At 42.5% G+C, this 60,948-nt stretch overlaps 1 protein-coding gene across 3 annotated transcripts; it reads left to right on the forward strand.

Moving 5' to 3' along the window:
- The first annotated feature begins 21,119 nt into the window (after positions 1–21,119).
- RNF14 (ring finger protein 14) lies at positions 21,120–49,881 on the forward strand. 3 transcript variants are annotated; one of them, XM_061552208.1, is made up of 8 exons: positions 21,120–21,296; positions 27,066–27,247; positions 31,101–31,243; positions 33,419–34,021; positions 35,005–35,233; positions 41,335–41,507; positions 46,268–46,398; positions 47,312–49,881. In XM_061552208.1, exons 2-8 carry the CDS (start codon positions 27,082–27,084, stop codon positions 47,430–47,432), a joined length of 1,566 nt encoding a protein of 521 aa, XP_061408192.1. In that variant the 5' UTR covers positions 21,120–21,296; positions 27,066–27,081; the 3' UTR covers positions 47,433–49,881. The 3 variants fall into 3 exon arrangements, with proteins under 3 accessions (XP_061408192.1, XP_061408193.1, XP_061408194.1); XM_061552209.1 differs by lacking the exon at positions 27,066–27,247; XM_061552210.1 differs by lacking the exons at positions 27,066–27,247; positions 31,101–31,243.
- The last annotated feature ends 11,067 nt before the right edge of the window (positions 49,882–60,948 follow it).

Raw genomic sequence — 60,948 nt, forward strand, 5'->3', positions numbered from 1 at the left:
CCGGCTTTCTCCCTATTAGGCCGGAAGGTAAACTAGGAAAAAGTGGCTAGAAAATGATTTTCTTTCCCACACCTGGGAACTACTTTTTAAATGATTTTTTTTATAGACAAAACCATTTTCGACTTTATGTTAAAAGTTCTCCGCAAAATACCCTGCAGTTTTTTTTCAAAATCCATAAATGTATATAATTATGAATTGGAAAAAACGAAAATCTTATGCTGCTGGTTTTGTTTGTAACTTTATTTATATACATTTTAGCAACACCAAATATCTCTCAAACTGACACTTATACATGTACCTAAACACTTGAGACAGGTTTTGGTGCATTATATACTCAAGTGTGAATGTAGACCATGAAATATGGCAAATTTTTAGAAAATATGCTTCAACTTCACGGATTGGCACTAAGCAAAATTAAACATAAACATCTTAAATTTAGCAAAACTGTGATGTTTTGTACATCAACATTTTCAATAGGTACCGTGTAATCACAGAAAGATACAAATATAAGCACACTTTGGCCCAAGTTGGCTGAAATGACTCGAAATGCTACACTGTCCCCTTGTTTTGGAATGCTGCCAAAAAAAAATACAATTCTACCACAGATTCTTTACAGCTCAAAATCATCGTAAATTATAACACAGCACATATTTACTCATCGGTATAATCCCTATCACTATCAGAGCCATCATCCCATGTAGGTCTTTCTTCTGTTTCCTGTGAAACATTTGCACAATTTTGGCACCGACATAGATCAGTACAAGACAGTCTTGCAGACATACAGGAACATCTTCCAGTCTCACATTTGCTATGCTTGCAACTGCAGTGGACTGCCTGCAACACACTTTCAGGGGCAGGATTTCTAGTCATCCAGGTCACTGTTAACTCACCATCCTCGAGGTGCCATCCATTGCCAACGGGTGAAGGGGCACACATTATGCCTTTTCAGAGAATGTCTCATTATGGCTGCTTGGTAGTTTGCCCTTTTGCAGTGTTGGTACAGGGCGTCACTTGTAAGGGGCATGGATAGTTCTGGAAAAGCTGACGATGCCAGCACTGCCTAAAGGATATGACACAGTTCCCAAGGAGTAAGACAGAATTTTCCACAGGTAAATTTTTATACTTTGACTTATGACGAGTAATCTGGAGAATAGTTTCTTGTCGGCACGTAGAATCACTTCCTTGCCTGCTGCAGATTTCTTCTTTGTCTTTGCTTGGTCACTAAAGGTCTTCAGTTTTTGTGTTTTGATGGGAGCAAATATATAACAGTCTTTGGTCCATAAATTCTTTGACAGCATTTTCTCCCTTTTTCCGGAGCTGCGAGCAAATCCCACATGATTTCTTCAGCTGCTACTGTCCCAGAGCTAAGACACACAATGCCATCTTGGATTCAGCATGAAATTTAGGATGGAAATTATTCTGGTCACAGCCCTTTCATCAGCATTAATTCGTGTGCTGTCAAGGTCTTTTCGTTTCCTTATATCGGGAGATTTACCTGCCATTGCCTCACATTGTCTTGCTATGGCAGCCCTTTCATGTTGCGACAATATCCAGCGATATACTGCAGCCCGATTCTGTGTTAACCCTGTCCAACCACCCTTTGTCTTGGAATCTCTGTTGCATGTTTGCTCAATGGCCTGGTCACAAGCAATTGAGGCAAATCCATGGACACTTTGACGTTGGACAGTCCGCTGGCCTTTAACACTGAGCTCACTGTGGCAAGAAGGATGTGTGAGGGGCAAATTGATCATTTCCAGCCAGTAAGAAGATAAATACCTAGCATAATTTACACGATCGTACGCAAAAAACCATGCCATCATCAAGCGCACTGTTGACAGGTGAAGCTGCCAATCCGATTCTCGTGTTGCTCTCACAAACAGAAGGAGTATCTGTACCATGTCGATGTATGAACTCCAGAAGGCAAACGTTGGGTTTTCTGCACTTCTTCTTTTAACAAAGTCTTCATATTTCGAACACATTTTGTCAAATATCTCATTTGCACACAAAACAACCATTATTCTGTCCGGGAATGCACATTTGATCTCATTGATGACATCCAGACACTCATATCTCTCCTCTTGTGGCAGAGAATCTAAGAAGGTGAGAAGTCTCATGCGTTGCAGACTCTCATACAGAAGTTTGTGAGCCCTCATGCTGCGGTTGTAATGATGACCACTGATCACTCCATTGATGGATCCTGGGGCAACAACTTTGGACTCAATGACTATGTCTTGCAGTCCTGCATCTCCAAACCTTTTTCCTAGAATGCTCAGGTAGGACATGCATGTGTGAAATTCACCTAGTCTAATCGCTTTACGCTGAGTAAAGTCATCATCTTTCCAGCGGATTTGCTGAGCTTTGGCATATATAGCTTTTTCAAAAACTAACACTATATGGTCCAGTTCTAGCTGATTATAAATTTGGACACTTCGCTTCAGAATTGTGTTTACTGTTGACATCTCTGTCGGTGAAGCCTCAATGACTGGAAGATAATACAGTGCTGACTTTTGCAGAGTGCCATCACCTTGAAGTAATGTATGTAAACCTGTCCAGCTTGGTATTGTGCATCTTTTAGCATCTATGGACTTTACAAAAACATATGCCAGTTCAGTTTGTACAGCAGACACCGTGTTCAATTTGTATGTGTCCGCCTGTAATGGAACACTTTCCTGATTAAACAAGTTATGTGGTCCTTGTCTATTAGACTGATGGTACTGTTCGACAGGGATGCTAGGGGGTACTTTCAATTAGGTTTTTCCCTTCTGTAGTGGTTGTCTGTTTGTTGTTGACACAGGTTCAACTACAGAACTTTGCAGCATAATCCCATTTGTGTGGTGGGTAGTTCCACGACCTGACAGTGTCTCCTCCCCAAAGTCAATATTGTCCCACACAAGTACTGTAGAAACCTTCTTTGAGAATCTCTTTGGTATTTTGTCTCTGCCCTCTACTAGTTGAAGTTGGGCAAGGCTAGTGTCTAGACTGACAACTGTGTCCCATGCTGCACAATGTCCTAGTCTATTTAGAAGTGACACAATTTGTGATGAATCTGTTATATGGCGAACCGTTAGACCAAGACACAATGATTTAGGGGTCTGCCTCCGACCCTTAGATGCAAGATACACAATGTCTTGACAGATACATATCACTTTTAGGTTCAAATAATCTGGAATATCAACATAATGGGCCAGTGTTGGTTCCTCAGTTGCACCAATAATCCAGGAAATCAGATTGTACAGTTCAATTGGAACGACAGATTTTGCCTCGCTCACATTTAGGTCATCAGTCACTTTCGCTAGTTACCTCAGTTGACTCTGTTGTTTCTGTACTTGATGGATGAGGTAGCCTGTCTATCAGCTTATCTGCAGACAATGTCTCAACGAAAACCATCTCACTTATGTTGCGCTTCTTGAGGGAGTGAAACACCAGCTGGGGGAAATCACGGGCCAACCTCCTACTTTTGAAATGTGAAAATGTGAGGGAATTATTCATTAATATTTATTAATATAAAATATTGCTAACTCACTGTTCTTCTGAGGTCACAGTAACTGATGCACTAGACTTTGTCAAGAACCTGGTGTACTGTCTATAACAGGACTTGTGGTATCACACCTCCAGAGACACACAGTCTTTGTCTCGAATATGCACAAGAATGCTAGTGTCTTCCTTCATCTCAGCAGCTTTCAGCAAATTGCCTGTAAATAAATAAATAAAAACTAATTAAATGAATAAAAAACTGTGTTAAGAATTAAACAATATTGAGTGTTCTGGCTGTAGCTGTATGCAAAACAATGCAAATCTGTCTCTGACTGTAAAATAAACATTACATAAATTATGTAATTGTAATTGAAAGTTAGCCATGGTACCCAGCATAAGGGAATAAAAGTTCAAACGTGTGTATGTGTGTGTTTTGTTTTTACCTACGTGCTGACGTTTCTGTCTGTGAAAGATGGTCCTTCTGGCGTTTGCCTCCCACAGTAATGTACTTGTCCGTTTTCTTACAAATTATGCACAAGGCAGAAAGCACAGGACCAGCACAAGTTACTGGCAGGCCGGTCCTGGACCTAAGTTTTTTTGCGGGACAATCAACTGCAGCGATACTAACGTTACTACCCGATGGCACAGACTGGCCTTGATCTTGAGCTTCAGGACGCTGTGTGTCCCGTTTCTCGGCCGCATCCAAGCGCTTTTTGTCAATGAAACGCCTGTAGCAAGTGGAGTGAAACCCAGCGTCTTCGGGAACATTGTCAAACTCGATTTCCAGACAATGTTTGTATGTTTCTGCTATTCTCCGATTCTCACCTTGCAAAAAAAGCCACCGTTTGACGCAGTTTCTGAATGTATCCCACCGTGTCCGTGTAAAATCCTTTGTTTCTTCTTTCTTTATGGATGTGAGATGCATGTAGCATTGTTTAAAATACTTTTTACGGACTTTTGTAGGAGGTCTGGCCGTAATTTCCTCCTCTTCACTACTCGATATTGACAACAAGGGCGCAGACATCTTGGACTAATGTTTACCTCTCGTCCCAAAAAGCAGCCACCTCATTGGTCTAGCGGGAAGCACGTGACGCAAAGCCTCATCACTGATGATCAAAATATTATTACGCGAGGAAAGAAATATTGCCGACTTTAAACAATAATAAAAAATAAACTGCAGGATTAGACATGGAGAACTTTTATTTTCACGGCCAACAGCAATAGATCTTTTTATTAGAATGAAAATTATTTAGTGCCCCATATATGGGAACGGGATTAAACGTAAAACGTCTTCACCTTACGGCCTATATATCCTTCCCATCACATGACCCTGACACCTTCCCGTACTGCCCCCGTCTCCGCCCCCCGTTCACCTCGTCTCCCATTGGAGCCGAGGTGAGTAGTGGCTCCTCCCACACGCTCCGCCGACCAGGCTCCACCCCCCAATGCTCCGGGCCGTGTGATTGGCGCGGAGGCCAGCAACCACCCCGTTTATGCTCGCATTACACCTGTATAAAAGACACCTGTTCACAGAAAAAATCAATCAGATTCCAAACTCTCCACCATGGCCAAGACCAAAGAGCTCTCAAAGGATGTCAGGGACAAGATTGTAGACCTACATGAGGCTCGAATGGGCTACAAGATCATCGCCAAGCAGCTGGTGAGAAAGTGACAACAATTGGTGCGATTATTCTCAAATGGAAGACACACAAAAGAACTGTCAATCTCCCTCGGCCTGGGGCTCCATGCAATATCTCACCTCGTGGAGTTGCAGTGATCATGAGAACGGTGAGGAATCAGCCCAGAACTACACGGGAGGATCTTGTCAATGATCTCAAGGCAGCTGGGACCATAGTCACCAAGAAAACAGTTGGTAACACACTACGCCGTGAAGGACTGAAATCCTGCAGCGCCTGCAAGGTCCCCCTGCTCAAAAAAGCACATATACATGCCCGTCCGAAGTTTGCCAATGAACATCTGAATGATTCAGATGACAACTGGGTGAAAATGTTGTGGTCAGATGAGACCAAAATTGAGCTTTTTGGCATCAACTCAACTCGCCGTGTTTGGAGGAGGAGGAATGCTGCCTATGACCCCAAGAACACCATCCCCACCGTCAAACATGGAGGTGGAAACATTATGCTTTGGGGGTGTTTTTCTGCTAAGGGGACAGGACAACTTCACCGCATCAAAGAGACGATGGACGGGGCCATGTACCGTCAAATCTTGGGTGAGAACCTCCTTCCCTCAACCAGGGCATTGAAAATGGGTCGTGGATGGGTATTCCAGCATGACAATGACCCAAAACACACGGCCAAGGCAACAAAGGAGTGGCTCAAGAAGATGCACATTAAGGTCCTGGAGTGGCCTAGCCAGTCTCCAGACCTTAATCCCATAGAAAATCTGTGGAGGGAGCTGAAGGTTCGAGTTGCCAAACGTCAGCCTCGAAACCTTAATGACTTGGAGAAGATCTGCAAGGAGGAGTGGGACAAAATCCCTCCTGAGATGTGTGCAAACCTGGTGGCCAACTACAAAAAACGTCTGACCACTGTGATTGCCAATAAGGGTTTTGCCACCAAGTACTAAGTCATGTTTTGCAGAGGGGTCAAATACTTATTTCCCTCATTAAATTGCAAATCAATTTATAACATTTTTGACATGCGTTTTTCTGGATTTTGTTGTTGTTATTCTGTCTCTCACTGTTCAAATAAACCTACCATTAAAATTATAGACTGATCATTTCTTTGTCAGTGGGCAAACGTACAAAATCAGCAGGGGATCAAATACTTTTTTTCCCTCACTGTACGTAGCGAACCGTACTAATCGGAGGTGCAGGGGATCTCAATGTCTGTTAATGAGCTTCATGCTCATTCTCCAAGTGAATGCCCTATAATAGGATTACAGTTTGAAGAGGTGGGCAACCTTAATCAAGTGCAGTCAATTTAATGATAATTATTATTAAATAATCATGGATTTTAATCCATATTAATCCAGCCCAGTACTTGTCTCGCAATCCAAACGTTGTTGGGTCACTTCCTGATTGGTGGTTGCCTTAGTACAACTCTGTGGAAAGTCAACTGTGACGGTCCCATGGCTAGGTTGGCCAATGCCGTGAAAAAATGGAACTTTTCAGTGCTTCCTCATGGCCACGAATTGAGATGCACATTGTTTCAAGATGAGACACACTAACCCTTTTTTTCTTCAAAAAAGTCTCAAGTAAATCATGCCGTAGGTGTCCTACGTGAGACGTTTGGTTTTACATAATATAATATCAATTGTCATTGCGTTGATTATGCATATGGAATTGCCTAGGCTTTTAAAAATAAGTATAGTCCCATCCTTGGAATCAATGGCCATAGCTCGTAATATAATTCAAATCGTACTGCTATTAATAATAAATTATGCCTTGACTTTCCTGACTGGCTGCTGGCTGGGCCCCTCTCCACCCGAACAATGCTGTTGGTGTTAGTGGCTGCTGCAGGCCTTCGTCACGGAGGCTAGCTGGGTAACTGACTGCACGGATTTTTTTTTATTGAAGACAAATTATCATTCAATTGCATTGAAATTGCGTGAGACGTTCGGAAGACATAATAGATGAGGGCACCGAAGAGGTGGGAGTAAAGAATACATAAGACTGACACAGTTCGTTTAAAATTACTCCAACTTTCCAACTTGTGCTCCTATTGATGTAATTATTTTGCCAGATTATTCGTTAAATCCGAGGGAATATAAAAAAAACACACGCAATACGTATTATCTTGGAATTGTATTACGTGAAGAAGCGGTTTACTTTTCGTGCTCCGATTACTGGATTGTGAGAAGAGCAATTGGTTCTCTGCTAGTGCTGTAATCATGTGTGAATAAACACATTATTTTCATAAGGCATTAGATTGGAGATTATTTTTACAAATCTTGCCGTATTTTCGTTCTATTAAATCATTGAAATTAACTTAAATGTTTGCAGTTTTCACTTTCAAATAATAAAACTACAAGCCAAGCACTGAGGAAGGAAATCCTGTTTATTGCACAAGTGAAGAGTGATGTTAAATTGAAAATTCAGCAATATATTCGGTAACATTTCATGAACGTGCCATCAATTACGAAATTATATTAAGCCTTACAAACATATGTTGACATATGACATACAACAATGCACATATGCCACTGCCTAGGTGGTGCGGTTGTGCTGTTGAGTAGCCCTCCGATGTGTTTTAACTAAACTTAACGACTGTATTTTTATGTTACCAGATAAGGCCCGACTGAGCTATGTAGCTCTTTTTCAGAAGCGACATGGCCACAAATGATAGCTCAACGGAGTAGCTCATCACGCGGAAATTTATAGCAGCCAAATACTCTCAACTCATATCTCTGAATTGTGGAGGGAAACCTCGGAGGACCCGGAGAAAAATCCACGCGACCACGGGGAGAGAGAGACATGCAAACTCCAAATTTACAGGCGTCAGGGTCGGAATCGAACCCACGACATCCTGCATACCAGGTGAGGGAGTTAACATCTCGCCACCACGGCGCCACATGCTGGGTGCTTTTTTAGGCACTGAACAAATACGCACACGTCATAACAACGTGCACTTTTTATGGGATACAGCTCTTAATAAGTAAATAAAAACTCATACACTTCTGACTTTTGAGTGCTTGATATACACAGAGAATGCTGGGATTATAGTCATTTGACGGGATAAGTTGGGAATGGAACGTGCTCGGAAAATTGTGCAGATGTAATCGGAAAGAGGAGATTGCTATGGGTGGGACGTGTGTGAATGATGGAGGCTGGCAGGTTACTGAAGGAGGCGTTAGATGGGGCACCCAGAGGTCATCGACCAAAGGGAAGACAAAAAGAAAGATGATTGGATACTGCAGGAGCAGCTTTTGGAAGTCCAGTGTCATATTTGCAGCAGCTGAGGGATCCAACAGAAGGCCAGAAAAGATGAGGTGGTGTCACTAGCATTGACCATAAAGACATCTTAACCATCCTTTTCAATACAGATACAGGGTGGATTTATATAGCGGCGTCAAACTGCGACCACGTGGCAAAATACTGTGCTAAAACAGTGGGCATTCCTTTATTTATATTTGTAACCTTTGCAAAGCTAAAGTGACAAATGTAGTCATATATACACACATCATTAATGTGTACGTAAAATGCATTCCGTTTCTCCATTTAATAACAGTAATGGATTTTGAGAGAAAATGTTTATCTATGTCCCGGCATACTCTATCACACAGTGCCTCTGGAAACATTTCATTGATAACATATTTTCAAAGAAGACCACAATACTCAGAAGGATGGATGGGGGGAGCAATTATTTTGGATTGCTCATCGGCCTTTTAATTTTCCCCTTCAGTGGAGCATGCAATCTATGAAAACATATTTGCATGTCGACATCCAAGCCAGTGGCAAAGACTTAAAAGGCTACTGGGCCAGGCCAAGCAAACATAAATGACAGCACTTCCAAATCACATTTGAATTATTTTTCCCTCTGCACAGTTGACGAGGCACAATGCCGTACACATTTACACGTATATGTCACCACTTCAATTCTCACGCTAAAACTAGTCCATTACCTTTGGGAAATAATTTATTTGATGAAAAAATAACTAAAGCATTGGTATCGTGTACGTGCTGCAAGTTTGAATTCATTGTTTATTCTAATTTATTATGACATCGTTTGTCGTATATATCTTCGCTATTTGTTTTGCACTGATTATAGTTTGTTGTGTGTGTTTAGTAAATATATTTTATTCATTTTTACTCGAGAGATACCCTCTGTTAAGATAAAAAAAAAATTCTGGCAAGAGCCAGTTGACTTTCCACAAGTAGGGTACCCAAGCATGACGGCATAAGAGTCGAAACCGATAAGTCAACAACCACGTGACTTCACCGAAAGACCCAAAGAGTATGAATTCCAGCAGTCACGAAAGCTTTGAGTCAAGATTTAACCACCTGCTGTTCTGCCATTTATTGGTCACTTGGTGGCCTTGCAGGTTGCAGCTCTCATCCATAAACTCAGAGGTCATAGTACTCAGCTAGCAATCAACGAGAACCTGGGTTTGAATTTTGGCAGCTGCCTGTAATTAAATTGGTTCCCAAATGTCAAGAGTTTTTTTTTTACATAACAGTATGTATGCAAGTTAGATCTCACAATGCTGCACAATTCACAACACGTAGGCGCATATATAATCATATTTTCAGCAAACCGGAGGGCCTGGAGAAAAGCCACACTTGCGAGGGGACAACACTCTATCCCGTAGAGATGGAACAGATGGAGATTAGTCCACACTTGGCTGTACCGCATACTTTTGGCGAGCCAGCGTATGGCACTTCAACACCCACGGGAAGGGAGGTTTGCAACATTCGTGTGATCCACAAACCCTCGCCTTCGCAGTGCTGGATTACAGGCATGCACCATGACTGCAGCATGAAATACAATTGGGAAAAAGAGACCAACAAATATATAAATTGCTGTGGCTGTGCGTCCTCTGTTGTCTACGATTGATTTTGCTCAGGCTCTCTTGCCTGCACAGCACACAGAGATGTGTTATTGTTGCACACTCGAAATGAAGGAAACATTATAATGCATAACATAACAACTGTTAATGCAAGAGACCCATATATATATTCTTTATACAGATTTTATGAAGGTTGGCTGTGTTAACGCATGCATTTGGGATTAATTAGTTATTAGTCATTTATAGAAGTGTTGATTTTAAAAAAATGCTGGCCTATTTAAAATGAAGTTAATGGTTTAAATGTAATTTTGTCTTTTCCGTGATTCATTGTTATTTTCTCATCTGGCTTTATACGACTTTATTCTAATTGTACTGGGCCAATTTACTGCTGATACTATGTACATTGAAGAAACACTTTGCTTCATGAAGAAAATAAAATCGTAAACGATCATGCCAGCATCAATATGAACAGTGTGGACAATCAACTTTAACTTTTATGTACATAGACTCCTACAACTCAATCCTTGTTCGATCTTCATCAATCAACCTCATTCCAAACTTCTGAATGTCCTTTTAAGTTCAATTTGTGCACTTCACAAATGTAACAATGAATGAAACAGAAATAATAAGAACACCATCTCACACACGTCCTGTTCGGTGGTTGTTATCCTCGCATCGATTCCCATGCATCCCCCTGTTACCTCCACCGGCTTCCCACCATTGCTAGCAAGGTCAGCTACAATATCTCCTACCTCCACTCCCTCCACTGGCTTCCCACCATAACTAGCAGGGTCAGCTACAATATCTCCTGCCTCCACTCCCTCCACTGGCTTCCCACCATTACTAGCAGGGTCAGCTACAATATATCCTGCCTCCCCCTGTTACCTCCACCGGCTTTCCACCATTGCTAGCAAGGTCAGCTACAATATCTCCTGACTTCATTCCCTCCTTTGGCTTCTCATCATCACCAGCAGGGTCAGCTATAAAATATCCTCCCTCCACTGGCTTCCCATCATCGCCAGCAAGGTCAGCTACAATATATCCTGCCTCCACTACCTCCACCGGCTTCCCACCATTGCTAGCAGGGTCAGCTACAATATCTCCTGCCTCCACTCCCTCCACCGGCTTCCCACCATTGCTAGCAGGGTCAGCTACAATATCTCCTGACTTCATTCCCTCCTTTGGCTTCTCATCATCACCAGCAGGGTCAGCTATAAAATATCCTCCCTCCACTGGCTTCCCATCATCGCCAGCAAGGTCAGCTACAATATATCCTGCCTCCACTACCTCCACCGGCTTCCCACCATTGCTAGCAGGGTCAGCTACAATATCTCCTGCCTCCACTCCCTCCACCGGCTTCCCACCATTGCTAGCAGGGTCAGCTACAATATCTCCTGACTTCATTCCCTCCTTTGGCTTCTCATCATCACCAGCAGGGTCAGCTATAAAATATCCTCCCTCCACTGGCTTCCCATCATCGCCAGCAAGGTCAGCTACAATATATCATGCCTCCACTACCTCCACCGGCTTCCCACCATTGCTAGCAGGGTCAGCTACAATATCTCCTGCCTCCACTCCCTCCACCGGCTTCCCACCATTGCTAGCAGGGTCAGCTACAATATCTCCTGACTTCATTCCCTCCTTTGGCTTCTCATCATCACCAGCAGGGTCAGCTATAAAATATCCTCCCTCCACTGGCTTTCCACCATCGCTAGCAGAGTCAAGTACGAATGATCTTGCCTTTTCCACCATACCTCTACTTCCGGTTGTCCACCACACCACTCTTTGCTCCTGTCAGCCTGCACTCCAGCTTATTGGCAGAACATTCCGCAGTGCAACTCACAATGCCCTTTCCTGTAGCGAGGACCAGGACCGTTATCCGTGAAATATTGTGTCTTATAAAATTGCATTATTATTATTAATCAGTAAGGGCATGTGAATATTAATACAGATATCATATTACTACGTTTAAATACAATCTACATAGGAGCTGACCAGGTAGCTCAGAGATCAGCCCAATGTGTTGGAACCACTGATATCTGGGATTGAAATCCAGGTTACCTATCAGAGTTTAAACCTGATACTCAAAAGTACGGCAAGTTTATAGGCTCAGCCTGGTCGCAAATGACTGCACAAACACCCAAATGATTTTAGGTTTGTGCTTGCACTTAATTTGGTTGATTTACAGTTCTGATCATTAAAATATCTGCTCGACTGGCATGTACAAAACATTTATCTGGTGCAGGGCACGTTGTATAGTGCACCCCGTAGTGCGTGAATACAAATGGTCACTTGAATTTTAGGATATTTTTTTTTTTACAAGTGCATGCACTTCTTTTCCACAGTTATGAAGAGATGGACTGATGCGGTACATAAGAATTTGGAGATGATTTGACTTACCAATAACTGGTACCAGCGGTGTCAAGATCGGCCTCTGTGGAGGAGGCTCATGAAGGACGCCAAGGGGCAGTTGGAGGCAACTACCCTCCAACAACAGCGGATAGAAAGGACTCGCTGTATGCCACTCACAGGCTAACAATAAAAATGACTTGTTTGTGAAATAGCGCCCTTTACTCGGAGCTGTCTCAGAGCGCTTTACATCACACCTTATGTAACAAATGCATCCATTTGAACGTCAAACAGAACACTTATAAAAAACAGGAGTATTACAAAAGTAGAGTATATTCATATACCCTAGCTGTCAATAGTAAAACACGATGGGAATTGGTGTCTCATATCTCTGGCATCAATAAAATAGTAACAAGTTATGGAAAGTCAACAGTGGTTGACATATGAAGAGACTGTCTCCAGCCATAGGAATGTTGAATTCCCATCACGTATTCAGGGCTGTCAGCATAGACGTTTTCCCATCCAAGGCTCACTGGTTGCACGGAGACACTATGGGACAGATGCTCATCTTGACTAAAACAATTGAATGGCATCACGTTGGTATGTTACGTCATTGTTCGCAATAGAGACATTAGCACGTTTTCACCAAAATCTGATTTTAAAGACATTAATCTAATCTTGACCATGTTCACTGGGCCATTTAATTTTAACGATTAAAATGTTACTGTTTTTAAGCATAGATTAAAATGTTACTGTTTTTAAGCATAGCATTATTAGACAACTAGCAACCCGTCCATCTCAGAATACGAAATTCCAGTTATGATGTAAACCGAGCACTGAAGTTCACTTAAAATGGTATTGCTAGTGACAAAACGAAGCAAGTTGTGAATGTTAACTATATATACAATGCCTTTTTTTTACTCATGGAGATATAAGGACAAGTGATCAATTCCATTGTCCTGTAACATTCCAACTATAATTCTGGTTCCAATGAGACAGTACGCAATCAAATCTGTAAGTGACAATATCTGATAATTTAATGAGACAATATCTGGTCATTCCTGTACAAGTGAAAACTTGCATGCACTCACACCTAATATATTTCCAGTATGCAAGAATAGTACAGTAACACGCCGGTTTATGTCAGGGATGCGTTCCTGAAAGGTGTGACGACGAATATCGAAACAACGTCAATTAAAGCGATTTTACATGGTAGGTGGTGGTGGGTGGAGGCGAAGGCTGAGAGGTGACGGATAACGAGAAAGAACGGATCATGCTGCCAGCCACGTGAGTGTGGGGTTGAGACGACGCAATTCTGGTTGTGGTGTTAATAAAGTGACGACATATTTACGACACCACGTAAAAGACGTAAATCGGGGTATTACTGAGCATAGAAATGACAGCGATTACATCCAATCAATTTCCATCGCTCAATTTATAACACTCACCATTTATGCAAAATTGTATACTGTATCAGGCGCGTGTATATATTATCGGTAAACTGCACTGTATATACGAGAGTGCATATTCAATATGAAATACTCTCATGTTGAAGTGTCAAATATATACAATCTCAGGCAGCGGTAATAGCAGGAACAAAAATACGTAATTACATGCGCTGAAATTCAATAATGGCTCGATCAACATATAATTATGTTGAAGAAGAATTTAAGACACCTAAACTATATTACTATTTAATAATATAATATTGGACATTATTGCATTTTCATAAAATGCATTGGCTTCACTTTAAAACAAATCTTTGTATGCGCAGCCATGGTTGTAATGATAATGTGTAATTAATAATGAAAAACCAGGTGGACACCATGTGTTTTTCATGATGATCCCTAACGAGTATTCCCCAACCTGAAAATCCGAGGTCGGTAGATCTCTGCTGCCACACAGTGGAATTTTTTAGAAAATGTTGTAAAGTGTTGTAGAATAGCGTCTGATCATAATATAATAATGTTTTTGCGGTGATTTAAATTTGGTAGCGGAGGTCATTGAATTATTTAATAAGCCAACACCGGCGTTAGAGCTCTTAACCAGCCCATTGAGATTCTAACTTTAGTGCAGCCATTTAAAGTAACCGCACATTCTTATTCTATGGTTCTTTCGGTAAAGTCACGTAGATAGAAGAAAAAAATTATAATAAACTTTACGGCTTAATCCCAGAACACCGAAACAGCAAAAACTAGCCGTGTAAATGTTTACTTTCCATTTCATATATCCTTTAACAATTCGCAGCGTATATAGCTGATAGGCACGAAATAGCATATTATAAAGTATATGGGCACTCCCACCTCTTCCATAGGCCGAATGCTTTCTTTAAGGCAAGTGTTCTTCACTAATTCTCAGAGTGGGGCCACTTTCGCCGATAAGACCTCATCAGTGTGAGGGCCGCAAAAATGTTGAACCCATTGTTGGGTTTGACAGCACCACGATGATGATGGGGGCGTTTAGACATTTGCGTATTGTCGGAGGCCGCAAATCATGGGCTGCACCAAAGGCCACCAGGGGCCCCCAGTGGCCCGCGGGCCTTGCATTAAAGAACGCTGCTCTAGGGGGTCTCTCTATCTCCCTCTAGTGGAGGATCTTTGACAGCAGAGGGGACGAATAATTGCAGAAAACTAAAAATATGCTTAAACAGTGTGGAACGTCACTTGCATGTTGTTACCTAATTTGATGTTGCAGTTTCGATTTTCAAAAATAACAAAAATACGTAATTTTCCACCGTCATGGTACTGTGATGTATGCATACTGTATAGCAATTTAAGATATTTTTGCAAGTTGTCCTGGGATGTTACCATGTGTGTGTATAGTGGCACAGCATTTCGTTTGTATTTGCCTCCATTGTAAAGTAATGAATGGCAATCATGTTACCTAAGCTGACAAAGTAACACCACTGACGACATTCACTTACCCCTCTACAGCACCACGGTAAACGAGAGGCAGGAGACCCAAACAGAAGGGCACAGTGAGGGAGATGAGGTCACGTCACAATGGCTTTAGGATTGGTTTAATGTAATGCCTTCTCTCATTGGTTGTACGGTTCCCTGACAGAACTAACTTTCCATTTCTGCAGAGTTTGAGAAATCTCAATTAGAAAATATTTAAAGTTAGACCTGACTTATCAGTGAACAATTAGATGCGCCCAGAGATACCTGGTAATAGAGTTCCTGTCATAAGTCCACCTCGTTTTTTTGTATTTCCTATTGAGTATTAAATGCAGCGAACAATCCTAGGAAATGAAAAAGACAACAATGTATGTGTATCATCTCGTTAATAATCATGATGTTTCATAATGCTGAGGTTAAAAAAAGGGTTCTTTAAATCCAGGCCATGGGTTGTGATTTAAAGCTGCCTAACATGAGCAAAGGTGCATACATTCGCACCAAATAACCTTTGGCAAGGGACTCCACCCATTTATTGTAAATTCCCACTGAGATCAAAAGTATCAGCACCTCACAGGCCATATTTTTGGCCTCGGGCTCATGGTAATTTACCACCCTTGGTGAAAAGTTTCTTCCTGCAGTATTGCATTCTTTGTAGCATATTGCTTTTCAAAACTGTATATTGTGCTACTGTAGATCTACAATTTGATCATTCCTCAACATAAAACATGAAGTTCCCACCTGCAGCGTAGAGCACTCTCCGGTCGATATTGATGCATTTATTCATGGCATGACATTTATTTTTACATTTCGTCTTGCAGTTGCTTCATTGGCAACGTCATATTTGCTATAAGCATTATGAGGCCGATAAATTTGTCCAGATGGTGGCGGCTTGTGGAAGCCCATTATCCAGCAGTGGATTAATCGTGGCTGATGAGGAATGCGGTATAATAAAAGAAAGTCTTTCGATTTAAAGCTTTCGTGACTGCAGGGATTCATCTTCTTGGTTCTTTCGGTAAAGTCACGTAGAAGGGAAAAAATAAAATAATAAAAATAAAACTTAATAAAATTATTCTCACGACGTTTCGGCCACAACACAAGCAGCCATCCTCAGGTGAAGAACAGGTCTGTCGGAAAGACAGCGTCTGAATGAGCACCACCTCGCTTGGCAGCGCACACCTAAGCTGGGTTGGAGGGGGATGGGCGTCTTTACAAATTATTTTGCATATCAAGAGTAAATTTTACATATTTATGGGAAATGCAGATATGGGATTAGTCACTACTTGTGGAATGCGTAGGAGGTGGGGGGGGGTTCAAAGTCATATTATGCCCGTGCATTATGCAGGATTAGGAGCATCAAAGGGAGGGAGTAGGGTGAGCAGTAATAAAGGGAAGGAATTTTAATAGTAAGGAGCTGCAGCAGCTAAACCACCACGTAAAAAACTAAAATATAAACTACATCAGTATCATCAATATACTATAAGCTGAGCTACTAACAGTAAGTCATAGATTACAATTCTATGTCGCAAAAAATAGAATATGCCTCCAGCTAAACTTTTTTCTCTTACATCACACGGGTCTTCCCCGTACTATATACTGCCATAGACAAACCCAACATGAAATTATATACTGCATTACTATACACCACCTTATACCTTAGACTATACATCGTAATATTACACTATGTATTATTCTACCTAACCTACTGTATACCACACTGCTGTATATTCACTATACAATTACGATACTATATTATATTATAATGTTTAATACAATGTATAAGGTAATATATAGTTTCGTAATTGTATAGTGAATATACAGCAGTGTGATATACAGTAGGGTGGGTAGAATAATACATAGTGTAATATTACAATGTATAGTCTAAGGTATAGGGTGGTGTATAGTAATGCAGTATATAATTTCATGTTGGGTTTGTCTATGGCAGTATATAGTACGGGGTAGACCAGTGTGATGTAAGAGAAAAAAGTTTAGCTGGAAGCATATTCTATTTTTTGCGACATAGATTTGTAATCTATGACTTACTGTTAGTAGCTCAGCTTATTGGAGAGTATATTTAGTATATTGATAATACTGATGTAGTTTATATTTTAGTCTTTAACGTGGTGGTTTAGCTGCTGCAGCTCCTTACTATTAAAATTCCTTCCCTTTATTACTGCTAACCCTACTCCCTCCCTTTGATGCTGCTAATCCTGCATAATGCACGGGCATAATATGACTTTGAACCCCCCCCCCCACCTCCTACGCATTCCACAAGTAGTGACTAATCCCATATCTGTAGTTCCCATAAATATGCTAAACTCCTCTTGATATGCAATTTCCTTCGTCAAGGCGCCCTTCCCCCTCTAACCCAGTTTAGGTGTGAGCTGCCAAGCCTGGTGGTGCTCATTCTGTCTTTCCGACAGACCTGTTCTTCACCTGAGGACGGCTGCTTGCGTTGTGGCCGAAACGTCGTGAGAATTATTTTATTATGTTTTATTTTTATTATTTTATTATTTCCCCTCTACGTGACTTTACCGAAAGAACCAAGAAGAAAAGAAAGCCTTATCAGAAAATACGTATCATTAAACACTCACCAAATTTTGGGTAACTATATAACCATTACATTTCCCGGTATTAAGGAATTCCTGTTTAGGAACACAACTCTACTAAAATCTAGTTTTCAATGGGACTCTTTACAGGTTAGTGTAACTCCGTATTACGGAGATAATGTGTGATACTTTTTTACCTTCGTTGGAAAACGTACAAATCAAAGGTTTGACCTTAATCCTTTGAAATTTTAATAGGCCCAATTACTCCTGCGATAACAAAACGAATCTTATCAAAACTTAATATCGTGCTCTAAAAATTATCAGCAAAAACCTAATAGGTGTGTCTCATCATCCTTTGGGGGTGAGTGTATGAACAGATTTGTATAACTTCATCTGTCCTCGTCACGCGTTTTGAGTGGTGCGTCTTACATTGCGGAGGGGATCTTCCATTGTTAATATTTATCATACAAATGACACAACTCTGTCCTAACACGTAGAGCTCGAAGAATCGTTACGAATTACACGAACCATATGAATCCCTAAGAATTGTCAGGGGTCAGCAACCTTTCAAAAAGGGAGAGCGACCTTTTTGACCAAAATATTTCGAGAGCCACATCACGCGCACAGCTACTTGTATACAACAGGTGACAAACACATTCTTACTTAAATAAACAAAATTGGTGATGGAATAAACTGCATCTATTCAGTTCCCCTCCCCTTAGTTATTAATTAACAATACAGTTTGACTGTTGTAGATGTGTCAATCACCAAGGCATTCAAGAGTGGCCCCAATTCCCTGCCATATTTAATACAAAATATTCACGTTAAATTATATAAGAAGAGGGTTTACCCTTTATGGCAATAAAACAGGTGTTAAGATTTACACTATGAGATCTCTTTTACCAGTGGCAAAATATAGTGGTAGGTTTTTACCCTTTTAAACTGGTACAAAACTGACACCTTTATACAACACATCATGTTTGCAATAACCACAACACAAGTAGTCAAACATGCAAACAAAAAGAAGCAACTCTGATACTGATAATACTATGCACTGTCCTTGAAGTTGAAGTTGATTGGTCCACACCCGAGACGGCTTTCTTTCGAGCCTCGTCCTCATTATCAAAGTTGCTTCTTTTTGTTTGCATTTTTGACTACTTGTGTTGTGGTTATTGCAAACATGATGCCTTGTATAAAGGTGTCAGTTTTGTACCAGTTTAAAAGGGTAAAAACCTACCACTATATTTTGCCACTTGTAAAAGAGATCTCATAGTGTAAATGCTTACCCCGAGCTCTCAATACTCTGATATTGCACTGTGTTTGAGTTGTACGCCTTCTGGTGTCATCTGGTCCAACACCAATGGGGACTAGGCTCTAAAGAAAGCCGTCTCGGGTGTGGACCAATCAACTTCAACTTCAAGAACAATGCATATTATTATCATTATCAGAGTTGCTTCTTTTTGTTTGCATTTTTGACTACTTGTGTTGTGGTTATTGTAAACATGATGCCTTATATAAAGGTGTCAGTTTTGTACCAGTTTAAAAGGGTAAAAACCTACCACTATATTTTGCCACTGGTAAAAGAGATCTCATAGTGTAAATGCTTACCCGAGCTCTCAATACTCTGATATTGCACTGTGTTTGAGTTGTACGCCTTCTGGTGTTATCTGGTCCAACACCAATTGGGACTAGGCTCTAAAAAAAGCCGTCTCGGGTGTGGACCAATCAACTTCAAGGACAGTGCATATTATTATAGTTATCAGAGTTGCGTCTTTTTGTTAGCATTTTTGACTACTTGTGTTGTGGTTATTGCAAACATGATGCCTTGTATAAAGGTGTCAGTTTTGTACCAGTTTAAAAGGGTAAAAACCTACCACTAGGTGTTCAGATGTTAAAATAGCAAACAGAAACCTTTTGAAAGGAATCATGTCTGCATTAACCACACGTACTTGTGGTGAACATGCAAAAAAATATGCTCTGCTAATTTATGCATTGTCTTTAAGTTAAACTATGCTCAAGATTTGTTGTTGTCTTTAAACGGTTGCCCGCAAGGGGTCAGCCGAAGAACCACGAAGGGGACGCCAAAGAGCAGCAAGGAGGCAGCCAAAAAGCCGCAAGGGGCAGCCAAAGAGCCCCAAGGGGGCAGCCAAAGAGTCACAAGGAGGCAGCCAAAGAGTCGCAAGGGGGCATCCAAAGGGTCGCAAGGGGGCAGCCAAAGAGACTCCGGAGCCGCAGGTTGCCGACCCGTGATCATCACGAACTCGTAGTCAAAGAAAACCCCTAAGAGGTCATGAGAACCATACAAATTATAGATTACCCAAATAAGCGTACCCAATGTTTGGTCATACTGCGTTGGCAGTGGTGCACAAAGAAAACCAAAAAAAACATGTTCGTCAATAACACTGAGAACAATGACGACCCAAAGAAATTACACTTAGTACCCTATTAATCGTAGAGAACCCTAATAATCATAAATCCCTGCTAATCGTGTTCAACCATACGGGTCATTGGAACCCCGACAAAGCAAACCCATAGGAATCACCTAGAACCCTGAGAATAATATAAAACCCTAAGGATTCTATACAACCCTGAGAATCATATAAAACCCTAAAAAAAATCCTATGGAAATCGACTAACGTAGAACCCCGAGGCTGAAACATGCGCCTATATCATTCAGATTATTTTTCTGCTAAAAATGTTCACGTAATAAGCCACTTCGTTGAGCTATCATTTGTGGCCAGGTCGCTTCTGAAAAATAAGCTCATAGCTCAGTGGGCCTCACCTGGTCAGATAAGGAAAAGCATAGTTTAGTTTTATTTCTATATATTTCTTAAAAGCTATTTGTTTACCTTCACTATACTTTGCACTCCTATCGTGTCTTTTTCCCCCGTAGTGTTTGTTGTCGTAACGTCCTGGCCCCGCCCGTGGGCCCCCTCACTGGACACCTGTGAGCAAAAGAGCTTTACGGCTCATCGGATTCCTTCCGCGGTAATAAATACATAATTCTAGATTTGAAGCTTTCGTGACTGCAAGGATTCATACTCTTAGGTTTTTTCGGTAAAGTCACGTAGGTAAAAATAAATAATAAAAATAATAGAAATAATAATAGAAATAAAATTATAAATCACGACATTTCGGATGCAACACAAGTCTCCGTCATCAGGTGGGACCGTCACAGCCAGATTTACTGTATCACTTAATACAGTAATTTATAATTTTATTTATATTACAATTTATATTAATTTATTATTTATTTTTACCTACGTGACTTTACCGAAAAAAACTAAGAGAATAAATAAATATTCGAAGCGCGCTGACGTCACGCCTGGTCAACCAATCGGAGGCGAGCGTGCCCCCCCCCCCCCGCCACCCCACCCCACTCTGTCTCATCTGTTGTAGAATTTCAAGAGCAGAGGCCTACCGCTGAGGGCTACGATAAGGACGATGCCGAATTCTCCGCAACCCTCTCGCGATTAAAGATCAGCAGACGTCTTCGCATACGTGCGTGCAATCCCTTAGCGATTGACGGCAAGAGTAAGCGCCAGGAGACGCGTGGGTTTGGGTAAGTGCTCTGCGAACGTGTGTGGGTGCCGATTTGTGGTTGTAACCCAACCTCGCGATGTTAAACTTTGATGACAGTGCATCCGCCGATAAAGTTTGCCTTCCTTTTCCGCTAAAATAATTCTCCATACGTTCTATCGAGACCGCTTAAGTGCTATTTGCATTGTTTGTTGTTCAAAGTAAAATTTGGTAATGTAAACTTGTGGTGTTTTAATTTGCGGGCTGCCACACGGTCACCTTTACAACGCAAGGCCTTGAAACAGTTCACTCTGGAAACTCGCTTTAGAGCTCTAATTAAGTTCAAAGTGTAACGATACGAGTTGCGGGGGATTTATAAAACTTGATTCCCAACCTCCCTCGCCCCATTCCCCGGCTCCCCAGTTGCTAAGCACAGTGGCTAGGAGATGTTAACTCCCTCGCCTGATATGCAGGAGGTCGTGGGTTCGATCACCAACCCTGACGCATGCTGCTGTATATTTGGAGTTTGTGTGTCTCTCTCTCATCATCATCACGGTGGCTAGGAGATGTTAACTACCTCGCCTGATATGCAGGAACCATGGGTTCGATCCCGACCCTGACGCCTGATATTTTTAGTTTGCGCGTTATCCACGTGGTCGCCTTGGTTTTTCTCCAGTTCCTTTGGTTTTTTTCCCCTCCACATTTAGAAACCTGTGTTTTAAAGTATTTGGCTGCTATAAATTTCCGCAGTAAGCCGCTTAGTTGAGCTGTCATTCGTGGCCAGGTCGCTGGAAAACAACGAATAGTTCAGTGGCCTTTGCCTGGTAAAATAAAAATAGTCAAGTTTAGTTTATTTATCTCTTGACTTAAAGTTGTCGTGACCGCAGGAATTCATATTATTTGGGTCTTTTGATAAAGTCACGTAGATAGATTCAAATTTATGAAAATAAAATAAACAAAAAACGACATTATGATCACGACAAGCGATCGTCATCAGGATCGCTTGTGTTGTGATTCGAAACGTCGTAGTTTTTTGTTTATTTTTATTAATTTGAACCCATCTACGTGACTTTACCGAAAGACCCAAAGAATATAGTTTATTTATGTTTAGTGATTTACTTACCTTTTGCACCCATATCGTGTTTTATATTGTTGCAACTTTCTGACCCGCCCCTGCTGGACATCTGTGATAAAGCGTTTCATAGCCCATCGGATTTCTCCAGGATAAAGATTCTGATGTAGGTTGGCATTGAGTAAGGGACTCCCCAGGTCTGCCCCTTGTTTAGTTAACACTGAACGCACGCGAACGATAGATTGTGGGTTATTTCCCACTTTTTAAAGTCATCAGCTTTCAACAAGTGTCATCACAAGCTAACATCACCACCTGTAGATGACAATCTCCGTCAACTAGGGGGGGAAAAACATGAAGGCTGAGAACATTAAGCAAAGTTAAATTGTGCAAGTTTGCTTTTGTATTGTTGCTAACACCAAACGTTTGGCTCTGTTTGCCCTGTTGGCCATGCCATTGCAACACTGGCGGAAAAAAATATCTGAATGTGAGTTCACAGCATGCACTTTTGTTTCAAAATAGCTTTTGAATTTTTTAGAAGAGTAGGTCAAAAACGTGTGGAAGAGTAGGCCAAATACCTTCTACAGGGTCTCCCCTATTCATAATAATGTTTTTTTTGGATTAGATCGCGTAAATATAAATGTGTCATTAACCCACCACCACCCGACACAGCCAATTAGTAAGATTTGTCACGTAAACAAAATGTGCCAATTAGTTACTACTTCAGCACACCGATTATGTATTGGAGAGTAAACCAACAACATTCACAATTCAAGAGTACGACGTTTCGCTGGTGTTTACAACCAGTTTCATCGGGCGATTTGCCAGCCTGTATGTTCAACTGAGGGCCTCCCCTATCGCTTCCTGGGGCGCTCTTGACCTCCCTCTCGTGGATGTTCTGACAGCAGTGACGTGGGGCAAGCAACGACACGAGCTGCATCTTTAACATGTCTCTGCAATGCCTCTGTTTTTTATTCATTGGCTGAGCAGGTTCATTTGTTCGCCAAGATCCCTGCTAGGTTCTGATGGGGCACTTTGGTTTTGGGATTACGACAAGAGAGGAGGACTGGGCTCAGGGCCTCGTGCTGTGCATGACTTCAGCGGATCAGTAAAATAATGGTATTCTGTTGCAAAACAAAAGGAAATATAACACTGCCAATATTTACAAGGGCTGGTGTCACAATTGTAACATCACAACGAAGTTATATGCAGAAAATCAGCATCGATTAACTTTGCCTTGACATAATCCGAAGATTGGTTGCAATGTGTGATATGGGAGAAAGCTACAACGCCCCTTATAAGAAGTATCACCAACCAACCAGCATTACATCACAAGTTGGTGATCCCATAACATTTGGAAAAATTGTGGAGATAAGATGTAATGCCGTATTGTGCCACAAGATGTCGTGAGAGACTTATACACGATACAATGATGTAATATATTGCCCTAACTACTGTATTACAGTAGTTGTCAGCAAAGTCTTAAATGTAACATGTCATGCAAAATAACATACAACACATGTATGTGTGTACATGTATGCGCACACTATAGCATGTATACACTATAACCAACAGCACATGTCTTTATACACTAACTTACAACGCATGTAAATGTGTGCATATGTGCAATCGGGATAAACACTTTTTGGAAGTAAGCTTTTGAGTTCAAACCATGGATAAGGGTCGACTCGGCCAATTAGCCTGCCAAGATCGATACAATTAATGCCACTTTGTGGCGTTTCCACAGCTGGGATGGGGCTGCCTTGTTTGGGCATGGGCCATTAAATCAATTAGACACATAATGGCAGTACTTAAAGTACAGTACATCCCGTTGTTTGTTAAAAAAACGGAGCCATACTCACAATTGCCATAAACTTAAAAGGAAAATTAGCTTTTGGTATATCCCAACCTGTCAAAGCCTCCAATGCCTTTTTTTGCTACCCATTGTTCAGACCTTTTCTACTGTAGTGTTTCAAATTAGTTTGTCGTTTGCCCTCAAAGCTTTTAAATTACTTCACTTCACTTACAAAACCTATATTCTGAAATGTTAACTTTATAACTATTCAATTCCGTATCAGCTATGACCTGCCAAATGTCAAAACAATGCATATTATGTAAATGTGTTCCCAAGGCCTCGGGCACATCGTTCATGTTTAATATTTTCCCTTTGCAATTCATCTGTCAGTAATGGGATATTTATATTTTATGTGCACATACCCCTGTAAAACAGGTGGTGACAAGTGTGCAGTGTTTATTGAGCATTTCAGATTTGAGTGCCAGTCAGGGGATGCAATGTATCCGAGAGGCTGTCAACCGCGTAGATGAAGTGATGATATCAGCTCGTGTGTGGGTGCTGGGTGGACTATTGCGTCATAAGATCACGACAGATGGTGACGACTTAGATATATTTTCACCCAGTTTTGAATTGATCATCACTGATGATGATGAATACAAAGATATGAATGCTGTGCAGTGTGTGTTATTAATGTACAAACAGGGAGTTACGTGGGTTTTGTCTGGTAGGATGGGGATGGTTTAGTTTTATTTGTATGTGTGTGGGTGATTTGTTTACGTTTCTTGTTCTTTGCACTCCTGTTGTGTTGTTGTATTGTTGTTGTAACGTTCTTACCCCGTGCCCCTACTGGACATCTGTAAAAAATAAAATATTTATCGCTCATCGGGTTTCTCAAGTTTAAATAAATATTCTGATTCTAGTTGCCCACTTGTGACTGAACACCAGCCTGACACGTTGCATGAAAGTGCAGTAGTTTGTAAAGATGGATAACTGATAGGTTACTCTGGAAAACTAACTTTCTCCTGTGTCAACATTCATAGCCTTGAAAGCATGTTTATTTATAATATGTATAAACTGTTATTTGACATAAAAGTGGTTCAGGACGTAAGTCTTCATTGTTATTATACAGTATTAGGGATATACCATTGCATTGATTACTGTTCATTGTTATGCATACATTAAATCTTGTGTGTAAGAATCAAATGGGTTTTTTTTTCATTCCTATTTTGTAATGAATGGGTTCGTGTCACCTGCAGCAACATTATTTAAAATCATCAGCCTGACACGTGGTGGAGTTGAAATGTTCTACCGTTTGTATGCTCGCGCGGTGTAATGGTTCGCATACTGGACTTGCAATCCTCAGTTCACTGGTTCGATCTCCTGGTGGGCCATTAAAACACCTTCCAATATCTGTCCACCTCTGTCAATAACCCAGTAGTATAAATGTATACACCACAGTCAATCGAGAGGTCATGTATGTATGTGTATGTACAATGGCGGAGCCAGGATTTTCAGGGGGGGGTCAACCCCTCCTCCAGCAATGAAAAATTATAGGAGTTGTTAGTAAGTAAGGACTTGTCCCTTGCTTTTTATTCGACGCGTGTGCGGCGATGGCACAGCCATCGATCGAGGGTCAAATTCGAACCGTGTGTGATCGGCATCGCGCTCGCTGAAGGTATGCCTTCAGGGAAGTCGTGTACTCTGGTTCTTTCGGTAAAGTCACGTAAAAAGAGAAAATAATAAATTAAATAATAGCATACGACGTTTCGATTGCAACACAAGCAATCATCTGCGCACAATTCTGAGTCACTTATAACTGCTTTGCCATTACTTATTGCCAATTATGGACTCGGACTATTTTCCTATCATCTCATAGAGTCCCTGGCACGTAATAATATGCTACACAGTGGCAGTGGGGGTCGCAAAATGCCGATTTATCTATATATATAAAAGGGAAATTTGTGAATATGTGTGTCTGTTCGAAATGTTTAGCATACTTCCCGACATGCAACAAACTTGAAATTTTGCATGTGGGTAGTTTCCAGACTGTACACCATGCAAAAATTATAATAATAGATTTTTGTATATTTTTTTGGAGAGGGGGGGTGGGCAATAATTGATATATTTTGCACGGGAAGTGAGCTGTGACGTCACATCTGTGATGTCACCCGCATGCGGAAGCGTTACGCAGTGTGCCTGCTGATGTCACGCATCTCCCAACCCTCCGCGAGTAAAGTGCCATACGAATGTGTTGCAGGTCTAAGGCGTTCTTCGCGCAGCATTTGTTTATTATTTGAGTCGTTTACTGCCGTACGCACCCTGAAAGTTGCGTGTGTCTGCAGAAAGCGCGTGTATGTTTACCTATGGACGCGCGCGTGTGTGTTGGGGGAGCGGTAGTGTAGTGGTTAGCACGCTGCGCTATGAACCTGGCGACCCGAGTTCGATTCCCACTCACGGCCACCACCGGTGACGATTATTTGAACCGGTCCTGGGCCTCCCCTCGGTCGACTCAGCCTCAAACGAGTAACTGGTGTGGTGTGTGAACATCGCCACTTGGGGGAGACAAAGGCGGCCGGGCGTCGTGAATCCAAGTCCCGGGCGAAGCCGGGTAGTAAAGCTAGTTACTAATAAGCCAATTTCAAGGATGAAATTAATCAAAATGCATAAAAATCACTAAGAATGCAGAGATTTAGCACTGGAGCATTGCATCGGGAGGCAGGCTGACTGGGCGACGTACCGTATGTTTGTTTTCCCACAACCGGCGCCTCAGTCGATGTCATGCCGTATGTGCGGGTCCGACCACTGTAAATAACAACACGGGTGGCATTTGGTGACCTGCCGTAAGTGCGAATTGACGTATTGACGTAAGCCAAACCGACTAGGATTATGTAAGTCGAACATTGTTAAGTCCAGGACCGCCTGTATATATTTTTGCTTGGTTTTGTCAGGAAATTGCAGGCATAAATGGCGTCGGAAGATTTCGAATCCCAGGAGAATGAGCTGCTGGCGCTGAGTAGTATATACGGGGAGGATGTATTTCTTCGGGCTGAGACTGCTTTGGGAGGAGAGCTGCGGATCTTCTTGGATCTACCTGCAGGCTTCACTGTGCGAGGCGTACACATCAAGACAGGTGATCTTGATTCATTACACGTCTTTGCTTATCAACATCTAGCAGTTCATCAGCATTTGTTCAAGGCAGCCTGACCGCCGATGAGACACTGAATGTGCCGTGGTGGTGAGATGTTAACTACCTCACCTGGTATACAGAAGGTCGTGGGTTCTATCCTGACCCTGACGTCTGTATACTTGGAGTTTGTATCTTCTCCCCATGGTCGTGTGGATTTTTCTCCGGGTCCTCCGGTTTTCCCCTGCACATTTAAAAACATGCGTTTCGAATATTTGGCTGATATAAATTTCCATGTGAAATAAGCCATCTAGTTGAGCTATCATTTGTGGCGAGGTTGCTTCCAAAAAAGAGCTACATAGCTCAGTGGGGCCTTACCTGGTAAAAATGTATAGTTTAGTTTACAATGCTAAACCCAGGTCAGAGTTTGCATTGTTGAAATAATGCTGCTGAAATGATACATTTCCAGAAGGCTGTGTGGCTGATAAGATGTGTGACAAGTACTTGCATTGACTGATATGTGACAGAGACATATTGCCTGTTTATTTATTTTGTTGACAAATGAAATTTTGACTTTGAATTATACGGTCAGGTGCCAACCCTCAGAGTGCTTGACCCATAATCTGAACATTGGAAGTCGAAATCTGAGTTGTAGGTCGACTCGTACCATCACTCCTCCAGAGCCTGTAAAATAAGTTCTGATTTGTGGTTGCTATGGGAATGTAAGAATTTCCACTGCTGGGTCACAGCCGTAAGTGAAAATGTCCATTGCGTCACTTACGTCCTCATTTGAGCAGGACGACAATTTGACTTGCCTTGATACAGCTCCCATTAAGGATAGGCAACTCATAATTGATTATATCATACAATTTACATATGTTAACATACAAATGCGACTACAATTGTACAAAAAGTGAGGGGGGGGGGCATATGCACCTTTTTGGACCTAGGATTATCTTTTGTTCACACGTAGGTCCTACTTTCAGCACTGAGCATGTGAACATTTTTGCAGAAAATAATTGCTATGAACTTTAGGACACTGAATGACTTGATAGAGCACAACATATTATGACAGGTAAATTGTTCTGTTCTTTCAGAGGTGGATGGATGGCTAGGTGTGATGATAATAACTATGTCACAGCATTGAGCCAGAAATCCTGAGATACAGGTTTTTAACCCAATGGGGTCACCCAAGCTTGCAAATAAGTATAACCCGTAAAAACAAAGTTTTTCACTATAAATCCTTTATATGCGTGGCAGCGAACTTAATATAAAGGATTTAAAAATATATTCGCCTGTGGAGGACGCGGGGATCGATCCCGCGACCTTTGGCATGGGAAGCGATGGCGCTACCAACTGCGCTACTCCGCCACGGCCTGTGGAGGGGTTACGCTCTGGGCTCTTATACTGTGACGTTCAGCCAAAGCGATGAATGAGTTTTATTTGAATATATGTAAAATAAATTTTTTTTGCCTAAAAAGTGTAACATTTTGGGAATTTTCACAAACATTAATTGTCTGGCACAACGAGTCTGTGTGGAAAATGTCAGCTCGATTGGATCACGGGAAGTGGGTTAAAAAACGACCGAAAGATTTGCACGGTCGTAAGCAAGCAAGCAAGCACGCAAGCAAGCAAGCATGCGAACTTAATATAAAGGATTTAAAAAGACCATATTTGGTGGGCAAATGGACTTCATAGCCCGCTTGCCAATGACTCCACAGTTTGTTTATTCCTCTTAGAAGTTTGGAGGGTACAGTGGATGACAGTTCCTCTTTTGGACAATCACTTTTGATTCACCTCAAAGTAGTCCTTATTCCGATTTAAAGCTTTCGTGACTGCAGGGATTCATATTCTTGTTTTTTTCGGTAAAGTCACGTAGAAGGGAAATAATAAAAAATAAAACAATACAAATTATCACGACGTTTCGATTGCAACACAAGCAATCATCATCAGGTGTGAAAACTACAGCAAGGAAATTCCACTTCAGCTAAAAAAAATCTTGCTGTAGTTTTCACACCTGATGATGATTGTTTGTGTTGCAATCGAAACGTCGTGAGAATTTTTATTGTTAAATTTTTATTATTTTATTATTTCCCTTCTACGTGACTTTACCGAAAGTACCAAGAATATAGTCCTTATTCATTTAACCCTGAAGGAATGATACATTGAGTCATCCTGTGAAAACCTTCAGCCTGTGAGTTGTGCACTTTACACCGGGAGGAAACAATGCATGGTAGTGATAGAGATAGTATTACATTGTGTAATATTTTGGAGAAACAAATCAAATACTACACGCATACCCATTTCATCTCATCCACACTTTGTTCAACCAACAGTCTGCATGTCAACACAGTTCTATTTCTGCTCATTCCCTTGAATTTCTCAACATTGTGTATTGTAATTCCCTCCCAATCATCTCTTTCGCAAGTTCTGATAACCTTGCGCAACCCAATAAATGTTTTAACTCTTCTCTATGACAGCTTGAACAGTGTTGGTTTTCTCAGTGCTTGAAAATGTGTGGCCTGCACTCGGGGACCATGATAACAATTTTACGAGGGATTTTGTTTTGTTTTTTTAAATAGTATGAATGCTCACCATAATAAATGTTAAAAAGTGATTTGGAGACCAGTAACTGTTAATGATTTCATCGTCGTTATAACACGTGGTTTCATTCCTGAGGTAATTTTGGCATCTTGCACAATTTTGCTGATTGGCATTTGTGTTTTTTTGATTCGTCACTCAAAATGATGTTTATCACGTGCTTTAGTGACCATTTGTATTTGCTGAGCAAAAAAAGCACGTTAATTTATACTGTAATATATTTGTAAATTTAGTATATGGGTTATGCATATGTAATATAATATCAGTACATTTATTTTGGCTGGTTGTGAGTCCAAGTATCAGCGAAAGTTGATGGAGGGCATCATTCTGCCTGGCTAAATACAATAATTACCACTTTGTAGGAAGCCTAAAGTCGTACTTGGAAGTCTGGGCACTGTATTTGGAATATATAATTTCCACTGCAAACTCAAAGCCATTTATCGAGATTGCATAATAGTCCCTTGTCCCAGATTCATACTTTTTATTGACTATTAGTCTCCTAATTGGTTATTTCATTTAAAATGTGTCCACATTTTTGGTTCTTAAAAGTTTTGTATCTTTCAAGTGTAACAACCCATATCTCCATGAAGTGTTTATAGGGTTGTGCACACAGTCAGGTATATTTTGCCTGCTCTGCATTGGACTCTACAAATGGAACATGTATTATTTTATGTTTTATTTCATGTTTTATGATTATTACTGCAGTTATTGTATTCATTGTTAAGATTGGAAAAAAAAAGTATATACCTTTTTACTGCATCGACTGAGATGAAAGGAAGACATTGACAATTTGGACACAAGAGTGTTAAATCACATATTGGTTTGAATAACATCTGAAATATACCGGAGAGGTTTTCCTAATACACTTGATAACCACCATTTTACGACAACAGTTATCCATTTTTCTTTGGAAGGATTATTTTGCTTTCAGAGTATAATATTTAAACATCCTCATAATTGTTTGGACATATGTATGTTGAGCTTCTTTCGCACCGTACTGTAGCCAACCATGCTAATCGGAGGTGCGGAGGAAGGACAACAAACTAAATACAAAAAGCAGTTAAAAAGAAATTAGTTTTAAATCTAGCTTATAGGTTATTGTACAAATAGCTATGACAGCGAATGTAATAGAAGTTACCACTATACGATGTTAAGGCTAGTGTTTATTGTGAACAAAGTTGATGGGCACATGCCCTAATGGAATGCAATGTACACGTGTGGCTGTCCATGATGAAACCACAATGACGGCGTTGTGCAGGCAGCGGAGGTACTGGGCCGGGTGAATGCGTTGTGGTGCAGCATCTTCCTCCACTGGTGATGAATTTTGAGCTGCCTTCCGACTACCCTTCAACATCTCCCCCACAGTTCACAATATCCTGCAAATGGCTGTCGCGTGAGCAGGTCAGATGTTCGAGGATTTACACGTATATCGTTTAGCCTTCCCATTTGAAATTTAGTTATTCAGTTGGTGAGACCGTGAGGAATGCTGATGATTTGGGGAAGCCATTATCCAGCAGTGGATAGAGCATGGCTGCTGTTGATGATGATTGCTGTCATGGGAGGGAGTAGTTGTGTAATGCTCAATACGCTGTGCTGTCGACCTCAGTTTGATTCCTGGCCAAAGCTAACATAGGTGCAAATGTGTCTGAACTGGTCCTGTGCATCTCATCTGCAATCCACAAAGACTAGAGGGGTGAAGTATGGTTAAACAACCTACATGAATAATATGGCATGGAGATGCCTTCATCCATACACTGGATTGACAAAGGGATGAAATTTCGATTTAAAGCTTTCGTGACTGCAGGGATTCATCTTCTTGGTTCTTTCGGTAAAGTCACGTAGAAGGGAAGTAATAAAATAATAAAAATAAAACATAATAAAATAATTCTCACGACGTTTCGACCACAACGCAAGCAGCCGTCCTCAGGTGAAAACCAGGTCTGTTGAGGCGACAGCGTCTGAATGAAACAGCACACGTGCTTGGAGCATATATATAAGCTGGGTTGGAAGGGGGGGAAAGGGCACCTTGACAAAAGAATTTGCATATCAAGAGTAATTTAGCATATTTATGGGAAATGCAGGTATGTGATTAGTACTACTTATGCCATTGCATTATGTGTAATGGTCAATCCCCTCCCTTTGATGCTGCTAAAATTGCATAATGCACGGGCATAAGTAGTACTAATCACATACCTGCATTTCCCATAAATATGCTAAATTTCTCTTGATATGCAAATTATTTTGTCAAGGTGCCCTTTCCCCCCCTTCCAACCCAGCTTATATATATGCTCCAAGCACGTGTGCTGTTTCATTCAGACGCTGTCACCTCGACAGACCTGGTTTTCACCTGAGGACGGCTGCTTGCGTTGGGGCCGAAACGTCGTGATAATTATTTTATTATGTTTTATTTTTATTATTTTATTACTTCCCTTCTACGTGACTTTACCGAAAGAACCAAGAAAAGGGATGAAAGTTATTTTAATTAGTCTAATTATTATTGGTGTCATCTAATTTTCATGACAACATTTCAATGCGTGACTATTGCAGAGAGCAGAGGATCAACTTGTGTCAGATTGAACAATGACAATAAATAAATACTTCTGAAGTCAATTTATTAAGCATTTTATTCTACACACATCTTGTTATATGCCATGCAAAGATCATTGTAAATAACTGGATAATGCCAAGTTAGGTGATGATATCCTATACGTGAGTACCTAGTTCAATCTCAGCAGTGTGAGCCCTGCGCTCTGGCATGGTATTAGCCCCCCTGGGCAACCCGGCCACATCCAAGATTTTCAAGTTTGAATGTCTTATGTCAGCAGTAACTATGGCAATGCAAATGTCATCACAGCTTTTGTTTGTTTGGTTCGTTTGTAAAATATAATAAAACATTTGGTAGTCAAGATTTCCTTATTATAACAAACACTGATATTGCAAATAAATTCAATTGTGGGAAATGTTGATTCATGTTGTTGTGGATGTGGTGAGCACACATAAATATTTTGTTGTGTATCTAGAGGGGACAGTGAAAATATATCGGTCAAAATGCTCAATGCCTTGGTTTTTTGGTGGTGCTCATCTCCATTGCGATCCCTGGGCCTCTGATTAAACTCTCAAAACCACTATTCACTTCTCACAGAGTTATTGTCATTTAATCAACCTCACACAGATGGTGGACTGAGTCCCTGACAAACATTTTAACTTTTTACTTGTAAAAACAAACAAAAAAGTCAAATGGTCCTTATTTAGTCGTATTTCTAGACCCTACTTCAATGTAATGTGCTTATTAGAATAACTCGCATGAAAATTTGTGATAGATCATGGGTTTGCAGTACTTTTTCATATTTTTGGTAATAAGAATACAATGGCATTCATTCTTTCATGTGTTTGTGATCATCCTTAATTTCAACCAGTTGATGTTCCATTACAGTATATTTATTTTAGAAGAGTAGTAAATATAACTGTAATTATATGTTTCACTTCGTAATATATATTTAACATTTCCATTTCATTTGCTGCTCTTTCTATGAATTAAGTAGTTATCGCCACATGTTTGCTTGTTTCCTTGTACAGTTATCATGGCTTTGCCACACAATGGATGAGCTATGGCAGGAAAGCAGAGGCATGGAAATCTTGTATACTTGGTCGCAGTTCTTGAAGGAAGACACATTGGATTTTCTCAGAATTGCTCCACCCCTGGAAGTCAAGTCCATCGCCGGTGGAACGACACGCAAGCGTGATCATGGCAAGACGGTCAGGGCAGAAGCGGAGCCCGAGGACATCGTCAAAACCGCAGCAGTCGACGGTGGGCGAGCGGGTCTATCGCAGTCTCCAGCAGCGCACGGTGAGGCGAAGCAGCACAAACGGGTTCCCGGCGACGTGAGACCACTGGACCCACGGTCCATCCAGACCTGCGAGTCCTGGTCCTCACTGTACGGTGAGCTGCTGGACTACGACCAGGCGCAGAGGCAGAAAGTGTTCTCCGCCCGCGTGTTCAACTGTCACATCTGCCTGTGCGAAAAGCTGGGCTCGTCATGCGTGAACCTGAGCGGCTGCGAGCACGTGTACTGCCGCGACTGCCTGAGTGCCTACTTCCAGCTGCAGATACAGGAGGGCAATGTGCACAGCCTCACCTGCCCAGAGCCCAAGTGCCAGACAGCTGCTACCCCATCTCAGGCAAGTAATGGGATGGAAGTTCATTTAAATGTGGTATTTGCCCCTTTAAAATTGCTTGCTCAAGCCTCGATTAGAGGGAGCTCTAGAGAACCCCACTAGAGGGTATTTGGCCTCTTCCACAGTGGTCAGACGTCTTTGAAAATGTGGGAGTGCCCTCACTTTACCCTGCCGCACCAAATGTCGATTTATTGACGTGTTTTTGCTATAACGCGATTCTTCCATTTGGGAACGCTTTTTGCACAGCGCGGAATGCGTCTATTATAATTTGGAACACGCACCCTTAAAACGAGGTTTCTGACTAATTTTTTGAGCTGGGCGACAGAGCGGTATGATACAGTTCGCGGAATGATACGGTCACGCGGAGGCGTACCCTCAGTTATTCCACTATTGCGTGCGCATAGTACATTGTATCTCGCCAAATTTTATTGTCACATTTTCATGGGGGCATTCTTTTTGCTTCCCGCGTTTTTTTGCACTTAATGCCACATTTCAAGAACGCATCTACCATGTTAAACGAGGACTGCAACTTTAATGTACCCATTTATACTGCTTGGTGGACAGAGGTTGAAGGGATTTGAGAAATATTTCCATTGTTTCAACGACCATACTGGGATATTGCATTTATTGTTAAAAAACACACAGGCTTCCATTTAAGTTTGTGGATATTTATTGTGCTCCATAAATCAAGAGACACTGCAGAATGTTACGGTTTCAAATCCTGGTCTCCATCTCCACTAATATCCTCCTGAGCCAGTGGTGGAATTTATGTTTTCATATGGCAACGGATAACTATGTATATGGGATTCACTGTTGAATTCCTCATTGTGGTCCCAATTTTATTGACCCGAGAAGTACAATGGACTTCGTCAACCCTCGACTGAAACTTTAAATGGCAACCTTTTTGAAAGTGTGAGTTGAGCACTCGGATGTTGCAAAGCCGTTCTGGCAAAATTCCTAAGTGGTGTGTTGTGTTCATTGCACAGGTGAGAGAGCTGGTGGGAGAGGAGCTGTTCTCTCGCTACGACCGCCTGCTGCTCCAGTCCAGCCTCGACCTCATGGCTGACGTGGTGTACTGCCCGCGCATGAGCTGCCAGACTCCTGTGCTGCTGGAGCCTAACAAAACCATGGGCCATTGCCCCCAGTGTAAATTTGCCTTCTGCAATGTGTGCAGGCACGCCTACCACGGCATCTCGGCCTGCATCATTAAATCAGGTGTGTACACATTGTTTCTTTTGTATGTCATCCGTCATTTGAGTGGGTGTACCCAGGTCATTCGGTCTGTTATGAAAGTCAGCAAATGCTATATGGTATTTAAGGGTATCTTGCACTTGAGAACAAAAAATTGTTGAACAAAAATATTTTTTAGATTGTAGATTATTGTAGACTCAACTCAAGGTCAAAGTGTCTGCTCAAGAGTGTTGGGGTGGCTCTTGTAGGCCTTCAACTAGTGTTGATATTGGCCTGTAATTTTTGTGGTCGTCTTGTAGAGCCACCTTTTAGAAGAGGACAAACGGAAGGAGTTCTCCATTCCTGGTGTACTGAAGTTTCCTTGAGCGATAAGTTATATAAGATGGACAGGAGGTGTATCGATTGTCTTGAGTGAGGCGAGTTGGCTTAGCATGTCAGCACTGTGATCGTATGGTAATTAAAAGCTTGGGGTAGATTACCATTACTACATAAACGTGGTGAGGCTTTAGATGGGACAGATACATTTTCTAGATTGCATGCAGAACATTTTGGCTGAAGGCTTGTAGATGGCCATTTGGATGTCAACTGTTTTTTCGAGTGCCTTATGGAATGGTGCTATGATGATTTCCAAGTATGACGACTTGAGAGAATTTTACATAGCATAAGTCAACAGTACATCCAATAGAGGTTCGTTCCTCATTTTATCTACTTTTGAGCTCGTTGCTGAGTCGATTAGCTGAGTGAGGTTGAACCAATTAACAAAGGTTTGAACCTCATCTGGTGGGTTGAGCCAATTCCATTTTAAATCTCTAATAATTACTCATTCTTTCCTGGTGAGTGACTCTAATCTTTCTAAACTCTGCAATGGCGGTAGCTGGATTAGCCAGCTCTGGTGGTCTATAGCCACACATTAAAAGAAGGATTTGGTTGCCAGCTAAAGTGGCATTTATGATGACTACTTGTACATAACCTTTTATTCGTAACAGAATGGGTTTGAGAGGATGGTGTTTTATTGTGGGTGTAAATAGCTATGCCACCACCTCTTGGACTGCTATCTAGATGAAATAGAGTATAGTTACTCATTTATATCGTGTTTATTGCAAATGAAGAGTGATATCTGGACAAAGGTGATGAAATTTTCGTTTACGTGGACAATCCAGAAGCCTGTTCTGTTTGCAAATTCACCAGAATTAAGATTATACAGAATAATTCAGAATTGAGATGGGATTTAACCTCGATTCCACCCAGTATTAGCAACATAACCAGACATTTACAGAGCAGATTATTTGAGAGGGGTAAAGGAATAGCTTTTTAATGATGGGTGGCAGTTAGGAGAGGCTCTAAGGAAAGACAATAATGAGAGGAAAGTGGAAGAGGGAAAAATAAGGGACTTGACACTCCATGCAGAGGGACACTTTTGGGTAGGGTGGGGGAAAGGGGTGGGATGATGTAGTGGATGTGCAGAATGGGAGGGAGGGTGTGTAAGAAGGGTGGCATTTAACAGAAGGTGTCGAGAGGGGAGTTAATGAGAGACATTGCACATAGATAACTCCAACACACTAACAGTCTAGTTAGGTTTGATTGTCTCAAATAGGCAGTACAGAAAGGGAGCAGCAGGAACTCAGGGAGGAGCAGCTCAGGCAGACCCAGAGAGCAGCAGCTCATTAGCACAACCACTCTGACAGTCCATCATTGTTCCAGATCTGATCAAATGTGAGGTTGCTTATTCTCCTCTGCTACCCCCATTGTGCTGGAACTCATTCACCTTGTGCCATTCAAGCTGCCAACCTTCTGCTCCTATTCAAGTCCAGGCTCAATGCTTTGCTCTTATCTATCGGCCATGATTCTCTTCTACAAAAAATACCTATATCTCATATATACGCAGATTTCTTTTTCAGCTCCTTCCACCCCCACGTGATGTAAATGTCCCACTATTTTGTGCAGTGGCTTGAGATGTAGTTGCATTTCATTGCTATTATATAGGGTTTTTTACTTGCAGGTTGTCTGATTGTGAGTTGAATGTACTCACAACAGTGCCCCCTAACGTGAATTAATGTCAGCCCTTAAATTTAATTTCAGACGCATGTTCACGGTTAACAGGCTCGACGCTGAACTGAAAAGCAATTAGCCATGTATACAATTGCACACCTGTACTCAAAATGGCTGTATTTACAAGGTGTTTTGAAGTGACATGCATTATGTTGTCGGCCACATGAGTAGGTTTTATTGGTTATCGCAGGAGGCATGTGAGTCACAAGGTTGAATATTTACCATGCGGGGCAGTGACATGGCAGAGCGTTCACGCATTTTCTGTTTGTTCCAAAGGTTTGTGGTTCAAGTGCCTGGGCGCTAAGGTGTAGTGACCATAAATGATGCGCTGTTTGCATCACAGCGGATGTTAATGATCCTGTGACGTTCGGAAAAATATCGGCCACGTATACTGGGGGTCCAAATAAAAAGAATTATTTATCCATTAGTTGAAAACAAATATCAACATTGCCCCCCGACTGGCAGACTTATGCCCACTTGCAGGCTGGTGTTGTGTTCGCCTTGTGTACGTTGTAACAAATAAGTAGGCAGCATAGTATCTATATTAGGGTGAATTTAAGTTGTGCTTATTCGTTTACCTGAATGAAACCAGTAGGCACATAGATGGGATTTTCCTTGCTGTCACTGCTAAATAAAGTATTTCTTGTGCATAAAACGTGACAAATATGTACAAAATACTAGTTTCTTTCAAAGAGTCCAACACACATTCCTATCTCATAAAGATATTTGAAAGTATTTGCCGAGTTTTATATTGCCGTACTACGCAATGGGCTATATTGCTGTTTTGAAACATTGTTCTCGACAGCACTTAAATGTCATGTGTTAATATTTTAACACGCTTGAAGGTTACACACTGTATATATTGCTGCTTACACATGTGCTTGCTGCTTAGTGCCAGCACCCGTGTTTCCAAGAATCAATGGAGGGAAAAAGATTATATAATACGATTCCTGTAGACATCTACAAGATCTCATGAAAGATTTTCAGTCCTTTGTCATGCACTGCTAGATGAATGCCTCCCCATGCGTTGTTGGTTGTGGATTGTTGCTTGATCATCCTTAACCAGGTGGGTTGATAAAGGTGGAGACCCAAGATCTGTTCAGATATCACTTGCCGCTTATGTTAGATGGTCGGCAGGTTCATAGCGCAAGGTGCTAACCAACCCAACATAATAATACTATTCAACGATGGCATTTGTTCCATTGACGACTCTGAGCCAGCGGTAGAAATTCCACGTTCCCACGATGGGAGGCCAGTTTCTCCAAAGGATGACCACTGTTGACTTGGCGGCACAAAGTGATACTTAATCCGATACAGATGATGGACTGATCAATTCCCAACAGGGACGAATTCACAACCATCCAAACTGTGGTGTTTTCTCTATACATGTGTAGTGACTGTGATTGTCACTGTGGTGCCGGGCTTAGAAGTCACGGCGGATGATGTGTTGTCATTATGGGCAGCCCGGTCATGGGGTGTAGTACCAGCCCTAGCGGGGCTTGGGTGAGCACTGGTCAGCACGGAGGCACCGCGAGCAGTGTGCAGTGCGGGCTCCCGGTGAGGGAGCGAGAGGGAGCGTCAGCCAGCCAGGGTTACTTTGGGGCATGAAATGTTGGTTGACCTGCTGACACTTGACCAGATGATATTGGAGGGGGGCCACCGGTGGACGGGGGCCGCTGGGCGGTCACTTGGTCTAAAAGAGCTCTCGGAAACCTTCGAGAAAGAGCTCGAGAGATCTTGAAGGTGGGCGGGGCGAAGGGCGGAGCCAGCCCCAGCCCAGGGGCATATAACGGGGGCCCCGTGAGGAGCTCGAGGTTCTTCATGTGCTGTTGTGAAGAAGATCCACGTCAGGGAGAAGAAGCCTCGAGCCACACCGTCCGGGACCCAGCTTGTGGTCCGGGCCGTGATAGCGAACTGTGCCTAGTTCTGCCGTAGCGTGATTAGATGGGCATTCGAGACCCGAGTGTAGATTGTGTAATGTTGTGTTCGGTTGCAGAATAAATAGTGTTGCTCCCAAGATAACGTCTGCGACTCGGTTGGACTCACTACACATGTTGTCACACAACCAATTATATTATTACTATAACAAAATTGCAACGTTATATTGTGGGAAACAGAGGGCAAATCAGTAAAATATTTTGTTGTACTGAACTTCTATTCTTCCATGTCTATGCTCATCTCCACCAACTCATACTGACCAGCACGGTGAACTGTGATCAAACTAACCCGCACGCTATGGGCAGGCCCTCATCCAGCAGCAGATTGACTTAAGTGCTGCAGATGTATACACACACTTTATTATTGTATTACTAATTTATAACTATGGCTGTGTGATCTACATCACCTCCGAAAAGCAACGTACATAGTTAAACCCACCGTCCTGCCACAAATATATTTTGTCATATGACATCACATTTTTAAGATTTTTGTGAAGTCACTTGCTCAGATTACTATGTCTATGAAATATTGAGCACCTATTACACATGCTTTTAAATGTCTATTTGAAGCTCAAGGAATCAATTTCACTTGGAATGCAATTGCGTGATATTACCAAATTACATCAGCCCTGAGAGTGGATATTGGCATGTGTGTTTTGTATGATTATCGTAAAGATGTCACTGTCATTTGACTGCCATAGAAAAAAATGGCATCCTAACAATATGGTGTAGTTGGTCTTTACGAATCTACAATATTGTCATATGTTGGAACAGCACAGGATACATGTAGCCTAGATATGTATTTCAATATTAGTGCTATTTTGAGGGTGCATCTTCCTTGAAATGTTTGAGAGGGAAGGACTGGGTTTTAAGTAATTGCCAGGTATTAAAATTGTACACTTTGGACCTGTGAATATTTATGGAATAGATACTTTGGTTATTGAATTATAGAAACTAAATCTGTAATGTGTTTTTTCCATGAGCTTACTCGTACCTATTTTAAAACTGCAATTTGTGTCCATGCATGCATATTTTCCTTCCACTGCCATGCGTCATACAATTACAGTTGTTCTAATACACACGTGTAACCTGCAATTTTCCCTTCTGTAAAATAAACATAATGCACGTAGCTTGTGAGACACCTACATTTAGAATAATCACCATACCAACAATTTCGATTTAAAGCTTTCGTGACTGCAGGGATTCATCTTCTTGGTTCTTTCTACGTGACTTTACAGAAAGAACCAAGAAGACACCATACCAACAATCCGGTGCAATTGCTCTCTGTGAATTTGTCTTTTTTTTTCAAAGCATGCCATCTGATTATATAAAAAAATATGGAATTGTAACGTTTTTCACTTCAATAACTTCTGCAGGGTTTTATTTGTTTTCAAACATGCTGTCTATGTGAGCACAATTTTTTATGTGAAAATCCTTCTCTTGTCGAGTAATGGCTACACCGAAGCCCATCTTTTAATATTAACATAACCACACAAATGTTCATGCCATCTCGTCTTCCACTTGTAACATTTACCCTTTCAATAGACCCAGCCCCTCTGATGGGAATGTGGAATCTCCCTCCCCTCCTACCCCCCAACCCTCCCCCCAATTGGCCAAGGGCCACCAGCAGAGATCAGTGGCAAATCTTTGCATATTTAAGCAGGAGAAGAATTATTTGAATCGTTAACAAAAAAATATTCGGGTATGAAGAAAAGCTATCTAAAAGTAGGCATAATAAATGCCACCTTATCTGGAAACCATATTCCTCATCCAATGTTTGCCGATAGACCCACCAGAGCTGGCTAATTCAGCTCGTGCCATTGTAGAGTTTAGAAAGAATATTGAGTCGCTCAGGTATATGTTATTTAAGCAACATGCTTAACTATTCAGCACTCTTGACATTATTTTTAATTCTTAAAGCTAAAAGAGTCGTAGTAACTTGCATTCTTCTCACTGCTTATCCTGTTAATACAAGTTTATAGACTGACAAACAGGAAATTTAATTGATCCAGCTTTGGTAGACTTACGACCTTCATAGCCCTTGAATTCAGCAAGTAATTTCATTAATAATCCTCTTTTAAGCGTGCAGTTTACATAGTACGGCTGATAGGATTGTCTTCTTTTATGTTTTTTTATCAGAGAACCTCGGGAATATCGTCAAAGAGTACAACAATGCGGACGCCGCATCCAGGGTTTTCTTAGAGCAGCGCTACGGCAAGCACACGATCAAGCGAGCCATCGAGGAGGTGCACTCCAAGGACTGGCTTGCCCAGAATGCCAAGGCCTGCCCACGCTGTTGCACACACATCCAAGTGAGACTCGCTGCCTCCCTTGGCTTCCACTTTCTCTTTCTACTGCTTGGCACCGATTGCTGTACGAGGGACACGGTTATTTGATTTAAAATGGTTCATGATGGTTGTTTTGGTGACGATGAGCCATGCTGCGGTCCTGGGTGTTGGCTTTTGTTTTTTAGGAGGGATTCATGATGGTCGCTCAGATCTTGCGTTCAATACCAAGGCATGGGTGTATTTTGTGCTATGTTTCTAGCATCACTGGGAAGTGGTGTGCTAGATCTGTTTGATCCACATGAACCACGACAGCTCTCGGCTAACCAAAACACTAAGTGGGCTCGCTTTTCATCCCGAGCCATGAGCTTTCACTGGCCATCATAGGGTCAGCGCAGAAACAACTTCCATGGTCCTTACTTAATTCTTAGTTTCTTAATTATATTCACTTTATTTCATTAATTGGATTAATTTGCTACCATAAATTCCCACGTTTTAAAAGCCACTTTAATGAGCTATCTTGTGTGGCCAGGTCGCCTCTGAAAAAGAGCTGACAGGTCAGTGGGCTTTACCTGGTAAAATAAAAAAACTAGTTTAAATTCCTGAATAAATCAGCAGCGTTCAAAATTTTAGTCGTGGCAATGTCCAATGGAGATCAACACGACCTTATTTTAGGAGAGGGATACTTAATCTTTTATTCCTTCATCTGCATGAGTTTGTGTACTATGGTTATATCTTTCTTACATATGCTCAGTAAAGAACTGGCCAAATATCCCACAAGGTTTTTTTTTTTTATGCTGGAGACAGATGTTTGAGACAATCAAGCATTTAATATACAGTATACAAACTCATTCTATGTTCCTGTGTAGCATTATGGGTAAAAGCATATATAAGCAAATCTTTGTTCCATGTCTCCACATATAAATACAAATGTTGTTTTAGTCCATCGGCTAACTTTCTTTTCAGATCATTATCCAGCAGCATTTGTTTAAGCAAGCAAACTGCTGGGTCAAGACAGCATTTAATATGGACTAAGTAACTATAATTGTTCTTGGCATATTAAAACCGATTAAGCTCAGAAGCTAGCACACCTAAAATATTTATTCGCATGCACCAAGTTCCATACCAGTCCAATGCGGTTGGTCGATTGAATGAGTCAACACATTCAACATTCATAATGGAGGTTTCGGCTTTAATTAAAACGAGCATCAGGCGCAGCCAATGCTGAAGATGCTATTTGTAATTACTGCCGAAACGTCGTACTCGAATTGTAAATGTTGTGGGTTTACTCTCCAACACACCGGTGTGTTGTGCGAGTAACAAATAGGCATGTTTTGTTTACGTGACAAACCTTACTAATTGGCTGTGTCAGGTGCTGGCAGGTTTAACGACAGATATTTACGCGATCTAACCCAAAAAACCTCTTATGGATAATATTGGTCACGAAACCCTACGTGTTAAACTGTATTCAACATTGCTCCTCTTATATGGGCTGTTAACTTTTACTTTGAGTAACCGCACATTGTAAGTTTTGTATAAAAAAATCACGCGTGCAGGGAAGTTGAACATCGTACTTTGGAAATGCATATTCTTTGGTTCTTTCGGTAAAGTCACGTAGATAGAAAAATATAAATGAAAAGAAAGTGAATTAAAATAATCAAAAAATATGAATAAAAAACACTAATGTAGACTAGCCTGGTTCTTAATCGGAGTGAGTGTACTGGAAGTCTATAATGTAGACTGTAGCAATGGTTATTAAGCTGGGTGAGTGTACTGGCAGTCTATAATGTCGACTGTAGCCTGGTTCTTAATTTCGGTGAGTGTACTGGCAGTCTATAATGTAGACTGTCGCCTGGTTTTTAAGCTTGGTGAGCGTATTGGCAGTCTATAATGTAGACTTGTAGCAATAGTTATTAAACTGAGTGAGCATACTGGCAGTCTATAATTAGTCCGAAGCAAAGGTAAGGTAAAAGGTAAAAACAACAAGCCTACCTTTACCCTACCTTTTACCCTTACTCCATACAAATTACCTGACTACAGGGTAATTACCGGGGTACTACACATGAAAAAGGTTTATAACAGGTAAATGCGAGGTAGAGCGCTTTATTCGTATAGAATACTCTCGAATCGGGCTTTGAGGCTGTCGACGACACCATCCTCCATAACTGCCTCGTCCCAGTCGTCTTGGTCGATGACAATCTCATCAACAACCTGATCAAGTTCGTCATTGCTGTCGTTCTCGGACGAACAACGGGCAATAAGATCCTTCGCCGTTCCGGCCCGGTTAGACGGGACCTTCAGGCAGCCGGCCACGATCCACGAGCGCAAGCACATGGACTGAATGAAGAGCGTCGACGACAGCGACTGGCGAACGCATATGAACTTCTTTCCGGCTCCGCTATTCGCGTGTTCGCAGGGAGTGGACGTCGCGGGCGCTCCCAAGTAGTCGCAGGCCATCTTGTAGTGGGCAGGGAGCAGCTCTTTGCGGGGAGACCACTGCATTACATCAGTCAAGGCACTGACGGTCGTGACGCCCATGATCAGAAAAAGATCGACTTCATTGCCGTCGTCGATGGAGCTGCCGACGGCGCTGAATAGGGTGCTTAACAGTGACCCCTCCTCCATATGGGCAGCGACTGCCATCGGCGGGATCGCGAGCACGTCTGGGAGGGGGGGGTTGGTATGCGTATGCATTTCCTCTCGGTCAATGACGTGCGTTATTTTACCATTTCTACCCCGTCCGAGCAGAATAACCCGAAATGGTAGTTCTGTCAGCTTCCACTTCCATGGTGAACTGGATGGATGGGCTTTGCTAGTTGAGATGATTTAGAAATGCATTCAGTGTATCTTTGCCACGTGGCCAGACCACCAATGTGTCATCCACATATCTAAACCAAGCAGATGGTTTTAGTGTGCTTGAAGCTATTGCTTTTGTTTAAAAATCTTCCATGTGTAGTGGCATCGGTGGATACCACTGCAGGATACTATAAGCCGGCCTGTGTGAGGCGAGACGCGCGCCTCTCACGCCACCAACAGCGGTGCAGGAGGAGCGCAGTACCGGGTCTAGCAAGGGCCGGCAGAGATCGTCTGAGGATGGAGAGCGCAGTGCTCTGTGTGCAGTGCCAGCCTCTGAAGGGTAGGGGGCCCTGGGGCTGAGACGAGACCCCTCTAAAAAGCCCGAGAAGGGAGGCGTGGAAAAGAGCGGACGGAGCTCCCTGGGCCGGGAATATAAACCGGACCCCCGAAAAGGTTTGGGGGGGGCTGCTGATGAGGAAAAGCCCGGAAGTCGTCATGCCGGGAGAAGACCTGCCGATAGACGAGACCCCGGATTAGCCCGGAGGAGATACCTCCCTAGGGTAGCTGACAAAGGGACAGCTATACCCTTTCGTGTGTATTAGGGAAAGTTGTAATAAACGTGTTGCCTCCACGCCGTCTCCGAGTGTCTCCGAGCTGAACACTACACGTGTACAAATTCGCTTTCACAGGAGACAAAGGAGAGCCCATTGCTGCTCCTTCCTTTTGTTTTATAGAAGTCGCCTTGCCACAAGAAGTCGGTGTTCTTTAGACTGTTCAGCTAGTCTTGGGATATCTTTGGCTAAACCGTTGTTCGTTACCAGAGTGTCGAGTAATTCAATTGACTCGTTGACCGGAACCCTCGTGAACAGAGAGGTCGCATCAAAACTTACGAGAATATCATTAGGATTAAGCTTAATATCTTTAATCATATTTACGAGATGTTCAGAGTTTTTTTACGAACAAAGAGGTCCTACCGATGTAGGGCTGTATTTGTTTCATTACGTATTGTGCTAATTTGTACGTGGCAGAGCCTAATGTACTAACTATGGGTCTTAATGGGACATCAGTTTTGTGAATTTTTGGTAGCCCATAAAGTCTTGGTGGTTTTGATGCCCTTGGTTTGATGAGGTATTGCTCTTCCTTGGGAATTGATGACTTGGAAATGATTGCCGTTTTACGTTCCAAAGTGCTGGTTGGGTCTCGTTTAAATGTAAGGTCGGTACCTTCATCGAGTAAATCTTTGATTTTATTATCATAGTTCTCGCTGGGCATCACAACAGTCGATCGGCCCTGATTAGCAGCAAGATTTCGGATATCTTTATTTGCTCTCAATTCTCTTAAGGCTTTTGCTTCACTGAAGTTAATATTTGTTTTTTGGCACTTTACTGTTCTCAATAATTTTGGCAACCTCGTGCCTAGTCATCTCAGCTTGATTGAGGGAGATGTCTAACTGCTGATTCCACCAGGTTACAGTCCACATTGTAGACTGCCAGTACACTCACTCCGACTAAGAACCAGGTTACAGTCTACATTAGTGGATTTTTTTTATTTGTATTCACTTTTTTTCTACGTGACTTTACCGAAAGAACCAAAGAATATTCATTCTTGCAGTCACGAAAGTTTTAAGTAAAAATTTACAAATGCAATTCTAAAATAAATTTCAATATTGGTCCAAAAATTGTTTATTGGTACCACCTAGCAGGGCATATGCTCACAATTATTTTCTTAAAGCATTTTATTTTTAGATCACAAATGTTCTGGTAGCAAGGTCATTGTATGAAAACATGTCCTGAAAGAAGGATACCATAGTAGGCTGGATAGAAAATATTGTCATACTATATTAGAAAAAAGTTTTGCTGGCTGGCTTTCTGCCTGGACTCTTGCCTGTCTGGCTTGCACACTAGTGCACGTGCATGGTGGTGACATCACGTATATTACAGTTGTCAAGAGAAGGATGTTGCTGCTTTTGTTCCATCCTCTGTGGCCTGCAGAAAGTGGATGGCTGCAATAAAATGACTTGCACTAGCTGCCAGCTCTATTTCTGCTGGATCTGCTTGAAGGAGCTGTCCCGCGCGAACCCATACGGCCACTTCAACGAAGCCCGCTCACCCTGCTTCAACAGGTGGGTGTTGTTGTGAGGTTTGCTAAAACCCAGACATCTGTTTTATATCGTGAGGTAGATTTGTTGCAAGGCGAACGATGGTCGCACGTTGCTTTGGAACTCTTTCCTTTTATTTGTCACCCAACTTCACTTATAAATTACTAAAATAAAAAAACCTGTTGATTGTTTGCCGATTAATATTTTTGTTGATTGGCTGCTTAGTGTTAATGGCCGCTACATCTCAACATGTCTTGTAGCTCTAAAATGTCCTGGTCCTAGCATTGAAGGCATCTGCATATCCAAATGCTAATAGACCTACATCTGACTAATTGATTCAAACTTATATATATAATCTTAATTATGGAGCTTTCGTGACTGCAGGAATTATTCTTTGGTTCTTTCGGTTAAGTCACGTCTAAAGATAAAATAATAAATTAACTTATATATATACTTCAGCTGCTCATGATTAATCCTGCAATGTTTGTCTTAATTATGTATATTCACTCATTGTATCTATCTGGGGTGATGCTGTGGATCATTTGATTTGCTTTACGAAGTTGCACATTTAGGTCTAATTCATGGTTGAAAGATCATCATTTCACGGAGGTTAAATAAAATTAGTACTCCTTTGTGGGAGGTCAACAGTGCTCATCTTATGGAGAGATTTACGAATGAAGATAAACACAAGCCAGCCAGTGTCGACTTGTGCAGAGAGATACACACTAACCTTTGACACACTAACACACTGTTCTGAATTCTCGTCTAATTTACAACAGGTGGTTCACTTTTCCTGGACAGTTCAGAACATGAACTGTGTCGCAAACGTAAATTCGTAACATGATTTGCATGCTCCTTAATTGGCTACTAAACTCTTTTCTGACAGCGATTTGATGTACGGATGGTTATCGTTGTTGTGTGCACCTTTTTCATCCAGGCTCTTCCAAGGAGGAGAAGGGGATGACGACTTCTTCCTTGAAGGAAGCGACAGTGACGAAGATGATGGTGATGACATTAATGACGAAGAGCATTTTGCACAACTTATCAGGGCACTGTGAAAAAAATGCAGTATATTTTATCATCAGGCATTGTCAATCCACTACTGGACGAAGACCTTCCCACCCTCTTGCCATCAACCTTGTTCCAGTGCTGCGAGGTCATGAGAGTATCGGCATGCCACTCCACATAAAGAATTTGTACACAACATGTGCATTGTAGTGATAAATTAGGGTGGTATATTGTTGACGTATATTTAAGAGAAAGTTGTCATAGGCAAGAGGAAAACACTTTCCAGTCTCGGAGTACAGAAAATTCAGAAACTGTTGGTTGTTCCATCATATTCTTTAGGTATTTTGGTAAAGTAACATAGATAGGTTCAAAAAAATAACAAAAAACTACGACGTTTCGATTGCAACACAAGCAATGTTTGAGTATTTTCAGCTTGCTTGCATCAAGTAAATAATTATTACGTTTTTTTTCCTATGGATAAATTGACCCAAACCCTCAAGTGACCACAGAGATGCAAGATCACAATACCATCCTTACACTTTTCTAAGTTACCTATTGACATCTGGTAACCTGCTCGCTACATATTTAAGGCCGTAAAGATAATGTTATTTGCATTTGGTGTTCATGTTTGAAAAGATGTGTCAATTGATCCAGAGTTAACATGGCAGAACACCTTACACGCACCTCTGATGAGCAGGGTTGGCTACATATGGTGCGAATGAAGTTAAACATTTATTCATACACGGACTGGCTCCAGTATGAGCATTGAGCAAGGGTCATATTTTCCTTCATAATTTTATCGACAAAGAACCGAGTTGACTCCCAATCAGGATTTTCACTTGTATGATTGTGAAGTGAGCATTCTGCCATCATTCTTCCAAGACAGATAATACACACCAAAGCGACACTATTTTACATTCTAGTAAATATTTAGTTGTGGCCTCCACACGTTTTTTATCAAACCTTTCCATCTTCAATGTGGACTTTATAACAAACACCTCGTATAATTCACAAAAGTAAGCTATTGGATACTGGTGTTATAGCCCATGTACCATTGTTTTATCAAAATTACATTTCTTATTTGCTGCACTAACTTCAGTTATGGGATCCACGACCCCCCTGTTTTTTGAGGAATTAATACATTACTTAATTGATGACAAAAATACATAACCCTATTGGTATGATGTACAATTTAGGTGTGCGACAGCCCATATTTTAAAGTAACAACACTGTAACACGATTCACTTTTGAGGCATAAGCAATTGGAAAATAACACTACCCAGGAACAAAAAATATATACTTGGTTCTTTCGGTAAAGTCGCGTAGATTTAAAAATAATAATAAATAGAAAATAATAAAAGCAAAAAACTACGATAAAAATAGTAAAATGAAATTACAAATAAACTTAAATAAAAGCAAGAAAACCACAACGTTTCGATGGCAACACAAGTGGTGTTCATCAGGCGCTTGTGTTGCGATCGAAACGTGTTTTTTGCTTTTATTATTTTCAATTTATTTCTAATTTTGTTTTACTATTTTTATTTTTACTGTTATTTTGCTTTTATTTAAATGTATTTTTATTTTTGTTTTCTATCTACGTGACTTTACCTAAAAGAACCAAGAATATAAATTCCTGCAGTCACGAAAGTTTTAAGTCAAATTTTTTTGTTACTTTGATTACACAATCAATGTCACCCTTGATGGGAAGATATCATTCGGACATGTGGGCTAATTACACGTTTTGCTCCAAAGTATTGCAGTCGTATAAGGCAGACCTGTCGTCTTGGACTGGAGATGCTGTTCTGCTTCCTGATGCTGGTGAAATGCAGCATCAACATATACAGCACAGATGACCACTAAAGTTCACCTTCCTCAAGAACCGCTTTCTGTAAAGCCAATTGAGCCATTGTGTCGAATTGAGCCTTCTATAAATAGGTTTGCGTGCACTTTTGTATGTTATTAGGGGTGGCAGTGACGAGATGTTAACTACCTTGCCTGGTATACAGGAGGTCGTGGGTTCGATCCTGACGCCTGTATATTTGGAGTTTCCATGTTTTCCCTGTGGTCACGTTGACTTTTCTCCGGGTTCTCCATTTTTCCCCTCCACATTTAGAAACATCCATTTAGAGTATTTTAGCTGCTATAACTTTCCATACGATAAGCCACTTTGAACTTTCATTTGTGGTCCGGTCGCTTCAGAACTATTTTGCTCAGTGGGCCTTACCTGTAAAAAAATAATGTTTCTTGAAATGTTTTGCCACGTGTGTATTTGAGGTGTTTTAAATATGCACCGATACACACGTTCTTGCATTTTCTATATTGAATGTATACAATTATAAATAACATTGTACAATGGCTGTAAAATGAGGAAATGTTTTACATGCCAAAGGAATGTTCTATTGTGTGTCTTACGTACCATTAGGTATGACATTTTGTTGAGTTAGAGCTGCAAATATTTGTGAGTTGTAAACCAATTAAACCCATTGGGTATTGAATAAGTATTGTGTACTTTGTATTCTGCGTGTGGAATATGCAACACGTGTAAATTACATTTCGTATCCCCCACGCTTGGCTTTCCGAGGTGCGTGTTTTACCTCTTGCTCACGCTAAAGTGATTGGTGGGTCTGCTTATTACATTGTTAGTGAGCATAAGAACACCAAATGATAACACAATATAACTTGACTAGAATATTTCAATCGCACGAGGTTTTTTTTTTAACACGGAGCAGGCTTTCGCGACCGATATTCATAAGAGGTTTTTGGGGGTTATATTGCGTAAGTATAAATGTGTCAACCCTCCACCATGCACCCGACACGGCCAATCGGTAACGGATTTGTCACGTGAACAAAACGTCAAATAGTTACTACTTTCGCCCACTCGTGTGTTGAGTAAATGTACAACATTTACAATCTGAGTACGACGTTTCACTGGTAATTACATCCAGCATCGGGAGATTTGCCAGAAGAGTGAAGCCATCCACCTTCCGGTCTTAAATAGAGCAATACGACGTCATCACTGAACCCAATCAGGTACGGAGGAGGTGGGGTATTGTAATTACACTAACATTTTTTTTGTTCCTGGGTAGTAAGTGTTATTTTTTAATTGCTTATACCTCAAAAGTACAGAAAATGGCTATTATTCCCCATAAACTTTTCTTTTGTGACCAGGACAATTATAATTTTACATTTTCCTATTTTCCAGAACATTCCAGATAGATTCAGTGCTGAGTAAACTTGGGGTAACTTCTCGAACATTCTCGAACTTTCCAGTAATATCAATAGTATAAATACAGGGGCCTTAAGCCCACCAGTTCAGTTTAGTTCCAGCTGCCTAAGTGGATACATGTCTGCATTTTTCTGAGGTGCCATCAAGAGGCTGCAAGCATCCGGCAGACGAATTTTGCTATGTCTGTCCAATGTATCAAGACGAGCGAAAAAGTACTCTGTGGAAGCATCTGCTAAGGTGTGTGAGGCCTACAAGCAGCTTCTTCACCCGTCAAGATGGGCTCTGCTTCTGCCACAATGTGACCAGCATGTTGGAGGCAATCGAAATCGCCTGTAACCAGAATGAGTGGCGCCTCTTCATTGACAGCTCATCCAGGAGCCTCAAAGCCGTGCTGCTCCATAATGGTAACAAGTACCCGTCTCTTCCCCTGGCTCACTCGGTGCACCTCAAAGATGATTACAACAGCATGAAGACCTTGCTGAACGCCTTGAAGTATGATGAGTACAGCTGGCATTCCTGATGGGTCTCCAAGGCGGTTTTACCAAGTATCCCTGCTATATTTTCCTTTGGGACAGCAGGGGGACACCAACGCGCACTATCACAGGTGGGACTGGCCACAGCGGACCGTTTTATCTGTGGGGAGGCACTGATGCCACCACTGCACATGAAATTGGGCCTTGTGAAACAATTTGTCAGAGCTGTAGATAGGGAGTCTGCAGCCTTCAAGTGCCTTCAAGACTTCTTCCCTCAGCTGTCTGAGGCAAAGGTCAAAGCCAGTGTCTTCATCGGACCACAGATAAAGAAGATCCTGGAGTGAAATGTATTATCCAAGAAGCTCACGAGTAAGGAGAAAGTGGCTTGGAACAGCTTTGTCGCAGTGGTTCATGGCTTCCTGGGCAATCACAAGGTCGAAAACTATGTGGAGAATAACTATGGTACAATGGGCTGTAGAATGTCCATAAAAGTCCATATCCTTGATGCTCATTTTCATAAATTAAAGGAGAACATGGGAGCGTCCTCGGATGAGCAAGGCGAGCGCTTCCACCAGGATATACTGGACTTTGAACGCCGCTACCAAGGACAGAATAACGAGAACATGATGGGAGGCTACATTTGGGGCTGATTCGTGAAAGTGATTTACAGTATAATCGTAAATCTCGAAAAACTACTAAATCTTTCGTAGTAATTTTTGTATTTCGTATAAATACATGTTAATTTTTATTTATATGTAGTTTTTTCTGACTTTATGTAAACGAAAACACAAATTCGCCCGTTTTCTCATTGAAAATAGGTACATTTCAAAATATTACTGTCCTGGTCACAAAAGCAAAGTTTGTGTGGAATAATAGCCATTTTCTATACTTTTTAGGCATAAGCAATTACGAAATAACACTTACTACACAGGAACAAAATATTTTATTACATAATATAAAATAGATTAGTAATCGGTTAATTAGTATGTTTCCTCTGTAAGGAATTGTAATGTGTATTACTGAATTACTTAACACAATCACTGAACCCAATCAGGTGCAGAGATCAGGCGGGGGCAGGGGGGGGAGGTTTTTTTCCGCCACTAAATTTACGTGAAGATGAAAGTTAGTCAACATTTTGGAATCGCATATACGTATGGGATTATTCCTACAGAAACTGGCTGGCAACATTGATTAATTAGTGTTGTGTGTGCAGTAGGAGAAAATGCTATAATTTAAAATGTAACTTGAGTTTTGCTTAATACAAGGCACTATACCATCTTTGCTGGTGTTTTCCCACTGAAAATCCATGTAAGGTTAGGAAAATTATTTTGACTTTTAAAAGTCGATGTGATTTGCCAACACGGCTGCGTGTAGCATAGTATCGACAAGGCTTGATTATTGCAACCCACTCCTCTACGGAACTTTTAGCAAAAACATTTGCAATGTGCAGCATGTACAATATTTTTTGGCACGTGTCGTGACGGGTACTGCAAGATCCCACCATGTCCGTCTGGTGCTTGCTGAGCTGCATTGGCTTGCTGAATGAATGGATTATAAGATCAGTTTAACACGTAGGATTTTGCGACTAATATCAATGTTATCCATAATACTAAATCTATGCGATCTAACCCAAAAAACTTTATTATGGGACATAAGATCGTCCTCATTACACACAAAGTGCTTGCCAAAAAGGAACCACAATACCTTGCTGATCCCGTCAAGGAGCATAAACCATCACGCGAACTCTGGTCAGCTTCGCAGCAGCTTTTGGCTACCCATTGAACAAAGACGGCGACTGCATCGCGCGCTTTCAGATACACTTCTGCCATCTGGAACACATTTCCGATATTAGAAAGAGACTTGAGCTATGCGCTGTTATATCTAGATTGAAAACGCATGTCTCTGGAACTGCTGTTTGTGTTCAGTTTGTTGTCCTTCCCCCCGCACATTTGGCTACGTACGGTGCGACGGAAGTTCAACATACAAATGTATCCTAATTTCGGTCACTGGACAATGTTACGGCTGAGAAAATTGAATAACCGTAATATTCGCTCTGTGGGCAGTTGTGCATTGCAGCATTAGGGGCACTGCTGTATGTATCAGTTGAAATGGGATATCGCAAAATAAGATTACTTTCATTAGGTCACGGTTTAATTAATGTGGCTAATGCTATAATGTTTACAGTCTGTTATTCAAGTTTAAAGTGTCAAGGTGCATGATTACCAGCATTTATGTGGTGCAATATCAGTAACTGTTCGGGAATAAAGATAATTTGAAGTGTGAACATGTGTTATATATAATTCTAGCCTTTTGCCCGTCCAAGGACGGGTGTATTTCAGTAAATCTGAAACTTGCAAGCGAAAAGCAGACCGCGACGTGATATTCATTGCATCCATTCGTGTGCAATTTGTAAGGCCGCGGTGACACAGACTTAATTCATTTAAAGGTTATAATCCCATGTTTATCATGACGTCCTTTTTACTTCCATGTGTCAATAGCGTTACGGAGATCGCGTGACGTGAGGGTTCTGCCTTTGCAGTGAGGGTTGTGAGTTGACGCTGAGGAGGGGGGAGGAGGCACCACGCCCCCCCATGTGGAGTGACGTCACCCGCTAATATTAAAGGTGGGGGCTCTTCGATGTGGAGTGACGTTACTGCTCATGATTATTAATGAGGGGGGGGGGGTGCTACATGTGGAGTGACGTCACCCACTCATTATTATTAATGAGGGGTGGGTTCATGTGTAGGACGTCACCTGTTCATGAGTATTAATGAGGGGGGCTGGCCGACGTGGAGTGACGTCACGCACGGGACACACATTATTGGCTCATTATAGTAGTAAATAGGAATATACAATGCCAATATGGATTGTTCACTGCTGTAACATGGGACATAAATTGGTGATGGTCATTTGGAAATGTTTATTTTGCAGAATTTCATCTGCATCACAAACATAAAATGAGAGTTTTGCTGCCACCACAGCCATCTTAAATGTTTGGTGCCATTTGTATCTGGGATCCATCTGTATCTGGGATCCGTTTCGAGCACGAATGCTGTTGTTGACTGCACAAGAGTGGCATTAAAAAAATAACCCAATTCAGCCTAGTTTCGAGCAAATAATGTTTTCTGTATAATTTGGGGGGAGGGGGGGGGGATTTGACAACAATGAGAGTAAATACGATACAAACTTGGTCGTTTGAATGAACGTGGCTATGCTGTCTTGAAATTGTGCACTACCACAAAACGATTGTCTCGTGTGGGTTGGCAACCAAAATAACAAGAACAGTTTTTTTCGAATTTGGGTTTTATAAAAAAAAAACCCTCAATACTTACGCCCAACTTATGAATATCCACACTTACGAACGAGCTTCCATAAAATATATTTTCTTTAACCATCCGACTTGTGAACGTGAACTCGCACTTGCGACACGAACCACGAAACTAATTACAGTGTTACATGCAAATGTACAACATACCTTCATGTTTATGAGTTTAACAATGCTTACTTTTTTTGCTGAACTTTAACACATTTTAGGACACTGACCAGATGTGCAATTAAAGTACGGGATATTATTGTGCTTGGACTTACGAACCGTTCGACTTACGAACCGTCAATTGAACGGAGCGTGTTCGTAAGTCGGGGACTGTTTGTATTACGAGAACTGCAATGTATGTGAGTACGAGACAGTCTGTAATAAATAACTGTCACAAAGCAGTCCTTAAAGAGCCGAATGCGGCTCTGGAGCCACAGGTTGCCGACCCCTGGTCTAGTGTCACCCTTTTTTCAGATGGTTGGTGACGAGTATCACATCCCTCCGCTTATTTAAATATTGATCATTTTGGGCAATTACACAAACCCCTAACCCACTTATTGGTATTTTTAAAATATATTGTGCAGTCATTGCAGGGAAAATAATGGTGTGCTATTGCAGTGTTCTTCATTACAAGGCCGGCAGGCCACTGGCGGCCCGTGGCGGCCTTTAGTGTGATCTCTGATCTGCAGCCCCCGACAATACACAACGTGAAAAACACCTCCCGTCATCGTGCTGCTGTCAAACCCCCAATGGTTTCAAAAGTGTGGCGGCCCTCAGATTGATGATGTCGTATTGGCGAAAGTGCTCCACCCCCCCCCCCCCCCCACTCTGAAAATTAGTGAAGAACACTGCTATTGCTTCCAATTTATTCTGTTTTGTTGTACATTATTGTTTGGTGTATGTGTAATGGGTTCAACTGAGTCGCAGATGTAGACTTGGAGGCAACACATGTATTAAGTTCTAACACACGGGGGAACTTTCCCCTTAACAGAATAACAACCTCTGGTGGTGACCACCAGGCTAACTACACTCGTTACAATGAAAATGCTACTACGGACCGGGACCAACAGCTTCGGCTCGGGTCCACGTGTTGAAGACTCGTTGAACGGAGAACGGAGATTAAGGTTTTCTTCCAGGATGAACAACAACCCTGGTCCCTCTCGGGACCCCGCTGATAATCTCTGTGGCGTGGCCGGCTCCGCCCTTGGCCACGTCCACCTTCCAGAATCCTCGGGAAGGATCTGGGTCCCAATCACGTGACCACCCCTAGCCCCCTCTTGGGGCCCCTTTGTCAACTTAACTGGTCACGTGTCCTCCCGGGTCAACCAGAGTCTCAGGCCCCAGCATATGCGCACAACAGCAGTGCTAATGGGAGATTAGCACTATGTTGATGGGAGAGATTAGGCAGAGAGATTAGGGGGATTAGCAGGTTAATGTGATGTCTGTGTAACACAAGCTGCGGCGCTGCCAACTGCACTGTGAGAGGCAAGCGCGTCCACGCAAGAGAACCAACGGTGGTCGCGACAGTGAGACAAAGCCCATCACACAACCAGAACCATCAATATGTAATGCGAGCAAGGACAGGGTGGGCGCTGCTTCCGTACCACTCACGCGGGCCGGAGTATTAGGGGAGGTGGAGCCTGGTCGTCGGGGTGAGTGGGGGCGGAGTCAGGGTCACGTGAGGAGGAGGAGGAGTCAGGGTTACATAAGGAGGAGGATATAGGGTGAGAACCGGAAGGGGATCGGGAGTCAAGAGAGAGTGAAGATAGGAGAAGCCACGCGGGGTGCTGGCGGAGGGGTGGCACGAATTGCCACGTGGTCGGAGTCACGGCACCATCGGTACGTGGAGCAGCGGAGTGGCTGCAGAGTGTGCGGGAGCACACGGAGCAGCAGAGTGGCTGCAGAGTGTGCGGGGCACACGGAGCAGCGGAGTGGCTGCAGAGTGTGCAGAGTTACACGGAGCAGCGGGGTGGCTGCGGAGTGTGCGGGGCACACGGGCAGCGGTGTGGCTGCAGAGAGAGCGGAGGACTCGAACGGCGTGCGGAGGGCACGCGACGGAAGAGGTGTGGGTCTGACCGGGGACATCGCGGGGTGCGAGACAAGAACCCAATAAAGGACAGACGGAGACCAACATCGCCTAAGAGTCCTTTATTACAAATACACCGAGGCTAAGGGAGCAGAGGTGGCCATGTTAGTGAGACCCCAGTCCGTTAATGCAGAGGCACCTAACAGGGTAATGCAACTCAGAGAGTCAACTCCGACTCTCTGTGTTGTATTGCATTATATTTCTAAGTTTCCTAGGTTTGTTTTCTCATTCATTTGTACGTGATGCCGATTGCTTGTGTTGCAATCGAAACGTCGTATTCTATTATTTAATGCATTTTCTCTCTACGTGACTTTACCGAAAGAACCAAAAAGTAGCTATTACTGGCCAAGACTAATTAGAGAATCTATCTAAATTGAAAGAAATTAAAATAACTTTAACCGTTCGGATAGCTACCGTCTTAGTGCTGCGTGGAAGCGAATCATCAAATAATACATTATTTAAATGCATGCCTACAAAGGGCAATGTACTTCAATAGGGTTTTACCCTTGGTAGGGTTATTTTAATAAACACAATAGACAGGCAGGACAAGTTCAAAGGGCTCACATAAAACACATGCATAATGTACGTTGCCTCAGTAATCCCGCCCCCTGCCCCATCATTTTGCAAGAGCGCAGAAGCTAGTCAACACATCTACGCCTCTATATAAGTGTAATAAATCAGCTCGACGACAATCGACTGTCTGTGTCTTCTTTATTTATTTTTTCTCGTGCTGGACAACTCGGCGTTCTTACACCCTGTTCCTACGCCTGCGTCGCGCCGCGTGAGCTGGTGTCCCGCGCGTGCGCGTCGCTCTCTCTCGCTCCCGTGCACCGCTGGCAGACGGCGCGCTGGGAGCCCGTCTCCGCACCACCACGTGGCCGATGGCTCGCAGAGACCCGAGACGTGGCCCCGCTTCCAGACCTTACTCACTGACCCTGAGTCCCTTCCGGCTTTCCTTTATAACCCCTTCCCGCGTCACCCAGACCACGCCTCTCGCCACACCCCCTCACGAACTCTCTAGATGGTACCCCACTAGCACCCTCGGGCTCCGCCCTTGAACTTTAACCCCGATAGTTCCTGGTACCTGATTGACTTAGAGGCTGAGGCAGCGAAGCCCACCCCACCATTCGGAGACCGCCAGCATACGCTAGCATTACATAAGGAACAAAACAGTAAGACTTCTCCACAAATATGGCTGTCGCCTGATGAAGCTAGTTGTAATTACTGGCGAAACGTCGTACTCAGTTTGGAAATGTTGTGGCTTGGCTCTCCAACACACCGGTGTGTTGTACTAGTGACGAATTGGCATGTTCTGTTTACATGACAACCCTTACTAGTTGGCCGTGTCTGGTGTTGGCGGATTTAAACGACACATTTATATATCTACGCGATCTAACCCAAAAACCTCTATTATGGACATAAAAATCCATGGACATACCTGTCAGCCCCTTATCAATGCCTACCTGATTAAAGGCCAATTCAGACCGTATTGGTCACCCCGTGTCCTTATAAATCTCAATGTTCATCCTACAAAGTCCCATGATAAAAGAGAGAAACACAAATAGACAAACAAAATGTGTTGCCGGTATCGAAATGGCTGTACACCGTATGGACCTGAAAACTCAATTTCTCTCTACAAGAATACGGGTCAACCGTACCGGTTGACAGGTATGCATAAAGATACTGTGGTGCCACAGCAACGGAGCAACGCCGCCGGTGCTGCCATCCCCTCGCACCCCTCCAAACGAACGCACGCACACCCCCACTTAACACATGAACACACCCACATAGGGATCTGGTGGGGGGTTTCCTGGCACCATGGGTTTTCACCCAAAGGGCTCCTAGCGGGAATGTCCCATGGTTTCCCGGTGCCAGGAGATTGGCCGACCCCCCCCAGGCCAAATTACATTGTGGCCCCCTTAAATTGGTTAAACATTGTATGGGTGCATATAAGCTCACCGGGCTAACAGCAATGAGACACTCACAGCACGGGGGAGCGGCCAGGGGGGGAAATGTTACACGGGCAGCGTAGACAAGGAGGTGGGAGGAAAGTTCCTGGACACACTGCAGATGTGTATTCCGCGGGATGGCCACCCCCATCAAACCGGTTGAGTCCGGGGTGGGGAGGACAGGTGCGTAGACAATGGATTGAGGTGTAGCGGAAAGTAACACTCCAGGTATGGGCAGGGCGTCGGTTTAAAATCGAAAGGTAGGCGCCCGATTGGCTGCGCAGGGGAACACCACGTGACCCTGGATCGTCGGATTCCGAGGGCATAAAAGGAGGGAGTGCTACGACTCGACCCCAGGTAGAGACCTCTAGGATCATCATTCCTCCGACTCCCACAGCGTCCGTGCGACACCGTGAGCGCACCCAGGGATTGAATAGGGATGGGTTCGGCGCTGCTCGTTGAATATTTACTCCGGGCCGCACAGGGGTTTTCTTTAGACGCGCCAATAATAAACTTCAGGCCATTTCTGTGTATGTGGGTGAACTTCGGCGTGGTGTCTGTGATTTTTGAGTGGAGCGACTGCGTACGGGGGCGGGGTGCGTGAGAGAGCGAGCGAGGGGCTGCAGGGTGTCGCCCCGGGGTTGGGGTGTGAGGTGCGCGTAGATTACCATCTATACGACCGTCATTGTTTACGCGGGTTTTCGTTCGCGTGTGTAGAAAACGCGCACCTGCTGTGCCGCGTGAGTGATTAAGGTGGGGGTCGGGGTGCGCTAAATCCACTCCCCGCCGTTTGCGCGTAGATTACCATCTCGACGACCTCTACGGTTTACGCGCGGTTTCGCGTGTGTGGAAGAAGCACGTCTACAGCGCCGCGTTAGCAATTGGGACGGAGGGTGAGGGCGATCCACCGACTCGCTGGCGTTGGCGCGCATTTACACAGCGCGTTTATATAGTAAAAATAGCCTGAACGGCGAGACGTGCACCCAGGGTCCTGCCGCAGGTCATCCCCTTCTTCGCGTAGCATTAGTAGTGGTACACCGCGGATTAAGGCTATTTCACCGGGGGTGGGTAGGTGTGCATTTTCATACAGCCGCCGTTTCTTTTCAGTTTACATGAGCATTAGCATTGCGGGCACGAGGATTAGGGCTTAACCACCACGAGGGACACGTGCAAATTCATACGGCTATTTTTAGCGCGAACCGTTTGTTTGGAACGAGCGCCTGCAGGGGCGCGCGCGTTGCACGCAGCCACCTCCGCATTAGTGGTGGTGTACGTGTGAGTGTGCGGGATAACTCCGGGCAGTGGTGAGCCAGCCACTTAGCCATGTCCCTCAGAGAGGGCGGCCCCCACAAAACATTAAAGCAAGGCCGTAATTATAATATATATTGGGGGGGACATCCCCCCAATAATCAAATATGCTCAAAATGTCCCCCCCCCCCCCCAATATATTGCTATAAAAATATTTACAAAAGTAATAATTGCGATGCTATGTAAATAAAAACAACAATTTGCTAAACCTTGGCCACAATATCTGGACTTGTCTTCATATAACAATGCATAGATTTCTGTTTATATGATTGTGGTTATGGTGGTCCTTTATGAATCCCTAATCTCTGCCATTAGATGCAATGAAACAAGAAAAGGTAAAAAATAAAAAACAGCAGTGTAATACAATACACTATGAGACACTTGTAAAAAATAAATAAAAAGTCAATCCCATGTGTTAGTGAATTTTTTTAAAAATTTAGGCAGGAAATTAGTTTGCAAATTTGGTCCCCCCCCAATGTTGACTCCATGGCTACGGCCTAGCATTAAAGACAAACCACAGCAGTGCGTTTGTGGCCATGTGATAGTAAAAACAACTTGTAGCCTGCGCTCCTTTAACGAAGGAGCAGGAGGGGGGGTGACAAATAAGCAACTCCAAGATAACTCTCTCCCGAAGCCCTCTCGCGACGAGCAGACCCCACCACCACCACCTCTCACACACATGGGCACGCAGATGGGACGATCTGTGCACGCGTGCTCCAGAAGCGGAGTGTACAAAAAAAACCCTCTGATCTGGCAAGGGAAGTAGGCAGCGGTGCTGTAGGGAGCGAATGACGGAGCCGTGGGTGGGGTGGTGCGTATGTGCGACAAGTGTTGCGGAAACTGCAAGCAGTTCCACTTTGTTTTTTTTAATATCCGCTGTCGGCAGCGACTTCGCCTGCGGAGTTGGGATCTTCGACGCGGATCGGTGATCAAGATTCGCTATTGATTGTGAGCAAGCCGCTTGTTTTTCTCCCCCCTCTGCCTACTCCAAAGTCGCGTCTCGTTGTGTCCGCTCGCTTCTTTTTAAGTCATTGGGGCGGTGGGTAAGAGCATGGTCGGTGATGCATTTCGTTGTGCGGCGCTTGTTGCGTTTAAGTTCGTTGGGAGGAAGCCAGCGTGCGTTTTGAACGGGGACTTTGGGTGGCGTGCCATCGTTTTTGAGCAGAGGGGGCTCGTGGCTTTAGCTCAATGGTCATACATCATTGCCTCGT

Source organism: Lethenteron reissneri, chromosome 16 (genome assembly GCF_015708825.2).
Source record: "Lethenteron reissneri isolate LAM-NWPU_2019-01 chromosome 16, ASM1570882v1, whole genome shotgun sequence".
Classification (NCBI taxonomy): Eukaryota; Metazoa; Chordata; class Hyperoartia; order Petromyzontiformes; family Petromyzontidae; genus Lethenteron; species Lethenteron reissneri.

Excerpts from the sequence above, each read along its gene's own strand:
- RNF14 (XM_061552208.1), top strand. The coding sequence starts at position 27,082 with ATGGCGTCGGAAGATTTCGAATCCCAGGAGAATGAGCTGCTGGCGCTG. Across the intron at positions 27,248-31,100 it reads AGGCGTACACATCAAGACAG|GCAGCGGAGGTACTGGGCCG; the intron begins GTGATCTTGATT and ends GGCGTTGTGCAG. Across the intron at positions 35,234-41,334 it reads GGCCTGCATCATTAAATCAG|AGAACCTCGGGAATATCGTC; the intron begins GTGTGTACACAT and ends TTTTTTTATCAG.